The 71,812-nt window shown below is 41.2% G+C and overlaps 5 protein-coding genes across 6 annotated transcripts in view; 3 read left to right on the plus strand and 2 right to left on the minus strand.

The window, feature by feature from the left end:
• The first annotated feature begins 2,744 nt into the window (after window positions 1–2,744).
• LOC120031338 (transcription factor BTF3-like) lies at window positions 2,745–3,223 on the plus strand. The gene has a single exon (XM_038977045.1). The coding sequence runs from the start codon at window positions 2,757–2,759 to the stop codon at window positions 3,219–3,221; it is 465 nt and encodes a 154-aa protein (XP_038832973.1). The 5' UTR covers window positions 2,745–2,756; the 3' UTR covers window positions 3,222–3,223.
• A 586-nt stretch (window positions 3,224–3,809) lies between these two features.
• On the plus strand, window positions 3,810–13,661 carry LOC120031382 (WD repeat-containing protein 26-like). 2 transcript variants are annotated; one of them, XM_038977105.1, is made up of 14 exons: window positions 3,810–4,475; window positions 6,620–6,719; window positions 6,916–6,972; window positions 7,961–8,097; window positions 8,451–8,548; window positions 9,543–9,699; window positions 10,145–10,283; window positions 10,456–10,596; window positions 10,840–10,959; window positions 11,073–11,218; window positions 11,329–11,407; window positions 11,505–11,634; window positions 11,945–12,139; window positions 12,844–13,661. In XM_038977105.1, exons 1-14 carry the CDS (start codon window positions 4,183–4,185, stop codon window positions 12,864–12,866), a joined length of 1,815 nt encoding a protein of 604 aa, XP_038833033.1. In that variant the 5' UTR covers window positions 3,810–4,182; the 3' UTR covers window positions 12,867–13,661. The 2 variants fall into 2 exon arrangements, with proteins under 2 accessions (XP_038833033.1, XP_038833032.1); XM_038977104.1 differs by lacking the exon at window positions 12,844–13,661 and having other exon boundaries at window positions 11,945–12,783.
• Window positions 13,662–16,624: 2,963 nt separating this feature from the next.
• On the minus strand, window positions 16,625–26,089 carry LOC120031097 (protein cornichon homolog 4-like). Its single transcript, XM_038976675.1, has 5 exons — window positions 25,995–26,089; window positions 25,397–25,465; window positions 19,297–19,409; window positions 17,862–18,002; window positions 16,625–17,671 (listed from the first exon to the last, which is right to left on the minus strand). The coding sequence occupies exons 1-5, from the start codon at window positions 26,061–26,063 to the stop codon at window positions 17,644–17,646; spliced, it is 420 nt and encodes a 139-aa protein (XP_038832603.1). The 5' UTR covers window positions 26,064–26,089; the 3' UTR covers window positions 16,625–17,643.
• A 14,122-nt stretch (window positions 26,090–40,211) lies between these two features.
• On the plus strand, window positions 40,212–53,866 carry LOC120030794 (fasciculation and elongation protein zeta-2-like). Its single transcript, XM_038976229.1, has 8 exons — window positions 40,212–40,519; window positions 41,411–41,519; window positions 41,740–41,853; window positions 42,208–42,343; window positions 42,512–42,783; window positions 52,496–52,571; window positions 52,781–52,846; window positions 53,681–53,866. The coding sequence occupies exons 1-8, from the start codon at window positions 40,212–40,214 to the stop codon at window positions 53,695–53,697; spliced, it is 1,098 nt and encodes a 365-aa protein (XP_038832157.1). The 3' UTR covers window positions 53,698–53,866.
• Window positions 53,867–71,609: 17,743 nt separating this feature from the next.
• Window positions 71,610–71,812, minus strand: part of LOC120031516 (calcium homeostasis modulator protein 5-like) — a 2,299-nt gene continuing 2,096 nt past the window's right edge. The window contains exon 2 of the mRNA XM_038977297.1: window positions 71,610–71,812. This exon is cut by the window's right edge and continues 1,276 nt beyond it. The gene's annotated coding sequence lies outside the window, so the exon portion shown is untranslated.

Below are 71,812 nucleotides of genomic sequence, written 5' to 3' on the forward strand. Positions count from 1 at the left end.
GTTTTTTGGAGGCATTGCAGGTGTGTGCATGCGTGTTGACAAGCAAGAGTGATTCGTGGTATTTTAGAGTTTGTGGTCACCGGGTCTTTGTGAGTAGCTGACACCTTTGGCCATTATGGGTATTCCCGGTGGGTAGAAATGCAGTGCCCTGAAAAAGTATTTGCCCCCTTTTGGATTTTCTCTGTTTTTACATGTTTTTGATACTAAATTAGCCGATCTTCAACTAAAACCTTATATTAGATAAAGGGAACCTGAGTTTACAAAATAAACTTATTTTATTTATTGAATTAACAACGTTATGCAACACCCAATTCCCCTGTGTGAAAAATGTATTAACCCCTTACACTCAATAACTGGTTGTGCCACCTTTAGCTGCAATGACTGCAACCAAATGCTTCCTGTAGTTGATGATCAGTCTCTCACGTCGCTGTGGAAGAATTTTGGCCCACTCTTGCACGCAGAACTTCTTTAACTCAGCGACATTTGTGGGTTTTCAAGCATGAACTGCTCATTTCATGTCCTGCCACAACATCTCAATTGGGATTAGGTCTGGACTTTGACTAGGCCATTCCAAAACTTCAATTTTGTTGCTTTTTAGTCATTTTAAAGTAAACTTGACTTTTGGATTAAAGTTGACTTACGTTTGCCAAAAAACACCTGGAAGATCATCAAGGCTCTTGGAAGAATGTTCTAATGAACAGATGAGTCAAGTGTATAACTTTTTGGAAGACATGGGTCCCATTTATGCCTGACGAAAAACCAAACACTGCATTCCACGGTAAGAACCTTGTACCAATAGTGAAGCATGGTGGTGGTAGTGTGATGGTTTGGGGATGCTTTGCTACCTCAGGACCTGGATGACTTGCCTTTTAATAGAAGGAACAATGAATTATGCTCTGTATCAAATAAAAGGTTATTGGTCACATGCAGATGTTATTGTGGGTGTAGCAAAATGCTTGCTGCATCAGTGAATTCTACAGGAGAATGTCAGGCTTTCTGTGAGCTGAAGCGCAGCTGGGTCATGTAGCAAGACAATAATCCAAAACACATTTTGAAATTTTAAGTTTTGGAATGGCCTAGGCAAAGTCCAGACCTAATCCAAATTCAGATGTTGTGGCAGGACTTGAAATGAGCAGTTCATGCTTGAAAACCCACAAATGTCGCTGAGTTAAAGCAGTTCTGCATGAAAGAGTGGGCCAAAATTCCTCCACAGCAACGTGAGAGACTGTGCAACAACTAAAGGAAGTATTTAATTGTTGTGTTATTTGTTCACTCAGGTCCCCTTTATCTAATATTAGATTTTGGTTGAAGATCTGATAATATTCAGTATAAAAAAAAATGCTAAAGTAGAGAATTAAGGGGGCAAATTACTTTTTCACAGCACTGTATGTTTGTTTGTTTGTGTGTATGTAAGGTGGATATGTGGACAGTATTGCAGGTGCAAGTGAGTTTCTTTTGCTCGTATTGTGTCCCCATCAGTGTCTTTTCTCTGAAATTGAATGAAAGTGTAATAGTTTATTCTTCTACAACCCTCTGTCCTCGCTTGCCCCTTACACAAATTAAAACATTCCTGGCCCTTTAATATTTTTATAACTAAGTTTAATTCATGCTGAGATTCTATTTAAAGTGATGGGATAAAGGACTAATGAGTCTCTAAGTTGTACATACAGTTTACTGTTCATTAAATTAATTTATTGCAGTCGTCAGGGACAGATTTCCTTTTTCTTTTTTAAACCAATGTAAAAGTGCCAATGTTGAAGGAATGGCTTTGGTCCCTGTACATGTGGCCAAAATGCAGGTCTTTGCTGTTTCTCGATTTGTATTTTAAAGAACCTCAGGCTTGGGAATAAAATGGCACTTTGAATGGTCTGTAAACTATCTGTGTTTGAGTTTAAAGATAAGTTATTAATGTATTTCATTTAAATTATTTGTCATTTTCAAGTGTATTGATAAAAAAAAACGGAATTAAACCATGGTCCCTAATACTTTATTTATTTAGTGTGTTTTGAGTAGGTCTGTTGCCTCTTTGGATAGCGTAAAGTTGTTGCATATGTTGAGAGTGTGACATCTGATCCATTTCATGCAGAAGTTGCAGAACCTAATGAACACTGTTTAAAAGACGTCTCAACCAATTTTGCTTGCTGAGAAGAGATCCCCTTTTTGATGTAGCTTGAAAAAAACTTAAAGGGGAAACCTGCAATTGCAACGTCCAGTTTTAGACTTTTAAATTAATGATATATAATCATTAAGTTATGCTACCTGTGGCGGCAGGTAGCCTAGTGGTTCGAGCATTGGGCTATAATTCCTGTGTTGACAAGATAAAAATCTGTCGTTCTTCCCCTGAACAAGGCAGTTAACCCACTGTTCCCCAGTAGGCCATCATTGTAAATAAGAATTTGTTCTTCACTGACTTGCCTAGTTCAATAAAGGTAAAAATTTAAAAAATATATACCCATTGATTATTGAAGAATATAACAAGTCTCATGACCTTCGGTCAATTGTTGTACCCCACACGAACTGTAAATATAAGCTCTAAACAATGTAATTTGAAACAAAAGCTGTATAGCCTCAACTTGGTTAATTCTATAATTTTGACGTCATGAATGGTCAGCCCTTGCATCCATAGCTCTTGTCCATGGATCTTGCTCCCCGCGTGCGTGCGCTGCTAGTGTGCAGGTCAGTTAGGAGCTCTAAAATACCTTCTTTCCTGCACTGTTTCTGCCATTCTTCAATGACACAAGACGGAAAAAATAATAATGAATCAAGAAAAACTTGCCAAACTTCAGGCACAAGTCCGCGACGGCGGAAAGGGCACTGCTCGCAGAAAGAAGGTTGTGCACAGAACTGCAACTGCAGATGACAAGAAACTTCAGTTCTCCCTAAAGAAACTAGGAGTCCTCTCTGGCATTGAAGAGGTGAACATGTTCACGAACCAGGGGACAGTGATCCACTTCAACAACCCCAAAGTGGAGGCCTCCCTGGCAGCCAACACCTTCACCATCACTGGCCACGCCGAGACCAAGCAGCTGACAGAGATGCTCCCCAGCATCCTCAACCAGCTGGGAGCAGACAGTCTGACTAGCCTCCGGAGACTGGCTGAGGCTCTGCCCAAACAGGCTGGAGATGGAAAAGCACCAATCGCCCCCATAGAGGAGGAAGATGATGATGTTCCAGATCTGGTGGAGAATTTTGACGAGGCTTCCAAGGATGAGGCAAACTAAAGGAAACAACAGACCTTCAGGAGAGTCTCAACAGGACTTGACTAGGCCGTGGGGTGGGGTGGGCACAAGGCGTTATTTTTCTTTCTTGCCACCCGATTTTCCAAATGCTATTTTGTGCACTACTGTCCGTGTCCAGTTTGAGAGTCAGTGGGAGATTGTATGTACGTTACTGTATATTGTCTCTCTGAGGTTCGAGGTCTCTTCAACAGTTTCCTCCGTGTTACTGAACCTTATTTCTTTGCAGTCTGGCTGAAACCATAATATCTGGAATAAACATTTTGCTATTGTCAACTTAAAAAAAAAATAATAATAATAATTTAAAAAAATAGCTCGTCTATGAATTTGAGAGTGGTTGCATTTGATTACAGTGGTTACATACAGCAGCACGGTCACGGTTATTGTTAGAACTGCAGATTTACCCTTTTATCGTAAACAAGTTATCATTTTCCCAATAGAAAATTAATCAAAATATAAAACAAATATAAAAAGGTCTATTAACTTGTGAAACAAAGTTCAGTATGAACATCAAGGGCGCCACAAATGGACTACCCGGACACAAGGTAGTGTCGGAATTTCCGGTGACGTCATTGCGTCTCAATATCGATAATGGATCTGCAGCTGTCTGGAGAGCAACAATAACAAGAGAAGCTCCGCGATAAAACGAGTTATTGTCTCGTCTCTGACACCTTTGCCAGCCCCAACTTGACATCATTCTGTCACCAACGCCCTTGGCGAATTAACTCTGGCCTCCGCTTCCTCCGACTCGGAAACCGGCGGAGCGTCGCCGCCACCGCGGAAGAAATACCGAGCTTCGGTGGTGGAGGGAGCAGGGGAGCTTGGGGCTGCAATTGGGTCAGCGGCCCTGTCTACAGTTGTGGGGATTTTAACTTTTCCCAATTCACCCGTTGCTCCTGTCATTCGATTAAATCCGCACAGTGTAGCCCACATCTACATTAATAACATGCAGGCCAACGGGGCAGGACAGGGTCAAGATTCGGAGCTGTCCTGCCTAAACAACAGTACGCAAAACGGAGAGTCGTCCTCCGCCGGGGGAGCTCACACTAACGTTAATGGACTATCCACAACAAACAATGGGAACTCTGTCAGTAACAACATCGGTATCCCAGCCCCAGCAGCATCCAACAACACCGTGTCTTCGGATGCAAACTCCGTGAAAAAGAAGAAACGTCTTTCTCAGTCAGAGGAAGATGTCATTAGACTTATAGGGCAACATTTACACGATTTAGGACTTAAGTAAGTAACGTTTGCTAACTTTCTAGCTAGCTGTCAGCTGATGCTAAATCATGTCCTTCATAATAACCGCGAATAAAGCAAGTCATCATGTTGACAGCGACTAGTTCGGTGAGATAAATAGAGGAGTTTTGTAGAGGTAAAATTGAATACAGCACGGGGTCCTATAGAAAATTGAAGGGAGAAAGATGGCCCGTTATTGCACAATTTAGCTGGTCTTGGTAGTAAGCTATCTGACGTTAACTGTTACTTTGGGGTCCAGAAATGGGACTTCATGAAATGACAAGAACATGCCGTTTTCTCGTTAAGTAGCCTAACACTTCCCTAATCATCAGCCATATGCAGACTTTATATATTTATATATATATATATTAATATATATATATATATATGAGGTCGACCGATGATATCGGTTATTGGGGGACCATAAAAAGCCGATACCGATTAATCGGCCGATTTTTATTTATATATATGTATATGTGTGTAATAATGACAATTATAACAATACTGAATGAACAATGAACACTTATTTTAACTTAATATAATACACAAATAAAATCAATTTAGTCTCAAATAATGAAACATGTTCAATTTGGTTAAAATTATGCAAAAACACAGTGTTGGAGAAGAAAGTAAAAGTGCAATGTAAAAAAGCTAATATTTAAGTTCCTTGGTCAGAACATGAGAACATATGAAAGCTGGTGGTTCCTTTTAACATGAGTCTTCAATATTCCCAGTTAAGACGTTTTAGGTTGTAGTTATTATAAGACTATTTCTCTCTATACCATTTGTATTTCATAGACCTTTGTCTATTGGATGTTCTTATAGGCACTATTGCCAGCCTAATCTCGGGAGTTGATAGGCTTGAATTCATAAACAGTGCTGTGCTTCAAGCATTGCAAAGAGCTGTTTGAATGGATGCTTATGAGCCTGCTGCTGCCTACCACCGCCCAGTCAGACTGCTCTATCAAATATCAAATCATAGACTTAATTATAATATAATAAACACACAGAAATACGAGCCTTAGGTCATTAATATGGTCAAATCCGGAAACTCATTTCGAAAACAAAACTGTTTTCTTTCAGTGAAATACAGAACCGTTCCGTATTTTATCGAACGGGTGGCAACCCTAAGTTTAAATTTGCTGTTACATTGCACAACCTTCAATGTTATGTCATAATTATGTAAAATTCTGGCAAATTAATTACGGTCTTTGTTAGGAAGAAATGGTCTTCACACAGTTCGCAAGGAGCCATCCAACTGCTGCATATACTGACTCTGCTTACACTGAACGCAAGAGAAGTGACACATTTTCAGGCACTGCATTGTTTATATGCAACGCAGGACAAACTAGTTAAACTGGTAATATCATCAACCATGTATAGTTAACTAGTGATTGTTTCGATTGATTGTTTTTTATAAGATAAGTTTAATGCTAGCTAGCAACTTACCATGGCTCCTTGCTGCCTGCACTCGCATAACAGATGGTCAGCCTGCCTGCGTGGCAGGCAGTCTCCTCGTGGATTGCAATATAATCGGCCATAATCGGCGTCCAAAAATGCTGACTACTGATTGTTATAAAAACTTGAAATCGGCCCTAATTAATCGGCCATTCCGATTAATCGGTCGGCCTCTAATATATATATATATATATATATATATATATATATATATATTGTTTTAAGTGTATTTAAAAAATATGTTTACAATGACATTACTCTTGCGAGTTGCCAAGACCATGGAAACTGGAAAATCTAGTCCAGAATACTTTGAGAATGTTTGGTTATTTGATAGTATTTGCATGTCAGTCAAGCCACAAGATCACGTGAAATCGATCTGTTTTCATTAAGAATTTAGAAAATTGAACGGTCATCATATTTGCCTCCAACTTTAAAGATATGTCTATGTATTTGATACAGCACAAGTCGAATTGTTTAGGACTTTGGCAAGTCATTGATAAAGATACAAGGATCACCCTATCAGGCATTGTGATATTGTACTTGACCAAGTAATAAGTTAGTAAACATGATTCAAATGAATTACTTCTTTATTGTTGAATTCCTCTACATAAAATAATGCTATTTGACTCTCCTTTTGCAAATACTTAGTATTTTTCCTTTGCACATGCTCTCCCTCTCATCTACAGTCAGACAGTGGACCTGTTGATGCAGGAGTCTGGCTGCAGACTGGAGCATCCCTCTGCCACAATGTTCCGCAACCATGTGGTGGAAGGAGAGTGGGACAAGGTGATGAAACCATTTGAGATGTTTTTATTTTTAGTCATCTAACTTTAGAGGTACACAACACATCTATTCTACATGTTGACTCGTTTTATTAATTTCTCTCAAACTTTTTAAACAACAATTTCGCTTATTAAGTTGAAATGTACAGTAGTTAGAAAACAGAAAATAACCAGTGTCTATTTTTTTTGATTGAATATAGGCTGAAAGTGACCTGAATGAGCTGAAAGCATTGATGCATTCTCCAAGTGCTATTGTGGTGAGCCCAACAGTGCTACAGTTAGTGCTGAGTTATTGGTGCATTTAGAGGTCGGTTTCATTTCGATTATATATAAAATAATCACTGTTTTCAATTATTGTTTTTAACATTAAATGCACTATGCAGTATGTGGGTTGAATGCTGTAACAACACAGAAAAAAACAATTAATAAAAGTCCCATGATGGTAGTGACTGCCCATTACTGCTTATCACTTATTAACCATAATCTATTCACATTTAATAAAATATTTCAGTTCTGTATTTTACATTTGTTTTAGGCCTATTTGATGGCAATTATTTAATTCCACGTCATCCCTGTAGAGCTGATGCTTATGCTGTCTGACAAAATCACTATTTTAGTAGTTCTTCACAGTAAATAAGGCATCCTTTTATGACTGCTGAATACCAACTATCAATCTTAGATGATGTATTTTCAGGTATCGATACCTCACGAAGTAACTGCTCTCTATCCCTCTTGATTGCGTGTTCTCTCTCTCTCTCTCTCTCTCTCTCTCTCTCTCTCTCTCTCTCTCTCTCTCTCTCTCTCTCTCGATTATGGTCATTGTAGGTAATTACCATGTGTTCTGCACAAAACTATGTAGAATATTGACCTGTTGGAAACTCCCTACTACATTGCGCTGTTCGGGCTTGATCTGATTTATCTCTAGAGAACCTGTGCATTGCGCTCACAGAAAAAACATGAATAAAATGGAATTCAAAAAATTGAACTGCAGCTTTCAATGAGTTGTTTAAAAAGCGAAAAATAACCGACATTTCGGTTAATCACTCAGCACTAGCTACAGTAGAATGCGGACAAGACATTGACACCTATTGCTTGTCAGAGTAAAAGAGTAGGATGTGTAGGCTACATTTTCCTCATAGACAAACCATTTTTGATATGTTTTAAGATGCATGTGCTTAACTCATAATGCACTCATATTTGTACATGTCCTTTCCTCCCCTGCCCGTCTTATTTTCTCCTCTATAGCGGATGAAGTTCCTGCTCCTGCAGCAGAAGTACCTGGAGTATCTGGAGGATGCCAAGATCCTGGAGGCACTGCAGGTCCTGAGAGCTGAGCTCACTCCCCTCAAGTACAACACAGAGCGTATCCACATCCTGAGCGGGTAGCTACCTCTGATCAACAGTCCTAATGCCCTACCCCACCCTAAATAAATGGCCTAGATCACAGAGCTAAGCCTCTTTTGAAATTGAAACCGCTGTCACTTGTAGTTACTTTTAAAAGGAATTTGATCCATCTCCATTGCAATGTGTGACAACTAACTATTCCATCAGTGAGGAGTGTTTGTGTTGGAGTATGGTCGATGGTATGGGATTTGATTATAGACACATTTTTGGCTCCACTTTGAATTTCAGCTGATTTTGAGTGAGCTAGAATAGCGGGATTCCTTGTCTGTCTTCGCGGTGCTGGGGCTGAGTCCTGCAGGGCAGCCTAATGCTGATGTCATCTATTTCCCAGGTACCTGATGTGCAGCCATGCAGAGGACCTGAGAGCAAAGGCAGAGTGGGAGGGTAAAGGCACTGCCTCCCGCACTAAACTCCTGGACAAGTTACAGAGTGAGTGCCATCTTACACGCACACATACACCCGCACATACACATCTCACACACACACCCCACACATACACATCTCACACACACACCCACGCATACACATACACGCCCACATATACACACCCACACATACACACCCACACATACACATCTCACACACACATCCCACACATACACATCTCACACACACACCCCACACATACACATCTCACACACACACCCACGCATACACATACACATACACGCCCACATATACACACCCACATATACACACCCACACATACACACCCACACATACCACGTCCTCACATACCACATCCTCACATTCAGCCTTCCCCCCAGTTTTGTTTAAGATGAGTGCACCTTTATTATCAAATGAATTCCTCTTGTTGGGTTCTGAGAATATGAAATATACGTATTCATGTCACTGAGGGAGAGAGGGGAATGTATAATGTTTACATTCTGTACGGATATATTATTGTTAGCCATCAGGGATCCTATGGGGGGAAAAAAGACACAGTCTGGTACGAGTCGACATGACAGCCGTGAGTTGGGGAGGAGTGAGCACTTTGGGGCAGAGGTCAGGTCAGATGAAGTGAGGAAGAACAGATATCACTAAAGTTCTGTCTAGCAACAGAGATGCATTGGCTGTTCAGATGTGCAGGAGGAGACTCAGCATAGGAGAAAGGGTTAAATGTCAGTGCTTGTGTGAATGTCTTTTGTCTTATGCAGCTGTATCGACCCAATGGGTGAATAAACTTGGTTTGAGCTTTATTAAGCGTCCGTGAGTTTTAATAGGTTCATTTAGAACCTGAAACTCCAGATTTGAAACAGAATTGATGGCCTTTAAACACAGATATTTTGTTCCTCTTCTTTTCCGAGTGACATTTTAAGAATGGACTTTCTTTTTAACAATTCATCGCTCTCCCTCTCTCTTTGTTCCCCTCATTCCTATCTTATCACACTGTGCCTCATTCCCTCCCTTCTCCTGTCTGTAGCGTACCTGCCTCCCTCTGTGATGCTGCCTCCGCGCCGGCTGCAAACCCTGCTGAGGCAGGCTGTGGAGCTGCAGAGAGAGCGTTGCCTCTACCACAACACCAAACTGGACAGCGGCATGGACTCTGTGTCCCTCCTCCTGGACCACGCCTGCAGCCGGTAAGGCTCTTCATTCTATACTCTGTCTGTATTTGTCTGTCCTTCCTGTGTTCATTCCCTTCATTTGGCCGTCAACATTGCCTTGCCTGGGACCTCAGCTGTAGTTGGAATGGTCTTACTTCCCAGGAATAGTTTGTTTTGCGTCTATTGTGGTTGTTACGTCACAAGATTGCATGTCTAGATTGTATGTATTCACGCGCCATTAACTAACGCTCGTTTTCTGATGTTCACATTTTCTAATGGAAGTGAAGTGCTTCATTTAAACCAATGCAAAAAACCTTAGCGCATTGCCACTATCTGCCCTGGATTTTTTTTTAAATGTATTAGCTACCCACGCTAGCTGGGTAGAACGTTCAGGGTGATAAGGTCTATACCTGGAATCAACAAAACCTTATTCTCTCCTATATGTCCTCTCTCCCTGACGTCTGAGTGTTGTTATCTACAGGAAACAGTTCCCTTGCTACACCCAGCAGATCCTCACCGAACACTGCAATGAAGTGTGGTTCTGCAAGTTCTCCAATGACGGCACCAAACTGGCCACGGGATCCAAAGACACCACAGTCATCGTGTGGCATGTCAACACAGTAGGAGCCTTTCATCATTACAGATGAACCATGATCATGCTGATAAGTGTATCAGGTTTTAGTAAACAGAGCATAAGAGAGGGGGGGTTTCAAAGGGGTGGCTGAGGCGGGAAGATGTGAACTTTGGGGGGAAATGATTAGCTGAGGTGATAGCTGTGCTGCTGATTGACAGGAGAGTCACCAGTTGAAGCTGATGAAGACTCTTGAGGGCCACGCCTACGGTGTCTCATACCTGGCCTGGAGCCCTGATGACACTTACTTGATTGCCTGTGGCCCCGATGACTGCTCAGAGCTGTGGCTGTGGAACGTACAGGTAACGTTGGATTGACTTTTTATCCGGAATGCTTGTTGTTCGAAAGATCAAAAGTCCTCTACAAAGTTCTGTTCCTTAATGATTGTGTTGCGGGTAAATTAGAGATGGCTTCCACATCTTACTCTCACCAGGATGGAAATGGCAGTTGTTATTGTCATGTTATTACTAGGCATTAAAAAAAAGGTTCCTTTTTTTTTTTTTGTCCCCCCTGCTCACTCACGCATGTCTCTTGTCATTGGCCAGACGGGTGAGTTGCGGACAAAGATGAGCCAATCACACGAGGACAGTCTGACCAGTGTGGCCTGGAATCCAGACGGCAAGCGCTTCGTCACCGGAGGCCAGAGGGGCCAGTTCTACCAGTGTGTGAGTGTCTTCTATCAGGGTGTGACCTGTTTGTTCCCAGCATAAGGGCAGATTGAGCTATTGTGTGTGTTGGACTAATCAGTGCATTGAGGTTGATATAACCTTATCCCCAGGATCTGGACGGTAACCTGCTGGACTCGTGGGAAGGAGTAAGGGTTCAGTGCCTGTGGTGCCTGGGTGACACTCGCACCGTCCTGGCATCAGACACACACCAGCGTATCCGTGGCTACAACTTTGAGGACCTTACGGACAGAAACATGTGAGTTAGTCCCATCCATTGTCGTATCTAATCATTGTTTCTATACGCACGAGGCCCATCCTGTGCTTCTGCAAGTTCTGTCATTTTGTGTTTGTGCTCCCCTTCCATAGAGTCCAGGAGGACCATCCAATCATGTCTTTCACAGTTTCAAAGAACGGGAGGTTAGCTCTGCTGAATGTGGCTACTCAGGTGAGTGGTTTGGCTTTTCTTTGGGGGGGGGGGGGGTTGGTTCGGATTATGCCGAGCTGTCTGAGAGTGCACCGGTCAATATTCTGTCTGTCTGTAGGGTGTGCACCTGTGGGACCTACATGACCGGGTGCTGGTGAGGAAGTATCAGGGCGTGACACAGGGCTTCTACACCATCCACTCCTGCTTTGGAGGACACAACGAAGACTTCATCGCCAGTGGGAGTGAGGGTAAGGCCACGTCCCCTTCTAAGTCGATCTCATCTGAGTCCAAATTATGCTTTGACTATTTGTAAACCTGTCGGTATAACCACACAAACTCACTCACACATCAGGGAAGTTTTATTAGCTCATGCAACGGAAAACGTTTTCAAACCGTTTGCAAAGGAAAATTAACGTTTATTTTTGGAAGGCCAAGTAGTCCCTCCCTGTTTTGGTCTGTTTTCTTCCATTTGTTGCCTAATGAACATGACCCAGGATAAGGTAGAGGCGAATGTTTAACACTCACATGGTCTGGTTTATACTGTGTGTCCATCTACAGATCACAAAGTGTACATCTGGCACAGGCGCAGTGAGCTGCCCATCGCAGAGTTGACAGGTCATACCCGTACAGTGAACTGTGTGAGCTGGAATCCTGTAGTGCCCGGTCTCCTGGCCAGCGCCTCAGACGACGGCACCGTCCGAATCTGGGGGCCCGCCCCTTTCCTTGATGTCCAGGACGCTGAGGGGCTAAACGGTACGGATTTATTTGACTGGTCATCGTACTTTTAACTAGTGGTCTAGAGCCCTCATTATATCTGCCATATGTTTTTAGGTTCAGTGTCTATTATTTCCATAGCCTCTACACTGTAATTATGAGACAAAATGTGGTGTAAAAGACCATTTGTAGGTTTTTAAGTCTATTGTGTAGGGGTGGACCAAGAAGAAAAGGTACTATACATGCAAATGCTCTGCTATTATGAACTCTTCATATAGCATTGTTGGGAGATTTAGAAAGCCATAGTCAATCAATCAACAATGTAACAAAAATATTTATCTTACAATATGTAGATTCTATAGGATTAGACCGGTTCAGATTTTATGTGAACAGCACAGAAATCATGAGGGCGGTTTACGGCGATAGGTGGGGATGGACTGAGAGTAGCTGAGGTGTGGTTTTAAAAGCTCATGTTCTAGAATAGTTATGACTGACAGCGCAATGTATAAGTACTATTCTATATAGATGTAATGTATATAAAAAATATCAAATTATTTTATTCTTGCTATGTAACTACTTTAAAAAGAAATGTATGTAAAATGTGTGTAGACTGCATGTAACAACAACATTTTTAAAAACTAAGTTTATTTTTGTAGTCCAAAGAAGGGGATGGGCAAAAATAAATGTTTAAAAAAATAAACTATAAATGAAAATGCTCTACTGTTTCTCTCTCTCCCTGAAAGAATGTTGTAACATGGACAGCTGATGGTGACCTTGGAGCTGAAGACACTACTTCTCGAATCCAGGAGAACAACACTAGACTCTAACGAATGAAGCAGAGAAACTATTGCGTTTTGACAGCCGCTTTCTGGAGGTTTGGCTCTGGGGCTGTGGCAGGTGATAACGTCACACACACACGGAGATGTCAGACAAATCACATAAATTAACTGATTACCCAGCAGCCACCTTGACTGTGACCTCCCACCTCCTCTTACCTGTCTCCCACCTTCTCTTACCTGTGTGGCTCACAGTGTCTGATGTCTGCACCTGTGTTCAGCCAGGCCCCATCCTCTTTTGTCTCAGAGCTAACCCCAGGACTGCCACCTTTCACCTGCCTCGTTGAGAGTTTATTATTTATTATTGATAATATTATTTATTGTCATGATTAGTACGTTGATATATATATAGAGAGGGCTGTAGTGGTGGAGAGTGGTAAGGGTATATATAGTGCTGTGAAACTATTTGCCCCCTTTCTAATTGTCACCTTTTGCATATTTTTGATACTGAATGTTATCAGATCTTCAACCAAAACCGAATATTAGATCAAGGGAACCTGAGTGAATAAATAACACAACCGTTACATACTTATTTCAGAAACAAAGTTATGCAACACCCAATGCCCCTGTTTGAAAAAGTAATTGCCCCCTTACACTCAGTAGCTGGTTGTGCCACCTTGACCTACAATGACTCGAACCAAACGTTTCCTGTAGTCGTTAATTCGTTTCTCATGTCGCTGTGGAGGAATTTTGGCCCACTCTTCCATGCAGAACTGCTTTAACTCAGTGACATTTGTGGGTTTTCAAGCATGAACTGCTAGTTTCAAATCCTGCCACAACATCTCAATTGGGATTAAGTCTGGACTTTGACTAGGCCATTCCAAAACTTCAAATTTTTTGCTTTTTAGCCATTTTCATGTAGGCTTGATTGTGTGTTTTGGATCATGTCTTGCTGCATGACCCAGCTGCGTTTCAGCTTCAGCTCACGGACGGATAGCCTGCCAATCTCCTGTAGAATTCTCTGATACAGAGCGGAATTCATGGTTTGTTCTATTAAGGCAAGTCACCCAGGTCCTGAGGCAGCAAAGCATCCCCAAACTATCACACTACCACCATCATGCTTAAGGTTTTTATTGTGGAATGCCGTGTTTGGTTTTCGTCAGGCGTAATTGGACCCATGTCTTCATAAAAGTTCTACTTTTGAAAATTCTGTCCATAGAACATTCTTCCAAGAGTCTTGATGATCATCCACATACTTTTTGGCAAACTTGAGTCAACTTTTTGGATGAGAAGGGTCCCATTATGTCCTGCGAAACACTGCATTCCACAGTAAGAAACTCATACCAACGGTCAAGCATGGTGGTGGTAGTGTGATGGTTTGGGGATGCTTTGCTGCCTCAGGACCTGGACGACTTGCCTTAATAGAAGGAACCATGAATTCTGCTCTGTATCAGAGAATTCTACAGGAGAATATCAGGCCATTGGTCTGTGAGCTGAAGCTGAAGGGCAGCTGGGTCATGCAGCAAGGCAATGATCCAAAACACACAATCAAGTCTACATGAAAATGGTTCAAAAGTAACACATTTGTCGTTTTGGAATGGATTAGTCAAAGTCCAGACTTAATCCCAATTGAGATGACACGAGCAGTTCATGCTTGAAAACCCCAAAATGTTGCTGAGTTAAAGCAGTTCTGCGTGCAAGAGTGGGTGAAAATTCCTCACAGCGATGTGAGAGACTGATCAACAACTACAGGAAGTATTTGGTTGGGGTCATTGCAGCTAAAGGTGGCACAACCAGTTATTGAGTGTAAGGGGGCAATTGCTTTTTCACACAGGGGAATTGGATGTTGCATTACTTTGTTAATACATTTTTTTTGTAAACTCAGGTTCCCTTCATCTAATATTAGGTTTTGGTTGAAGATTTGATATCGTTCGCTATCAAAAATATGCAAAAATAGAGAAAATCAGAAAGGGGGCAAATTCTTATCACGGCACTATATATCTATGTTTCTCTTCCAACAGGAAAGTCATTTTTTGGGGGGTTTATTCATTGCTGCCTCTAATAAACGTCTCAACGTATATGAGATTGTGGTTTTCACACGCTGGAAATAATTAAGTTTTTTTATTTCACCTCAAACTTTTAGCTATTTTTAAATGATAGGACTTACGGGCATTTTAACTGAATCGGATGGATATAAAATCCACAAATCTAAGTGAATCTCGGAGATGCTTCTATGGTTATGATGATTACGTTTGTTTAGTGTTTGTTTTTTTAACACAGTAAAATACCCTTTTAAATTGGATGTAGCTTTGTTTCCCCGAATTGGTGGGATGGTGAGATTGATGTGCATGTCGCTTAGGCCTCACTGCTGCCAGAAGAAACCATTTTGACCACCTGTGGTTCACAGCTAAATAGCATTTGATTATATGGTGGCTATGCTCTTACTCTTCAGAGTCCTTGCTAGACCTAGTGAAGCATGTGCTGAGGCTAACTTTCTAATGGGAACGTTTAGGAGGTTATAGTTGTGGAGAGGTTAGGTAGTGGGGAAGGAATTGCTTCAACTTGCTGTATCACCCTTAACAGCAATGGGGTTGACTCTGGGTTTTCCTTGACTTTGATCTCATTTGTGTGTCCACCATTGTGCTGTTTTCATTTGACCTCCATTTCCCTCTTCTCTCCTTGCCTCTCACTTGTTCTCTGTCCCTCACCTTTATCGCTTACGTTTTTGGTGTATCCACTTTTTTCTCTAGCTGTGGTGAAATGAGCATTTATTTGCTGCTTTGTTTGTTTTTCATTTTCCTGATTTATGTATTCAATACAGGCTGACATAAGTTTTTTTCAGACATTTTATCTGTTTTTAATGGCTTTTGTGAATTTTGTTACTATCGTTTTCTGTTTCATTTATCACTTCATCTCATTTTCCCCGTACTATCATTGGCCTCTTCAACCATTTCTTTTTCTATACGTTAATTTATTTTACCACAATTCATCATGTATGTGTAATGCATTTGTACACAAGTGTATCAGATAATTATGAACATGTACAAATTGTTCCTGTTGGATGGTCAAGCAAAATAAGCTTTTCTGATATGGTATGCTCTTTATATCTGTATATGTTATGGTATGTATAATGAGATCGTGTAAGAACAGTATATAGGCTAAGCATTTTTCTGTGACACAGATCTCCCCTGCATCAGGCGAGCGCCTGCCCACAGGTCATTACAGCCACCACCAGCTTGTTCTGTTACAGAAGACTAATAGATATAAAAAAAAATATGTATACACACGCCACACACCTCAGTACAGATCAAACACTAAAACAATCACAGATGTGGTGTTCTAGGTTCAGCTTATGCAAGTTCTTGTTCTTTTGAGACTTACCTTATTTTGGGGCTTCTTATTTCCCACTCCTTGCTGTCAACGCTTGGCGAGGTGAGAAGCCATTATTAGGTTTGTTTGTTAGCGGCCAGGTTCGGAAGAATCCATTTTGCATTTAAATGTGTTATTAAAAAAAGTGATTGTACTGTTACGTAATGTTGTGTAGGAGAAGATATGTATGCATATTTTCAATAAAGCATTCAGGGTTTTAAGGCCGTGAGTGATGGCTTTAATGATTAGCAGCGTACGAAACACAGCCACAGAAATGATTATATTCTCAGAACATGCATAAGTCTCCCGAGGTTTTCACTTTGTATTAGCCCTACCTCAATACGGGTTAATACAATCTCACAAGAAAAAGACACCAAAGTGTTCTCTTTCAAGTTTATTTATTTAAGAAACCCCACAAATTATTTTCAAAAGCAAAAATAAAACTCAACAGTCATTTTAGTTTGATTTAAACAATCGGAACACGCGCCCTTCCCCATGGAGTACATTTGGCTGGAACATGGTCATTCTCAAACTGCACAAATAAAATTTTCACATTGACGTGTAATAAATGTGCATCTGTCATACAACTATCATACAGACAAGGGCTTTGATTCAATCTGAAGCGCGATACAAATTTAAAGGCAATGTTCCCGCGTTCGCGGAGACTGCATTCATGATAAATGCTGCATGTCAGCTCAATTGGAAATTACCTTAAATGAAATTGCGCTACGGATTGAATCGTCCCCGAGGATATATTGCCCATTGATACACAGTCAGAGTGATGAAATAGGGTTGAAAACATTTTCCTATCCAGGTGCATGTATTCCCCTGAGAATACTTTTTGTTTTATAATACCAATCAAATGTGCACCTTTCAGCAGTCAGATCTATAACTGATCGATGTTAATAAGAGACTCTGCAAGAAAATATCATAGAAATAGATTGCCAAAACACAGATCAGTATTCTGCAAAGGATATTCAATTCAAGGATTTTCCAGCATGTTGACAAGAGACAAAAAAATAAATATGACAATCAAATATGGCGTTCGGCAGGCTGCAAGAGGATGTGCTAGCTGTTGTGATTGGCTCTTGGCTGTAAGTGCTCAATTGTATGCACCATCTAGCCTGTACGATTGTCATGTTTTCCATCTGCCCAGAGGAGCAGTGCGTGGACAGCATTGTTGGACACAGGCTGAACGAATGAACATACCCACGTGCACAAGCGAGCACACACACAATTCCAGGGCAGTTATGAGAACACAGAAGGAATGGGGGGGGGGGGGGGGGGTAAGGTCATGTGACTCCAGCTGAGCAGAGGACTGAGGACCAGGACATATTGAACACCGCATACTGATTAGTTTGTGATTTGGCCGATTGGATTAAAACGGCCATGGGGATCTCAATCGTTGATCAGTGCCAGGATCATGCTGTGGAGGAGAAAGGAAGCGTGTGACAAGTGAAGAAATGACTTGAAAACAAAACTTAAGCTCAGGCTAAACATCAAAGTTATCCTGTACGAAGCAATAAATGAAGAAGCAGTAAGATTAGCCATCTTAGTACTGTAACGTGTGACAGCGGCTAGCATACAGAATCCCAGACAGCAAGGCAGTCTCTTACCTGTACAGGTAGATGAAGAAGCAGAGCAGGTGGAAGCCGAGTTTGATCATGGACTCTTTCATGTGAGACTTTAGTTGTCCCCGGTTGTGGATCTCAGTGGGGTCAAACACCCCCATGTTTCCCATGGGCACCTTCCAAACCCTGTCGGATAAACAATAGGTAGAGGGAAACTAACAACACTTGAGACAAAAGAGCAACCATGGCATTGTAGTAAACTGCTTGGGGGTGGGATATATCTCTAAGAGTTGGGGAGTTTGAAAGGGGCTTACATGGGCTAGGGTAGTTATAGTATTATTTGTGGGTGCTGGACTTCCTGCTGAGCAGGGGGGCAGTATGTCAAGTTCAATAACATCACTTCCTCGTGTACATCTACCGGTTCCCCACAAGGAACTGTCATCTCTACAGTGCTATTACTCATATACACCAATGACCTGAAAGGCTCCGATGGGAACTGCTTGGCAGTGAAATATGCAGATGACACCACCAGATGACACACTGCATTTCCAAACAGAAGTAAACAGGGTTCATGACTGGTGCAATAACAACTACCTCAAACTCAGCTAAACTGCTCACTGATTTCTGGGGGAAGGCAGACACAGTGAGCCACCTAGTCCTGCTTGGTGAAGAGATAGAGAGTGTGGAGTTGTAGGTACCTGGGAACCATCATGGACAGCACGCCCTCTTTTAATGCCAACACTCAGAACATCAATAAAAAATATTAAACCACGACTGTACCTCCTGCGCAGACCGACAACTGAATGTCATCACCTAGATACTCTCCAACTACTACACCTGCCATATAGAGAGTGTGCTGACTTTCTGTTTCCTGGCCTGGTACGGTGGGCAGTCAGTGGCTAATAAGGGTATCCTCAGGCGGACTGTGAACCTAGGGTTCAAGCTCTGCGGGCTGCAATGCAGGGGGCTTCAGAGCCACTATGATAAACAGGCAAGGGACAAGGCCAAGAGCATCATAGAGGATCCCACACACAATCTTGCCCAATGATTTGAGCTGCTGCCCTCCAGAAGGAGATTAAGGGTCTCATTGTTCAGTAAGAATAGGAGGAAGGCAAGTTTCATTTCATTAGCTATCAGCCTGGTAAACAGTGGGACATAGGACAGATGCAGGCCCAATACACGGTCAGACAGTAGAATGTGAAAATGGAAATGTGTGATTTGTATACTAACTTTCCAGTTTTCAGTACTGCATGTAATTTATTGTGTTGTGTTTGTATGCTGACGTCACAAAATGAATTTCAATGTAAATTAAAAATAAAGTGTATCGTAAGGTTTACACACAGCCACTGATGACATCTCTGAGTGGACCCCCCTCACTCCTCATACACAAAAGTGGCTTTACTGTTTACATGAGAACAGAAGTTGCCGTTGACCATTAACATTCAGTTGTCATCTCAAACAGTAGGTACAGCGTACTTACCTGTACACGTTCCAGGTGGCCACAGGCAGGTTGAGTAGGAAGACAAACCAGTGAAGTGAGACAAGCATCAGCACTGTTGCCAGGGCCTGGCCTACCAGCTCTGGTACAACCCACTGCAGATACACATTATGAAAAGTATATGAGCACAAACATACAGGACACAATAAATAAAAAGACAACTGGAGACAACGGGCCACAGAAGTATAAGTCAGGAAGCTGAAAGTTACTAACTACATGTAGGGTAAATCCATTTGAATTCAGGAACTTTTTTGACTGCACCTCTTTTGGTTTGAACGAAACCTTCCATACATAGGCCTATTTAACCATTGTAGAAATGCTCAGAAAGTGACTTTTGAACTTGAATTCCAAAACATTCACGAGATAAGGGTGCTCAAAGTTAACCCATTTTGCATACCGCCGCCATACCATGTCGTCGTCACTGGAAAAGATAAACGGATGAGATTTATATCATTTAAAAGCTTACAAACAAGGTTGTCAAATTGTTTGATAATTTGTAGCTTTATTTTTGTAATGTCTTTTTATTTTATTTTACCTTTGTCAATGATCTAAAAACACTATTTGCATATGTTGTAGCTTAGACCCTATTTTACAAGATTTTTGTGTTGTGTCATCGGTTAAGACACAACATGCTCCTGAATACAGGGAGGGTGTCATGTTTTGGCTGATAAATGTACAAATATGGGAATAAAATTGAAATGTCACATTTCAAATGGTACCACAAAGATGGTTGGAGGTCCACACATCAGCGAATGTTGACTGGAATGAGTATATCTGTTGTTTTAAATTATACTGTCAATCGTCCATAGGAAACCTATTGAAATCATAGAAATATAGATAATAGAATTTACATAACTATTTACGTTGACAGACGACGGTGGGCGGTCATCTTTGTGGTAGTAATTAGAAGTTAAAATGTCAATTCAATTTAAAGGTCAATAGTGTACCAGCTAAATTGCAGTGGTCTGAAGGGATAGTTCCATTCTATGAATTCTATTTCTATGATTGAAATGACACCCACCCTGTATTCAAGAGCATGTTGTGTCTCAACCGATGGCGGGCACAACACAGAAACCTCAGATTATGTGAAATAGGATATATGAGAATATGAAAATATTTGAAGTTTATCAATTTTTTTATCATGTACATTAAAAGGTTTTAAAAAATGACAATTTGTATTCCAAAAATATTTTTCCAAGAAATAAAATAGTTTGACAAAACTGTTTGTAAGCTTTTAAATGATATTAAACTCAACTATCTTTTCCAGTGAAGAAGACATGGATGTCTCATGGTGTGGTGGGGTACGCAAAATTGGCAAACCGTTAGCACCTTTATCTCCTGAACCTTTTGGCAATCAGGTCCAAAAAGTCACTTTCTGACCCCTTTTTCCATGGGCAAAAAAAATTATGGAAAGTTTTGTTTAAATCAAAAAGGGATCCTGACAAAAAGTGATTTCATTCAAACGGATTTAGGGATGGATCAACATTTAGAATGGTTACCTGAAGGGAAATGGGGGAGGGTCATGCTTTTTCAATTTTAGTCAAGGGGAGGGGTTAGTATTCTCTTAATCTCGTCCAGGGGAGGGTTATGTAATTTGTAATAGATTGAAATGTCAATATTTCTCAGAGTTTTAGAAGTAGTTGCTTATTAGGCTATATATCAATGTGTGTCCGATACCGCCCCTCATCGCTGATTCTCCGGTGGGCACTCAATATCAAGTGCGCCTATAGGCTATTTAGTGTGGTCTCAATCAAATGATCCATAGCCTATAGGCTATTTAGTGTGGTCTCAATCAAATGATCCATAGCCTATAGGCTACGGAAGTGCATGCTTGAGAAGCACAGAGCAAAGTTATATTTCTAAGATAGCTGCTGGGATGGTGTAAATGAAACTAGGCTGCATTACACACTGCAATGTATAATCCAACCCTGAGCCCCGGCCTGCTCTGCTTTTGCAAATCAAAAATGTTTTTGTTTGCTGTCTAACCAATGGCTGTGCTGTGTAGGACTACAATGGCAGTTCAGGAGAGTCAAAGTTGCTATCACTTTATGTGTTAATTATTATTTGGGGTATAGGGGAGGGCTGATTTTTTTAAGCGTTTAGGTTTAGGTCAAATATATTTTACTGTAGGGAGGGCCAGACATTTTCATTTCAGAGAGGTCCGATTTTCTCCATGTAACCCTTATTTTAAATAATGTTCACTCCCTTAAACCAATACCAACATTAACTAAATATGAGGTTCTGTCTCATGTCTGCTCTGCACTCAGGTGCACAGCTGGTACTTATCACGGGTCCTATAGAGTACCACAGTATGAGTCATAATACCCATGAAATCAAGCGGTCGAACAGGGAAATGGTTCCAATACATTTTCCACCATTCCTTTTTCCCCATAGGTGATTTCAGAAACACTTAAAATAATCAAAGCAAAGTTTATTTGTCACGTGCGCCGAATACAACAGGTGTAGTAGACCTTACAGTGGAATGCTTACTAACCAACAGGGACATTTTTAAGTAAAAAATAGGTATTAGGTGAACAATAGATAAATAAATAAATAAAAAACAACAGTAAAAAGACATTGAAAAATAACAGTAGCGAGGCTATAACTGTAGCGAGGCTATATACAGGCACTGGTTAGTCAGGCTAATTGAGGTAGTATGTACATGTAGGTATGGTTAAAGTGACTATGCATATATGATAAACAGAGAGTAGCAGAAGCGTAAAAGAGGGGTTGGCGGGTGGTGGGACACAATGCAGATAGTTCGGGTAGCCAATGTGCGGGGGCACCGGTTAGTCGGGCTAATTGAGGTAGTATGTACATGAATGTAAAGTTAAAGTGACTATGCATATATGATAAACAGAGAGTAGCAGCGTAAAAGAGGGGTTGGGGGGGGGGGGACACAATGCAAATAGTCCGGGTAGCCATTTGATTACCTGTTCAGGAGTCTTACGGCTTGAGGGTAAAAGCTGTTGAGAAGCCTTTGGGTCCTAGACTTGGCGCTCTGGTACCACTTGCCATGCGGTAGTAGAGAGAACAGTCTATGACTGGGGTGGCTGGGGTCTTTGACAATTTTTAGGGCCTTCCTCTGACACCACCTGGTATAGAGGTCCTGGATGGCAGGCAGCTTAGCCCTGGGCCGTACGCACAACTCTCTGTAGTGCCTTGCGGTCGGAGGCCGAGCAGTTGCCGTACAAGGCAGTGATGCAACCAGTCAGGATGCTCTCGATCTTGCAGCTGTAGAACTTTTTGAGGATCTGAGGACCCGATGCAAAATCTTTTTTCGTTTCCTGAGGGGAATAGGCTTTGTCGTGCCCTCTTCACGACTGTCTTGGTGTGTTTGGACCATTCTAGTTTGTTGGTGATGTGGACACCAAGGAACTTGAAGCTCTCAACCTGCTCCACTACAGCCCCGTCGATGAGAATGGGGGCGTGATCAGTTTTCCTTTTCCTGTAGTCCACAATCATCTCCTTAGTCTTGGTTACGTTGAGGGATAGATTGTTATTCTTATACCACCCGGCCAGGTCTCTGACCTCCACCCTATAGGCTGTCTTGTTGTTGTCGGTGATCAGGCCTACCACTGTTGTGTCGTCTGCAAACTCTTTGACAATTAATGATGGTGTTGGAGTCGTGCCTGGCCACGCAGTCGTGGGTGAAAAGGGAGTACAGGAGGGGACTGAGCAAGCGCCCCTGAGGGGCTCCAGTGTTGAGGATCAGCATAGCAGATGTGTTGCTACCTACCCTCACCACCTGGGGGCGGCCCGTCAGGAAGTCCAGTTGCAGAGGGAGGTGTTTAGTCCCAGGGTCCTTAGCTTAGTGATGAGCTTTGAGGGTACTATGGTGTTGAATGCTGAGCTATAGTCAATGAATAGCATTCTCACATAGGTGTTCCTTTTGTCCAGGTGGGAAAGGGCAGTGTGGAGTGCAATAGAGATTGCATCATCTGTGGATCTGTTTGGGTGGTATGCAAATTGAGTGGGTCTAGGGTTTCTGGGATAATGGTGTTGATGTGAGCCATTACCAGCCTTTCGAAGCACTTCATGGCTACGGACGTGAGTGCTACGGGTCTGTAGTCATTTAGGTGGGTTGCCTTAAGTGTTCTTGGGCACAGGAACTATGGTGGTCTGCTTGAAACATGTTGGTATTACAGACTCAATCAGGGACATGTTGAAAATGTCAGTGAAGACACCTGCCAGTTGGTCAGCACATGCCCGGAGCACACGTCCTGGTAATCCGTCTGGCCCCGCGACCTTGTGAATGTTAACCTGTTTAAAGGTCTTACTCACATCGGCTACGGAGAGCGTGATCACAGTCGTCCGGAACAGCTGATGCTCTCATGCATGCCTCATGCATGCATAAGGGCTGTGTTTCATGTAGGCTTACCCTTGAGTGACTTTTTGATAACTGTGTAAATCTCTCTAGGATAAAGTGACTTTTATCAATATATTTGCCTGTATTTACCCACCAAAAATGAAACGCTAATTAGCTGCTAATGTGGCTATCATAAAGAACTACAAATGCCATGATAATCTGGACGGGGCTGCCGAATCAAGGCAAAGGTAGGAATCTCTGGATTTACAATCTAATGTTAGCTAAATGTAGTAATGAATAAATTGGCTAAATGTATTTAAATGTACAATTCTGTGAACTGCCTTATACATGTTTTAAATTGACACAATACCTGTTAGCAAAGGTGTCAGCTTTTGCGATGGTCTGCAGGAGCTTGCGGGGATTTGTCGTTTTGCATGTCTACTTTGATCTTAATTAGCATTTTCAAATCATAGTAAATAAAGCATAATATATTGATAAGTCCCCTTGTCCGAGATAGATTTACATAGTTATCAAAACATCACGACAGGGTAAGCCTACACGAAACCCAGCCCTTATTTTAAGTGTTTCTAAAAATCCCCCACGGGAAAAATTTATGGTTGAAAACGATTGAAACCACTTTCCTGTTTGACAGGTTTTATGGGTATTATGACACCTCCACTGTGGAATTCCACATCCCTTTTTGCAGTTGGAAATGTCCTGACCCTACCCAAATGCTCTGTCTAAACGTAAATACACTTCGCTTGCAATAGGATTTTGGAAATGTTTGGAACTTAATAAAAATGCTCCTCCATTTCCTGATTGCTAAAATTCTACGTTTGCATAATTTCAGTTTCTGACAAAACAAGCAAGTATAGTGTAGAGAATCATTGTAGCGTCTAAACTGCTGTGAAATATATTTTCCATAACCAAAATTATTGTATTTTCAGCTGTTTGAATGAAGATGGTGTACAAAACCTAAAGTAAAGACGCAACAACTAAATGTAACGGAAGCATAGGATGCACACACAGAACATATCTACCTCTTCTTAGACTTGCTTTCAATAAAAATGACAGGTCTATAACATACATTTCTATGTGAATTTGGCCCAGTGGCCAAAAAGTTACATATTGCAGCTTTAACTTTCATATCAGCGATGAAAAAACACAAAAGATACACTTACAGTACACAGTTTGGCAAAGTTACACCCTGCTGTGTAATTTTTATTTTTTATATATACTACAGACGGAATCTAATGTTCCAATGAAGGGAGTTCGATTTAGCTCGCCCGGTTAACCCGTTCTGTGGTCAAAAAGAATGATTGCATTCGTTTTGACCACAGGCTGCCTCCCGGATTTGTGGAGTGGGTAACAAGGTGGGATACCTCTCTTTATTCGCTGGGTGCTCTGCCAGCAATTACTTAAAACGAAATCCCAAATTCAAGATCATTGGGAAACGCCGGCACACCAAAATGTGACCCGGTGATGCTCGATTTGCGATTCACAAGTGTATCTTTTGGTATTTAAAATATTATTTCTCGCTAATGTGAAAGCTAAGTCCCAGAGGTTTCCAAAACCTTATCGCAAACGAGATTGAATGTTTCTAACCGTTAAAACAGTGTCGGGATTATAGTTTACAGTGAGCCAGCTGTGGTCTACACCTTTAACCGAGAGCCCTAAAGGATGGCTATGCCCCCTGGGTTCTCGAGAGCCAGCTAGCTGTGTGTACATGCAAAAATATATATTTGAAAGATGACCCATGACAACTGTGCTTACTCTGTTTAACTTCGAACAGCAGGCTCGTGCATTGATGTAGTCACACTCTAGATCGGAGAGGGTAATTATCTATTCATGAAGTTAAGGTATGTATACTGTCTGGGCAGAGATGTATCAGGCTAGCTATACAGTAACAGTTTCTCTCTATTCTGAATGTCAGCTAACTCAAGCGAGGAAGGAATTGAACACGTATGAATGTGTGAGAAACTAGGACTGACAGTCTAAGCAGTAACCACTGAACTTTTGCTAGGAAAAAACAAGCAGCAGATACCGCATCTAAAATATGTCAACACTGCTGTAGACAGCCAGAAGATCGGCATTTTAAAGTGCAAAGGACGAACAGGACGTTGGCTCACTGGCCCTTGCTGGCTAGTTCGCCAACGTCCGTTTATCAAGACAGCAGCACGGATTGCACGGAAGCAGCACGGATTTGATTGATCCGTTTGATCATAGTTAAATCACTGGCAACGTTAACTAGCACCGACAGGTACAGACAGGTACCCACAAAGCACGAGCACTAAAACGTATTGATTATAACAAAGAATACCAATAGAGATCCAGTACACAATGTATTAGCTAATGTTCAAGAAAAGGATACGAAGTACACCGCCAGAAAAATCAAAGCACAGCAGTCGACCAGCGATAGAATGAACACAGCCGCCTCCATCTTTCGTTTTCCGCATTCACTGCTATTTCCGGTTATTTTGAAAATTGGTGCAAATTGTTAGTTAGCTTTTACCTATGCTGCCACCTCTCGTACTGTAGTCGATAGTACAAACTACCGCCCATGAGACAGACCTACAGTATCTTACAAATAAAAATAGCCTACAGTAGTAAGCATAGCCTGCAGTGAACAACATGTAGTTCAACTATCACCGCAAGTTTAAGACCATATGCTATTCTCCTTCTTTACGTCTGGTCTTAACAAGAGATGGGTCACCGTTGTTAGATACTTGTTAGATACTGTTTTACTTTATTTATTTGGCGTGGGCTACGGCCAAACAGTAACCTGTGTTGAGTTTGGTTAATAAACCTGGAATTCGTAAACGCAATCCATTAGTTCATTTAGGATCTAGCCAGGTCATTACAATATTTTTACTGACCAGAATATTACGTATTTTTCTGACCACCATACGACCAGTTGGTCATAATTGTGACCACTATATTATGTCCTATGTTATGCAGCCTACTGGTCATAGTTAATCTGCAACATATTCTTACATTTTAAAGAGATCAAGCAATGGCAAAAACAAATCTACATCACAAATTTGAGCACATCTGCATTTAGTAATTGTTTCAAAATTCACCCACAGACATTACATGCATAGAAAGACTATATAAAGGCCAATTGGCTTATTTGTTTAATCATTCATAAGCATGGTTTGATGGGGTAGAGCCTCATCAAGGTCCTCTGAGCACAGAAGGCGATCTGGAGCGTAGTGGCTCTCTTGAAGAGTCGTGTGATGGGTCAGATCTGGAGCGTAGTGGCTCTCTTGAAGAGTCGTGTGATGGGTCAGATCTGGAGCGTAGTGGCTCTCTTGAAGAGTCGTGTGATGGGTCAGATCTGGAGCGTAGTGGCTCTCTTGAAGAGTCGTGTGATGGGTCAGATCTGGAGCGTAGTGGCTCTCTTGAAGAGTCGTGTGATGGGTCAGATCTGGAGCGTAGTGGCTCTCTTGAAGAGTCGTGTGATGGGTCAGATCTGGAGCGTAGTGGCTCTCTTGAAGAGTCGTGTGATGGGTCAGATCTGGAGCGTAGTGGCTCTCTTGAAGAGTCGTGTGATGGGTCAGATCTGGAGCGTAGTGGCTCTCTTGAAGAGTCGTGTGATGGGTCAGATCTGCAGTGAAGAGAATCAGCACATTACATCTGTATCAATTTTATATTTTAAAAGAAAACTAGAAAAGGACATTCTTGAAGAAACTTTGTGGACTCAGCTGCCTATGGGTATTTCCATGGTGGTAGTTGACTAATTTTGTGGCAGTTATAGCTTAGAGATGTCTTAAAAAAAGAGCAAGTTGCTCATATACATAGTTTACATCCTACACCACCGCGGTCAGGGGCATATTTTAGAACTTTCCAGAGGGCCCGCAACACATTTTCTGTTTTCTGGCTTTTCATGGCACTTATTGTAAGCATAAAAAGAGAAGAAAATAAATTAATGATTGGCATACTGTGGGCATGCAGGACATTGTCATGACTTTTCCTTCAGTAATCTGATGACTTATTTATTTAATCCACTAACTATGTTTAATTGTTACCCGATTAAATTAATAATGTTAACTCATTAGGATTTGTGGCACCACAGAAGAGGTTAAAGAGTTACCATCTCCTGAATTAAACTCTATAAGGTATATATATCTATTACATCGATAAACAGTCATCTTATTAATCATTACCTCCTTGCATCTGCAAAAACCCCAGCCTTGCTCATTATTCAGTACTACACAAATTGGTTTAAATTATTTATGTACTAGCTAACTAAATAATAACACAGAATACACACACTTACTACATGAGACAAAGGTTCCTAGCGGACTGACACACTATGGCATTTTACCCAACAACATAGAGAGAGAGCGAGAGAGAGAAAGGCACACTTATTGTGGAGACATTTCAGAATTATCCTCACAGTAATGCTAATCATATAGTTTGCACACGAACCGCCGCCCGCTTGGAATAAGAAATCTGTCACGTTCCTGACCTGTTTTCCTTTGTTATGTATTTGTTTTAGTTGGTCAGGGCGTGAGTTGGGTGGGTTGGTCTAGGTTTGATTTTCTATGTTGGGATTTTGTGTTCGGCCTGGTATGATTCTCAATCAGAGACAGCTGTGAATCGTTGTCCCTGATTGAGAGTCATACTAAGGCAGCCAGGGTTTCACTTGTGTTTTGTGGGTGTTTGTTCCTGTGTCAGTGTTTGGGCCACACAGGACTGTTTCAGGTTAGTCACGGTTGTTGGTTGTTGTATTTTGTAGTGTTTGTTGTTTTCCCATTAAAACATGAATACTTACCAATCCGCATCTTGGTCCGATCCATGCTCCTCCTCGTCTGAGGAGGAGAACGACTACGACAGCCGTTACAAAATCATGAATGTGTTTGCGTGTGGGTTCCCTTGTCCGTTGTGTAGTCCTGAACAGAACTACAGAGTTCCCTCTTCCATTCGATCCTGAAGCTGGTTATTTGTAGATAAGCCAGCCGTGTCAATGGTTTCAGTGGGGTGATGGAAGTATCGTACTACAGTGATTTGAGACTCGTAGTAGGATGGGATGGTTTGAAGAGTTTGAGATATTTGACTCAGGACAGCTAATCAGCTGTACCAGTGATTGTCTGAGGGGGGAGTTTGTCGCCTCTTCCTCCTCGTGTTGATTATTCCGGGTTCAGGATTCAAACCACCATGGACATGAGCTGTAGCTCTTCGTCTCTCTGGTCTAAAGGAAGGTGAGTTCATTTCTTCACCTCGTGTTGAGGTTCAAAGTTCCAACCATTTCAGACGTGTAGCGACCGCTCCACACTTTTCTCGTCTAATGTTAATTCTGTTACCAAGGCTTTTTATGCACTCTGGCCAAAGGGGATTGCTCCGTCCGTCTGTCACACTCTTCTGACCTCACACAGGATGTGGCTACTTAATGTGCAAAGAATAGGATTAGAAGTTATCTCTTATGACTCCTAAAATCACATCCACATCATTTTTCATGTCCTATGTACAACGTATTGGATGGAAACTTGACAGATTTCCAAGTTACAGTATTTCATCCATACAGTTTTTAATGACATTGCAAAATGAAAAACAATATGACATTAGTTTTCTACATCTCCCCACTGACCATTCCCCACATTCTTTATGTTAGAAATATTGTTCCATTGTCCACTTTTTTGGACGTTAGCGTTTTGGGGGAAAAGTCTCTGGAGACAAAGGGACATTCCTTTAGCCAATACTGGAGGGTAGAGAGAGAGTCCTCTCCTGCTTCATTTACGACCGGGTGTTGAGGTGTTAAACCCCCACTCCAGTTCCATCCTCCCCACTGCCAAACTGATCTGACCCATTGTGATCCTCACAGGACAGTCATGACAACAAGACAGAACAGTAACGCACAGTAAAATATTTCTAACAGAATCACTAAAAAGCCCTAGCAAAGACGTGTTTGCTCCTCTGTCACTTCATATTGAAGTGGGAAATTAATATATTAGTCATCAATCTGAAACATTTTAAGAAAGAGGATATCAACATTAAACAGAAGTTGGATAATGACAATTTTAACCCATTTTAAATGGTAAAGTTTTGCTTAATCCTAATACATGTTGTGATATTTACACAACCTTTTAGAAACACACACTCCATAATCCTGAGGACATTGTCCCTGACAGAGGTTCCCCCGATTGAGCACAGCTCGGCAGTCTTAAAAAAAAGAAACTTACATTTGGCTTTGTGTAGAGGCAATAAAGAGACAATAACATGTTATCTTTTTCAAAAGTTGTCTGACATATCATTCTTCCTCTTCTCTGCAACTGCGCACGTGTGTGAGTTTGAGTGAGCGGGGAGAATGAGCAAGAGAGAAAAGGAAGAAACGTTACATGACTCACCGAGGTAGATGTCTGTTGAATTAGGACACAAGGGTTTTGCATCTGAAAAAAAAATGTTGCTTTACAAATGTATTCTATTAGAAGCGGTGTTATATCAATTGGATCTACTTACACTACACTCTTAGTGTTCCAAAAGGGTTATTTGGCTGTCCCAATAGGAGAAACCCTTTGAAGAACCCTTTTTGGTTAGACACCTAGGTATTTGTAGTTGTCCACGTATTCTAAGTCAGAGCCGTCCTGAGTAGTGATGCTGGACGGGCGAGCAGGTGCGGGCAGTGATCGGTTGAATAGCATGCATTTAGTTTTACTTGCGTTTAAGAGCAGTTGGAGGCCACGGAAGGAGAGTTGTATGGCATTGAAGCTCGTCTGGAGGTTAGTTAACACTGTGTCCAAAGAGGGGGCAGAAGTATACAGAATGGTGTTGTCTGCGTAGAGGTGTATCAGAGAATCACCAGCAGCAAGAGCAACATCATTGATGTATACAGAGAAGAGTATAATATAATATATAACAATATATTATAATAATAATATATATAATAGTATATATTATATAATATATAATATAATAACTTCAGCCATTAGCTAGCTAGCTAGTCAGACATCAACAGCGTTAGTTTACGTCCAAATGCCAGTCCTACATTTTTGTAACACTACTAGTAGCTAGCTAACGTTACTCCATAGTCCAAGTTACAGTAAGAACTAGCTAACTTCAGCCACATTTCTCTGTCAGACAGGACACTACTCAAACTGCTGAGAAAACAAATTGCTTGCTAATGATATTAACAGCGCCTCTGGCTCTGTTGTGCACTGACTGCAGTGTGCAAATTCATGTTTGGTAGCATCAGAAAATCTCACCAGTTTAACATCCATAACGTCCATCTTAGTTCTTATTGCAGGACTTTGACTGTGGGAAATCACCTTTCCAATCAGCCTATTGTGTGTATTGTCCATTCATACTGCTCTCTACAGGCTAACCTATGAATTGTGCACCCATGAAATGGGGTATCTGCATTCTTAGTGGCACTCAGAACACAACTGTGTAGAGTTTACACAAATATTAACGTCTTAGCTTTTATTGTGCAGAAAAACACTAATTAGTAAAACAAAGAGAAACTAAATAATTGTAGCTGAGTGTGTCCACAACATAAACACATGAAAAGTAAGAAACATGTAGTCACATTTCTGAAGGACGCACACTGGCCTTGGCTAAAACAAAGCATGCTAACTAAAGGAAATCACAGGAGATGACTGGAACTTATAACTTTTCTCTCGTTACTTCCTTCTCCTCAGAGCTGGAGGAGTCCCAAACTCATCCCAAACCATCTCAATTGCGTTGAGGTCGGGTCATTGTGGAGACCAGGTCATCTGATGCAGCACTCCATTACTCTCCTTCTTGGTCAAATAGCCCTTACACAGCCTGGTGGTGTGGATGGCATATCGCTGCAGAATGCTGTGGTAGCCATGCTGGTTAAGTGTGCCTTGAATTCTAAATAAAACAAAGCACCCCCACACCTCCTCCTCCATGCTTCATGTTGGGAACCATACATGCAGAGATCATCCGTCCACCTACTCTGCCCTTCCTGCAGGCTCATCCTGATATGACCCTCCAAAGACATGGCGGTTCTCAAATTTGGACTCATCGGAACAAAGGACAGATTTCCACCAGTCCAATGTCCATTGCTCATGTTTCTTGGCCCAAGCATGTCTCTTCTTCATATTGGTGTCCTTTAGTAGTGGTTTCTTTGCAGCAATTTGACCATGAAGGCCTTATTCACGCTGTCTCCTTTAAACAGTTGATGTTGAGATGTGTCTGATACTTGAACTCTGTGAAGCATTTATTTGGGCTGCAATCTGAGGTGCAGTTAATTGCCGATTTCTGAGTCTGGTAACTCTAATGAACTTATCCTCTGCAGCAGAGGTAACTCTGGATCTTCCTTTCCTGTGGCGGTCCTCATGAGAGCCTGTTTCATCATAGCGCTTGATGGTTTTTGCAACTGCACTTTTCCGGATTGACTGACCTTCATGTCTTAAAGTAATGATGGACTGTCGTTTCTCTTTGCTTATTTGAGCTGTTCTTGCCATGATATGGACTAGGTCTTGTTAATTGAAATTCCAGATGACTACCTCATGAAGCTGGTTGACTGGTACTGTATGTGTAGGGTTAGTTGGTGGTGCAGTATTTTCCTTTTCCCTTTTCCCCCTTCCTTTTTTATTGTTTTATCACAAAATGTAAATTGATTGACCACACTGTACCGCACAGTAGGTGGTGGTATGCACAAACAAAATGTGCTAATGCCAAGATACCAAAGAAGAAGTACACATAAGGCTTTGCATTTAGTCCAAAAAGTGTATTACTTTGCTGTGTTTTTTTGCATATTACTTTAGTGCCTTTGTTGCACACATATGCATATTTTTCTTTTCACTCTGTTAAGTTAGTATTGTGGAGTCACTACAATGTTGTTGATCCATCCTCAGTTTTCTCCAATTACAGCCATTGAACTCAACAATAAAATCACCAATCACCAATCACTCATGGTGAAGCTGTTTCCTTCCTGTCCTGCAGCTCAGTTCAGAAGGACGACTGCATCTTTGATGTGTCTGGGTGGTTTAATACATCATCCACAGCATAATTATTAACTTGACCATGCCAAAAAGATATATTCAATGTCTGATTTGTTATTGTTACCCATCTACCCTTCTATGAGGCTTTTGAAAAGCTCCTTTGTCTTTGTAGTTGAATCTGTGCTTGAAATGCAATACTTGACTGAGGGACCTTACAGATGTTGTATGTTTGACAGACAGAGGAAGGGGTAGACATTAAAAATTAATGTCAACCCCTATTATTTCACACAGAGTCTATATAACCTCTGTGATTTGTTAAGCCAAATGTTACTTCTGAACTAATTTAGTCTTGCCTAAACAAATGGGGTGTACTTATACAATGACTCTATTTTATTTATTTAATTTGTAGAATTTGTAGAATATTCTTTTCACTTTGACATTCTGGAGAATTTTGTGTAGATCAATGGCAAAAACAATGCAATTAAATCTATTTCAATCCCACTTTGTAACTCACATTTATTTATTTTTGTTCAAGGCGGTGTAGACTTTCTATAAGCACTATATGTATGTACATATATAAACTCAGCAACAACAAAAAAAAGTCCCTTTTTCAGGACCCTGTCATTCAAAGATAATTCATAAAAATCCAAATAACTTCACAGATCTTCATTGTAAAGGGTTTAAACACTGTTTCCCATGCTTGTTCAATGAACCACAAACAATTCATGAACATGCACCTGTGGAACGGTCGTTAAGACACTAACAGCTTAGGCAATTAAGGTCACAGTTATGAAAACTTAGGACACTAAAGAGGCCTTTCTACGGACTCTGAAAAACACAAAAAAAAAGATGCCCAGGATCCCTGCTCATCTGCGTGAATGTGCCTTAGGCATGCTGTAAGGAGGCATGAGGACTACAGATGTGGCCAGGGAAATAAATTGCAGTGTCCGTACTGTGAGACGCCTAAGACAGCGCTACAGGGAGACAGGACGGACAGATTATCGTCCTCGCAGTGGCAGACCATGTGTAACAACACCTGCACAGGATCGGTACATCCGAACATCACACCTGCGGGACAGGTACAGGATGGCAACAATAACTGCCCGAGTTACACCAGGAACGCACAATCCCTCCATCAGTGCTCAGACTGTCCGCAATAGGCTGAGAGAGGCTGGACTGAGGGCTTGTAGGCCTGTTGTAAGGCAGGTCCTCACCAGACATCACCGGCAACAACATTGGCTATGGGCACAAATCCACCGTCGCTGGACCAGTCAGGACTGGCAAAAAGTGCTCTTCACTGACCAGTCGCGTTTTTGTCTCACCAGGGGTGATGGTCGGATTTGCGTTTATTGTCAAAGGAATAAGCGTTACACCGAGCGTTACGCTGGAGCAGGATCGATTTGGAGGTGGAGGGTCCGTCATGGTTCGGTGTGTCACAGCATCATCGGACTGAGCTTGTTGTCTATCGGCCTATATCGAATCTTCCATTCCTCTCAAAAATGTTAGAAAAAGCTGTTGCACAGCAACTCACTGAATTCCTGAGGACAAATGTATACGAAATGCTTCAGTCTGGTTTTAGACCCCATCATAGCACTGAGACTGCACTTGTGAAGGTGGTAAATTACCTTTTAATGGCGTCACACCGAGGCTCTGCATCTGTCCTCGTGCTCCTAGACCTTAGTGCTGCTTTTGATACCATTGATCACCACATTCTTTTGGAGAGATTGGAATCCCAAATTGGTCTACACGGAAAAGTTCTGGCCTGGTTTAGATCTTATCTGTCGGAAAGATATCAGTTTGTCTCTGTGAATGGTTTGTCCTCTGACAAATCAACTGTAAATTTCGGTGTTCCTCAAGGTTCCGTTTTAGGACCACTATTGTTTTCACTATATATTTTACCTCTTGGGGATGTCATTCGAAAACATAATGTTAACTTTCACTGCTATGCGGGTGACACGTACATTTCAATGAAACATGGTGAAGCCCCAAAGTTGCCCTAACTAGAAACCTGTGTTTCAGACATAAGGAAGTGGATGGCTGCATACTTTCTACTTTTAAACTCGGACAAAACAGAGATGCTTGTTCTAGGTCCCAAGAAACAAAGAGATCTTCTGTTGAATCTGACAATTAATCTTGATGGTTGTACAGTCGTCTCAAATAAAACTGAAGGACCTCGGCGTTACTCTGGACCCTGATCTCTCTTTTGAAGAACATATCAAGACTGTTTCAAGGACAGCTTTTTTCAATCTACGTAACATTGCAAAAATCAGAAACCTTCTGTCCAAAAATTATGCAGAAAAATTAATCCATGCTTTTGTTACTTCTAGGTTAGACTACTGCAATGTTCTACTTTCCGGCTACCCGGATAAAGCACTAAATAAACTTCAGTTAGTGCTAAATACGGCTGCTAGAATCCTGAAAAATTTGATCATATTACTCCAGTGCTAGCCTCCCTACACTGGCTTCCTGTTAAGGCAAGGGCTGATTTCAAGGTTTTACTGCTAACCTACAAAGCATTACATGGGCTAGCTCATACCTATCTTTCCGATTTGGTTTGGTCCTGCCATACATACCTACACATACGCTACGGTCACAAGACGCAGGCCTCCTAATTGTCCCTAGAATTTCTAAGCAAACAGCTGGAGGCAGGGTTTTCTCCTATAGAGCTCCATTTTTATGGAATGGTCTGCCTACCCATGTGAGAGACGCAGACTCGGTCTCAACCTTTAAGTCTTTACTGAAGACTCATCTCTTCAGTGGATCATATGATTGAGTGTAGTCTGGCCCAGGAGTGTGAAGGTGAACGGAAAGGCTCTGGAGCAACGAACTGCCCTTGTTGTCTCTGCCTGGCTGGTTCCCCTCTCTCCAATGGGATTCTCTACCTCTAACCCTATTACAGGGGCTGAGTCACTGGCTTACTGGTGCTCTTCCATGCCGTCCCTAGGGGGGGTGCATCACTTGAGTGGGTTGAGTCACTAACGTGATCTTCCTGTCTGGGTTGGCGCCCCCCCTTGGGTTGTGCCGTGGCGGAGATCTTTGTGGGCTATACTCGGCCTTGTCTCAGGATGGTAAGTTGGTGGTTGAAGATATCCCTCTAGTGGTGTGGGGGCTGTGCTTTGGCAAAGTGGGTGGGGTTATATCCTGCCTGTTTGGCCCTGTCCGGGGTTATCATCGGATGGGGCCACAGTGTCTCCTGACCCCTCCTGTCTCAGCCTCCAGTATTTATGCTGCAGTAGTTTATGTGTCGGGGGGCTAGGGTCAGTCTGTTATATCTGGAGTACTTCTCCTGTCTTATCCGGTGTCCTGTGTGAATTTAAGTATGCTCTCTCTAATTCTCTCCTTCTCTCTTTCTTTCTCTCAGAGGACCTGAGCCCTAGGACCATGCCTCAGGACTACCTGGCATGATGACTCCTTGCTGTCCCCAGTCCACCTGCCCGTGCTGCTGCTCCAGTTTCAACTGTTCTGCCTGCGGCTATGGAACCCTGACCTGTTCACCGGACGTGCTACCTGTCCCAGACCTGCTGTTTTCAACTCTCTGGAGACAGCAGGAGCGGTAGAGATACTCTTAATGATCGGCTATGAAAAGCCAACTGACATTTACTCCTGAGGTGCTGACTTGTTGCACCCTCGACAACTACTGTGATTATTATTATTTGACCATGCTGGTCATTTATGAACATTTGAACATCTTGGCCATGTTCTGTTATAATCTCCGCCCGGCACAGCCAGAAGAGGACTGGCCACCCCTCATAGCCTGGTTCCTCTCTAGGTTTCTTCCTAGGTTTTGGCCTTTCTAGGGAGTTTTTCCTAGCCACCGTGCTTCTACACCTGCATTGCTTGCTGTTTGGGGTTTTAGGCTGGGTTTCTGTACAGCACTTTGAGATATGCGCTGATGTAAGAAGGGCTATATAAATACATTTGATTTGATTTGATTTGTCATTGCAGACAATTTCAACGCTGTGCCTTACAGGGAAGACATCCTCCTCCCTCATGTGGTACCCTTCCTGTAAGCTCATCATGACATGACCCTCCAGCATGACAATGCCACCAGCCATACTATTCATTCTGTGAGTGATTTCCTGCAAGACAGGAATGTCAGTGTTCTGCCATGGCCAGCGAAGAGCCCGGATCTCAATCCCATTGAGCACGTCTGGGACCTGTTGGATCGGAGGGTGAGGGCTAGGGCCATTCCCCCCAGAAATGTCTGGGAACTTGCAGGTGCCTTGGTGGAAGAGTGGGGTAACATCTCACAGCAAGAACTGGCAAATCTGGTGCAGTCCATGAGGAGGAGATGCACTACAGTACTTAATGCAGCTGGTGACCACACCAGATACTGACTGTTACTTTTGATTTTGACCCCCCCTTTGTTCAGGGACACATTATTCCATTTCTGTTAGTCACATATCTGTGGAACTTGTTCAGTTTATGTCTCAGTTGTTGAGTCTTGTTATGCTCATACAAATATTTACTCATGTTAAGTTTGCTGAAAATAAACGCAGGTGACAGTGAGAGAACGTTTCTTTTTCTGCTGAGTTTATATATCCTAAATATATATCCTAAATATAGTTTCAACTTTGTGAACAAGGAGATACAGAGTTTGCTCTCTGAAAGGTTTCTTCAGTCATTGCCAGTATATTGGTCTCAAAACACTGGTTGGTCACGCAATCTCTCTATTTCCCACACTCTATCTAGACAAGTCTCTCAGTCATATTGTTTGGCTACTTTTCACTCTCAAATGCATCACAAATGCCATTGTAACATTCATATCAATGAATACCTGTCGCAGTAGTACAAATATTAGACTGTGATTGCATTGTTTGATTTTTTTTTTTTATGAATAAAGTGAACGGTGAAACTTCCTGCCACCACACCCATTCTCCATTACACTTCAGTGTATTTTGGAGGTCAGAGATTCCATTGCAGAGTAGTATGCAGCCTTGCTTGAGTTACAAAGTAAAGGTGACTTGAGAATAGAAATTACACATGGCACTGGCAAAGTACCAGATATTGGTACTGCTTTGTTTAATGCTGGCAACTATACTATACTGGGGTATAATGTCCAGCTAGAGGCCAATGAAGCTATGGCCTTTGCTCTGGGCTCATTCAACCAGAAATATAATGAGGAATATCTCTACAAGGTTCTTAACTTCAAGTACAAACTGCTTCAGCTGAGCTCGCCAGAGTTTCAACTAAAATTGGGAGTGTATGCTGAGCACACACTTTTTTGGTTGCATTGTTATAGAAATTGTCTAAGGTTCTGCTGTTTATGTTTTCCATTGGTCATGCTGTAATGATAATGGTTGTCAGGGATCTGTCACGCCCTGACCTTAGAGATCCTTTTAATTCTCTATTTGGTTAGGTCAGGGTGTGACTAGGGTGGGCAATCTATGTTTTCTATTTCTTTGTTGGCCGGGTATGGTTCCCAATCAGAGGCAGCTGTATATCGTTGTCTCTGATTGGGGATCATACTTAGGCAGCCTTTTTCCACCTGTAGTTTGTGGGATCTTGTTTTGGTACTGTGCTGTTTAGCCCTACTAAAACTTTACGGTTGGTTTGTATTTGTTGTTTTTTCGGTGTTCATTAAATAAAGAAAGATGTACGCCTACCACGCTGCGCCTTGGTCCACTCATTCCAACAACGAGAGTAACAGGATCGCTGTAGCCTACTGTATGTTGTCGTTAATTGTATGATTGTTACTGAACCAATTAACTTTTTCTTGCCATTACAGATCATGATTGGAAAGGAATTAATCTTGAATCCACGGATTAGACTAACCAATTGCAAAAAAGGGAGAGGTGCAGAAAGATAGTCCCTCTGGCACTGATAAAGCAATGGTAAAAACGAAGGTAAAGTGTTTATCACTGCAAAGATTACTCAATTATAATAGCACCAGACTAACACAGTAATAGCCTAAAGGACAACATAAATAACAATGGGTAACACTTTACTTGACACCCAGCCACATAACATGTTATGACACGGTTATAACCATGTCATAACAGCTGACATAACTTGTCAAACTGTCATAATATGGTCATAACACTGTCTTGACACATATATTTAATCTGTTGTGACATATATTGCGTTGTTTTATGGCTGGTTATGACACCTACATAAGAGTGTTAAAACCCACAAAACCTACCATGGTAGTTGTTTTATGGCTGGTTATGACACCTACATAAAGGTCTCAAAACCCACAAAACATACCACACAAGACAAAACATTCCATTTACATTTTACACTTGAGTCATTTAGCAGACGCTCTTGTCCAGAGCGACTTCCATTACACCATAGCCTACTGTTCAACATGATGTTTATGTTATATAACATTTACTGAAATTGACCATATTAAATTATTATTGTAATTGCGCACAAATTGATGTCAGACATGTACCTACCCCAATGCTCTGTTACTGATGACTGGGATGAATGCAAAAGAAGATTTCAGAAGCAGGACAAGACACCCTTTTTTTGACTGATGACTGACATAACGGCATGTATGTGATAGGCCTATGGCCTATTATGATGGTCATAATGCTTCTTGACAGTATCATAAAGTGCATTTTCTTAGTTCAAGTAGTGGCACAGGATGGTCATAATGCTTCATGACAGTGTCATAAAGTGTATTTTCTACAAGTTATTTAAAATATGATGAAAAAAAAACATGACTGTAAAGAATTCATTACAACAACAACAAAGGACTTAAGAAACACATTTTCAAACGAAAGGAAACTTCTTGGCAGGGAAAAAAGACATTTAAATAAATGTGGGTTTTCACACTCTTATGTAGGTGTCATAGCCAAACATAAAATAACACAATATATGTCACAACAGGTGTAAATATATGGGTCATGACAGTGTTATGACAATAATATGACAGGTTATGACAAGTTATGTCAGCTGTTATGACATATTATGACAGGGTTATGACTTATGAAGCTGGGTGTCAAGGAAAGTGTTAGTATGAAAGAATTATGTTTTAATGCATGTGTTGTGCAGTTGAACTTTCGGTTATTCTCTCTAAGGAAACCTATTTCTTCTGTTTCAGATGTTGGGGTGCCGCTTTGTAGTGTTGCTATACAAGAGCAAAATGGTGTTGGCCCAGAATGTTTGCAAACCAATGTAAAAATAGTCCCCGAAGCATCAAAATGTTTAGTCATTCTCTGGTGACTGGTCTGAATTTGATTGTAGCCTAGCTAAGCTACTATTATTGTGTAAATGTCATTAAATTCCATAGTTTGGGTCTTGGGACTACAAATTATTTAATGTTCTAGATTATTGAAAATAAACGGCCTTATACTTTGTTTGGCCTCTATCTCTGTGAATACAGCTGGTTACGTTTTTGTGTCAAAGGGTCATTTTGTGAGAGGGAAAGCGGCCTGAAAGTAACCCCTGGCACCATTTTCCTTTGACCTTAGTGTTCAGTGATTGCAGATCTATAAAACCCAGAAAGGTGTAAGCAATAAGGCGTTGTCTCCCCGAATGTTGTTATATTACCATATTGCTTGCGCCTATCCCGTTTTTATAGATACGCAAACGCCAAGAGGTTAGGACCTCGGAGGTGGCGAAAAAATAGTTTTCGGACCGGTCCAAAGAGACACAGCTCCCACTGGAGGATGCTGTGTCCTGACATTCCGTCGTCGCATACATCATTCATCAGAGGCACTTTGGGTGCAGCCATGGCGGCGCCCCTTGCACATTTCGATGACGAGTGGCACGATTTTAAGGAATTTGAGCCGGTCTCAGAGCAGGGGACTCGGATGGACCGAGTAAACTTGGTTGCCGAGCAGTTGACAGGCGTTCTGAGGGTCCTTCCAGAGCTCAACAACAGCTTTTCGGGCGAAATAGGCAGCTTCAAGTCCATGGAAGAGCTGGTGAACGATTTCGACGAGAGATTGACAGTGTGTTTCCGAAATTTCAACACCCAAACGGAGAACATCGCCCCTGTAAACATTATCACCGAGGATACAACGTTGAGGAACGACGAGTGAGTATGCGAAGTGACTCCTGGCCAAAGTTAGTTTGTAACAACACCTCCCTTGCAACATACTATCAAATGTCAATGTCACGCCCTGCACAATAGCGTCCAACTCATACATGCTGTCACGAGTATTGATGGTTGATGCAAGCGGCAGACATTCAACATTGTATCAGATAAGCTTATAGCATATTTACACCTATTCGAGAATATTGTAATGCTACGTTCATTTCACTAGAAGTTTACGTTTATAATGATGCTTTTTTCCCCATGCATTATTGTTTCTATGCACGTACTGTCAGTTGTGCTGATGACTTGTCAATAAGCAATGTTATCAATGGTCATTTGACTGTTCCATCAAACTAGATTTTAGAACTCACATAATCTCAGTTGACAACATAACAGTGCATGGTTTCCCAAATGTGCCTAACAAAGACATCCTACTAAACTCTAGATTAGAATGTTGACCCTTCCCGGGAGTTCAGAATAAATCGGACAATTCACATTTATCCCCTCCTAAAAGATTAAATATTTGGCTTATGTCTTGGGTAGAGTAGTTGATCCCACTAATCTGTTTGTGGTTAATAAATAGTTAGCCCAATACTATGCTGTTTATAAATGATAGATTCGTTATTAATGTCTCACCCTTCCGCTTTTCACTATTCATAATACCGTTTTAAAGCGGTGCGGCTGTAGCATTATCAACAGCCCAAACATGTCGCACAGCTGGCAGATTAGTCCTCGTTACATCTTACTGCTTCCAAGTGCAGTGTCATTATGACACATTTAACCACTGTTGACCATTATTAGAAGTTAGATATCACTTATCTACATGAGCTTTTGGTCCTACAGGTGGTGGTGTTAACTGTCATGTGTCTCTCATCTCATTTCACCCCACAGGATCTGGAATGCTCTCGCAGATAATTATGGTAATGTCATGGCAGTGGATTGGAAACAGTCTCGAACGCGCTCCCTCCATCTCCCCGCTCTAAACCTCAAAGACAAACCAGTGAGTCAAGTTCCTGCTTCATAGAGGGCTCTTTCTTTGCCCCTTTCCTTTCATCCCCACTCTCTCTGTCTCTCTTTCTCCCTCGATCCCTATTCCCTACCACTCCGCCTCTCCCTGCCCCTACCGTCCTGTCCGATCTGTTTATCGCTCCAATCTAAAATTCAGAATTCATTGTGCCAGGATTTAGTTTTGATTCAATCCCCTCCCCCTGACCTGTCAGAGGGTGGATGATGTAACACTGGAGCTGTCCGACGATGAGCTGAGGGAACAGATGGACATGCACACCATCATCGTCTCCTGCCTCAATGACGAACCCCTCTTCACTGCAGAACAGGTAGGGTTTACCCACCAATTTACCAACCTACCAACCCACCGCTCTGCCTGGAATAGCCCAAGGCTGACCTGCACTTGATCAAAGATAGAATACAGTGGAGCAGAGCTGGGTATGGGGCTTGTGCCTGTTGCTTGAATGTGCTTCACATAGACAGATGACAGGTGGACTGAGCCGGTGTTTGTGCGTTAACCAGAGTTGGGGTCTATTCTATCGACAGTGCCAGTCAATTCAGGAATACAATTTCATTCCAAGGATTGGAATTGAACTACATGGAGACATTCTATGTCCAATGCAACAGACAGGAATAGAAATGGAACTGATCCCAAATGTGTGGTGTTACCGTGTGTATTGTAGGTTATTGAGGAGATAGAGGAGATGATGCAGGACTCTCCTGACCTGGGGGCAGAGCAGAACCACCCCTCTCAGTCAGACCTCGCCATGCTCTCTCTGGACATCCAGCGCCCCAGAACAAACCATAGCTATGAAGAGCGTGAGTATATCTCTTGTCAGTTAGGTGTGTGTGTGTGTGTGTGTGTGTGTGTGTGTGTGTGTGTGTGTGTGTGTGTGTGTGTAAATGGTGTGAGGGAGGGGGAGGTTGAAAGTGTGTTTGCATTCTTATGCTACATTTCTGTGTGTGTGTGCGCGTGCGTGTGTGCAGGAGAGAGGACCCTGTGTGTAGCAGAGCTGAATGAGCGGCTAGAGGAGGTGGAGATGGCCATCAGACATTACGGTGAGGAGCTGATTCAACACCTGGCCCTCAGGGACGAGCTGGACTTTGAAAAAGAGGTGAAGAACAGCTTCATCTCTATCCTGATAGATGTGCAGAACAGACAGAAGGAACACAGGGAACTACTGAAGAAAAAGAAAAAACTCAAGAGTGGTGCCGGGGCCCGGCAGGGCCGACCAGAGAGAACACAAGCACTAGGATCAGTGAGTGACACCATCCATGCTGTGCGTGCACACACACAAACACACACACACAATTCCTGCTGATCCACTGTTTTATGGCATTGCTTAGTAACCTTTTAATGTATTCAAACCTTATACAACTTATTTCTTGCTTGTACAGATGTCCCCCCGTATTACTATCTTGATACCTTATTACTTCACTCTTTTTACAAACTAATTTACTGGTTTGTTGTTTTGGGGATATTGACCTTTTAAACCTTGCACATGGTTCCTTCTATTTTCATCTGCTTGTTTCCAGTTTGTGTGCCTCTTACTTCCCGTTTCTCTACTTCACTTCCTTCCTCTCTAGCGCTTTAGCATGGTGGGGCTCTCGTCTACCATTCAAAATGGCTTCCGGCAAACTTTTGGGAGAAGTGGGAGTGAAAGACAGGTGCCTATATTTCTCTCTTTCTCTCTGTCTGTTGCACTATTCATTGGTGCTGTGTGTGTATGTTTTTGTTGGTCAACTAGATGGTAATTGTACATGAAGTACAATTGGTGGGATTAAAGTATTTTTGTGGTAGAAGTTTAAAACGTTTTACTTTACTATTTAAAGCAAAGCAGTTGCATATAGTCAAAGTTTAATGTAGTAAAATAATTATTTTTGATTAACTACTATATCAACCATATTAATTTGGATTATGGGGCAGTTAGATCACAAAAATGTCTCAACTACAGTTGTTGCGTGTGAAAACTAAAAGAAGAAAGACAAAGAACAAAGCAGTCTTTTGTTAGAAGATGGGGATAAAAAGCAGGATCAAGTGGACAACACTCTTAGGAAAGCAAAGAAACTCTGAATCAATCATGCTGTGGGTTTCAGATAAATAGATGCACAAGAAACGGAACAGAGCTAAGCACAGGCAAAATCTTAGAGGAAAACCTGGTTCAGTCTGCTTTCCTACAGACACTGGGAGACAAATTCACCTTTCAGCAGGACAATAACCTAAAATGCAAGGCCAAATCTACACTGGAGGTGCTTGCCAAGACGACATTGAATGTTCTTGAGTGGCCTAATTACAGTTGTGATTTAAATCTTCTTGAAAACCTGTGGCAAGACTTGAAAATTGCTGACTAGCAATGATCAACAACCAACTTAACGGAGCTTGAAGAATTTAAAAAAGATGTGCAACTATTGTACAATCCAGGTGTGCAGAGCTCTTAGAGACTTACTCAGATAGACTTGCAGCTGTAATCTCTGCCAAAGGGGATTCTACCATGTATTGACTCAGGGGTGTGAATACTTATTTATGTAAATTAGATATTTCTGTATTTCATTTAACATTTTTTTACTAACATTTCCAAAAACATGTTTTCACTTTGTTGTTATGGGGTATTGTGTGTAGATGGGTGAGAAATTATTTTAATTCATTTTGAATTCAGGCTGTAACACAACATAATGTGGAATAAGTCAAGGGGTATGAATACTTTCAGAAAGCACTGTATTAGGTCTGACCCTAGTTAGTCGACTGGTTGATTGTTTGGTCGATAGGCTGTTGGTCGACTGAGATTTATTTAGTCAAGCTGTGGCAAATATACACTACATGACCAAAAGTATGTGAATACCTGCTCGTTGAACATCTCATTCAAAAATCATGGGCATTAATATGGTGTTGGTCCCCCCTTTGCTGCTATAACAGCCTCTACACTTCTGGGAAGGCTTAGGGCTGGGTGATATGGCCTAAAACTCATATCTCGATTTTCTCAGCTTATGGGAGATTCACAATATATACAGTTGAAGTCGGAAGTTTACATACACCTTTGCCAAATACATTTAAACTCCGTTTTTCACAATTCCTGCCTGACATTTAATCCAAGTAACAATTCCCTGTCTTAGGTCAGTTAGGATTACCACTTTATTTTAAGAATGTGAAATGTCAGAATAATAGTAGAGAGAATGATTTATTTCAGCTTTTATTTCTTTCATCACATTCCCAGTGGGTTAGAAGTTTACATTCACTCAATTAGTATTTGGTAGCACTGCCTTAAAATTATTTAACTTGGGTCAAACGTTTCGGGTAGCCTTCCACAAGCGTCCCACAATAAGTTGGGGGAATTTTGGCCCATTCCTCCTGACAGAGCTGGTGTAACTGAGTCAGGTGTGTAGGCCTCTTTGCTCACACACGCTTTTTCAGTTCAGCCCACACATTTTCTATAGGATTGAGGTCAGGGCTTTGTGATGGCCACTCCAATACCTTGACTTTGTTGTCCTTAAGCCATTTTGCCACAACCTTGGAAGTATGCTTGGGGTCATTGTCCATTTGGAAAACCCATTTGCGACCAAGCTTTAACTTCCTGACTGATGTCTTGAGATGTTGCTTCAATATACCACATAATTTTCCTCCCTCATGATGCCATCTATTTTGTGAAGGGCACCAGCCCCTCCTGCAGCAAAGCACCCCCACAACATGATGCTGCCACCCCCGTGCTTCACGGTTGGGATGGTGTTCCTCGGCTTGCAAGCATCCCCCTTTTTCCTCCAAACACAGCGATTGTCATTCTGGTCAAACAGTTCTATTTTTGTTTCATCAGACCAGAGGACATTTCTCCAAAAAGTACAATCTTTGTCCCAATGTGCAGTTGCAAACCGTAGTCAGGCTTTTTTATGGCGGTTTTGGAGCAGTGGCTTCTTCCTTGCTGAGCGGCCTTTCAGGTTATGTCGACATAGGACTCATTTTACCGTGGATATAGATACTTTTGTACCTGTTTCCTCCAGCATCTTCACAAGGTCCTTTGTTGTTGTTCTGGGATTGATTTGCACTTTTCACACCAAAGTACGTTCATCTCTAGGAGACAGAACTCATCTCCTTCCTGAGCGGTATAACGGCTGCGTGGTGCCATGGTGTTTATACTTGCATACTGTTGTTTGTACAGATGAACGTGGTACCTTCAGGCATTTGGAAATTGCTCCCAAGGATGAACCAGACTTGTGGAAGTCTACAATTTTTTTTCTGAGGTCTTGGCTGATTTCTTTTGATTTTCCCATGATGTCAAGTAAAGAGGCACTGAGTTTGAAGGTAGGCCTTGAAATACATCCACAGGTACACCTCCAATTGACTCAAATGATGTCAATTAGCTTAAAAAAAGATTTTTTTGCTGAGAAGCTTCTAAAGCCATGATATCGTTTTCTTGAATTTTCCAAGCTGTTTATAGGCACAGTCAACTCAGTGTATGTTAACCTCTGACCCACTGGAATTGTGATACGGTAAATTATTAGTGAAATAATCTGTCTGTAAACAATTGTTGTAAAAATTACTTGTGTCATGCACAAAGTAGATGTCCTAACCGACTTGCCAAAACTATAGTTTGTTAACAAGAAATTTGTGGAGTGGTTGAAAAACGAGTTTTAATGACTCCAACCTAAGTGTATGTAAACTTCCAACTTCAACTGTATATATAGATTTTTTAAAATGTTTTCTCTAATAAGCTTTGTTGTACAATTTAAAGGTAAATTACACTGCGTTTAAAACCTTCAGCAATAATCTAATGAATTCAGAGCTTGTAAAATTATACCTAGGCTAAATAAATGCCTTCAACAGCCATAAGACCCACTAATAATTTAATTATTTTATCAAAATACTTGTACCTGCTTTTTTTTGTAATAATCACTGATCTTGCTTTCAGGTCTGTCTATAAAAATGATATTTTTGTTACAAATGTAATCAGAACCATGCATAATGCACATCAACTAATAATGTATCAGGCATAGAAAATGAACACCGGTCTCATAAACAATCTCTCAAGCACAAGCACACGTGCTAGTAAGTAGCCAACTAATATTTATTTTTCAAGTTTAGCCAACTTGGATCTAGGTATAATTTCACAAGCTCTGAATTCAGCTAACAAAGCAAAACAGTTGAAGTTTAACTAACACATTCTTCTGTCCATCTCCAACTGTTTGAACAGATGTTGAAATAAAGTGGCCTACCTCATTTCTCAGAATGAGAACGAGTTGCCAATTCCTTATATAACTGTTTTATGCTTATTGCACATTTATAAAACACAGCCTAAACAGCTAGTATAACTATCTTTATTCGACAAAAATGCTGCCAGCGATACATTGTACCGTAATGCGCGCTACAAACTGATCATTCGTTTTGTTCATTGGTACATCCTTTTCAGTAGTGTCTGCTCTGCTTGAAATTTGAGGAGTTGAAACATAAACAAGGTATGGTTCGATAGGGTTAACTTCTCCTCTACTACAGTCAAATAATGTCTCCATGTGTTTCGGTGTCCATGTGATCGATTCTGTTGGACCAAACCTCAAATGCAAATAGCAAATTGAAACCGTTTGTCAGAGAGGAAGAAGTGATCTCTCATCTTTGTTTTTGTGAGTTGTTGGGGGAGCGTCTTGGGAGAAAGAGGCGAAGCGCTAAAATCTGTCCAAAATAAGGCCAATGCGTTTCTGTGCGCTTATTTTGAACCTAAGCTTGTCCGCCTGCCTTCCCGCCTTTCGAACAACGACACCCGTTGTTAGGGCGGACACATGAGCATCTTGTCATTATATACAGACCTCTGGTGTAAATGGGAAGGTGCACAGCACAGAAGGAGCGAACGAGACGAGACCAAAAAGACAACATAAGAACAAGCGGACATAAATGCTCATAAAAAACGAAAAATACAAAAACTTTGATTCTGCGATACAGGCATTTGGAATGTCGCGCAAAAACATGAATTCAAATGAATTCTATATATCGCCCAGCCCTACTTTCCACTAGATGTTGGAACATTGCTGCAGGGACATGCTTCCATTCAGCCACAAGAGCATTAGTGAGGTCGGACGCTGATGTTGGGCGGTTAGGCCTGGCTCGCAGTCTGCATTCCAATTCATCCCAAAGGTGTTTAATGGGTTTGAGGTCAGGGCTCTGTGCAGGCCAGTAAAGCTATTCCAAACCGTTCTTAACCGACCGTTTCTGTATGGACCTCGGTTTGTGCATAAGGCATTGTCATGCTGAAACAGGGAAGGGCCATCACCAAACTGTTGCCACAAAGTTGGAAGCACATAATCATCTTGAATGTTATTGTATGCTATAGCGTTAAGATTTCCCTTCACTGGAATTAAGGGGCCATTAAAAACAGCCCCAGACCATTATTCCTCCTCCACCGAACTTTACAGTTGGCACTATGCATTCGGGCAGGTAGCATTGTCCTGGCATCAGTCAAACCCAGATTCGTCTGTCGAACTGCCAGATGGTGAAGCATGATTCGTCACTCCAGAGAACACAATTCCACTGCTCCAGAGTCCAATGGCAGCGAGCTTTACACCACTCCAGCCGATGCTTGGCATTGCGCATGGCGATCTTAAGCTTGTGTGCGGCTGCTTGGCCATGGAAACCTATATTGTACTGATGTTGCTTCCAGAGGCAGTTTGGAACTCGGTAGTGAGTGTTGCAACCGAGGACAGAGAATTTTTACGCACTACGCCCTTCAGCACTCGGCTGAGCCGTTGTTCGCGGCTGAGCCATTGTTGTTCCTAGACATTTACACTTTACAATAACAGCACTTACAGTTGACCGGGCATCTCTAGCAGGGCAGAAATTTGACGAATTAACTTGTTGGAAAGGTGGCATCCTATAAAGGTGCCACTTTGAAAGTCACTGAGCTTTTCAATCTACTGCCAATGTTTGTCTATGGAGATTGTATGGCTGTGTGCTCGATTTTATACACCTGTCAGCAACGGGTATGGCTGAAATAGCTGAATCACCTAATTTGAAGGGTGTCTGCATACTTTTGGCCATGTAGCGTGTATTAACAAATTATGGCATACAAGACACCTGTCTTGTTCACGCTTGTCTGAGTGGACTAATCCATTGTGGAGGCCGCAGGGATGGCGCACCAGTATCACCAGTAGTACATTTACTGTTAATTCCCATAATTTCTTATCTACAATGTTTGTTTAGTTACGGTAATTTCTGTTAATGCACTCAATATATTATTATTACAGTCTTACGGTTGTCACAGTTGTCATTGTAGGAGTGGATACGTTTGCAGAGCACACAACCTAGACTGTGAGGAAAAAGTTTTGGTTTATTTCATTCCATTTACAAGTTGTCAATTTATTAATTGTCTATTGTTTGGGGCACTCCTGTCCATCTTGAGTAAAGGACACGCAACTGATTACGCATATAGAATTAGGACTAGTCTACTTAGTCTGCGAGCAAATGTAGGCCTATAATTGTGCCCATTTGAGGATCTAATACTATTTATGATTGTCTTAACTTACCATCACTGTGGAATTTCTGAAAGTAATTTTGTCTTCGCCTCAAGCAGCGAGTAGACAAAGTCTGTTTTTACATCCATTGAAAATTATAGTTGTTCCTCAACGGAGCCTATTTGAAAAATCTTTACAGCTCGCACCCTTTTGATTACCGCTCAGCATGAAAGGGGAAGAAATGTCATGCTCTGATCCGGTGGAAGCGTCATAAAATAGGTCTACCTGATTACGTCTTATCCCTTGCAAAATAGCCTGCAGCTGTGTCTGTCTGTCTAGAGCTGAAAACTCTTGAGGACTCAGAATATTTTATACAATGTTGCAAGTTAGCTAGCAGGAGCTTCAGGCCAGACCAAGTTAAAACAATAGCTGACACATTGTTTCAAGTTCCTTGCAGACAGGTTACGCATAGACAATGTGATTTAGATAATATTTATTTTTATCAGGATATTTTCTACCTGCAGGTTGCAATGTTAAAAATGTTTGGCTTTATGTAGACTATTTTTACATATTGGCAATGAAAATAAAAGTTACTTTTAGATTTGTATCATTTTCATTTAGATTTACCACATAACATTGATTTTGAGATAGGAAGGCTTTATTATAAATTAAATTAAACTGTTCCATGAAAATGTGCATATGAAAATCATAACTGGCATGCAGATCAGTAGAAATGGTATGATAACTTGGCACTCCAAATGGAAAAGGTTGCCATCCGCTGGTGTAGCCTATTACCGGCAAATTCAGGAGCTTAGCAGCCGCGGCAAATCTGCGAAAGCCAGCAGCAGCGGGCAGCGGGAGGAGGAAGGTCGGGAACAGGTGTTTTTCTTCTGGTTAGGCTATATTGATCTCTGGCTCTCTCTTTAGTAATTTATGTGTCTTCATTTTTAATCTCAGTGCTTAAAGCATCAGACAAGCTCAGTAGCGTACATATAGTTGATTTTATTCAAACATAGGACGTGGAAAAATAGAAGTAATTTTTTTCCGACCAATCAGAAGACTCTTGGTCAACTAAGATTTGTTTTAGTCAGGAGCATCCCTACACTGTATGTATAATAGATTTCTATGTAGACCTACTGATAGCTAGCTGTAAGTCTAGCTAATAAATTAACTCTTTATTGCTAAAAGTACATTTCCTGAAGTAAATGTGGTTTATTTGCTAGCTTGTTTTAAAGTATGTATGGTTTTGAAATATGTTATAGTAGTGGTAGTGCCTGCAGTAGTAATGGTGGTGACTGGTTATAGTTGAAAAAGTAGGTAGGTGAAAAGCTAAGATAGTCTGAAAATATGAAAGTTGGTTTGGTGTATCTAGCTTGAACGGTTCAAGAGTTACAATTATTGTTGGTGGGCATGATATGCTAATTTAAGTGGTTAAAATGTATAGTGTAGACCAAAGCTAGTGCGAACCAGAGCACACCCAGGGCCAGAGCTGTACCAGAGCTAGTACAGACAAGAGCAGTAGTTGTGGTCAGTAGTTGTGTGGTTGTGGTCAGTGTCTAAACGACAGTTGTTGCATGTGAAAACTGAAAGAAGTGCAATGAGAAGCAGGGTTGCCAGGTCAAGCTTAAATTTCTAGCCCAATGACCTCTCAAAACCCGCCCAAAAGGCCTGAAAACTAGCCCAATTAATTTTTTTTTACAGCAAGAGAGGAGTTGCCAATTCAATTTGACCATAGTTTGCTGAGATAAAGGCAGGTAGCCTATAGCCCGTTATAGGCCTACATCTCATTTCAGATAGTCTACAGTATCCTAGACAAGACGTAGGCAAGATGTAAACTGAACGATTGAGCAGCTTGCTTAGTTCAAATTAAGACACATTTATTCAACATAAAAAGCGAGGCGATTTCGCAATAAGAAGTGCTTGTTTCCCCAATAGCCGGCTGGAACAGGCTACTGAGAATGGGGTCATCATTTCAATCACTGAATTAAATATGAATAATATATATATGAACTTAATATGCTTGTCAACAACAGCCAGTGTTTATTTTTTTGAATGGGTTTTACCTGTAGCCTAATCTGACAGTTCATAGTTCATAATAACACAAGGCTACACCGACAAAGCTATAGGCTATGTATTTCATTGGTTTGCCAGCTCCACAAGCGGCACAAAGGCTACACAAGGCTACACAAGCGGCACAAAGGCTACACAAGGCTACACAAGTGGCACAAAGGCTCCACAAGCGGCACAAATTGATTTGCAATGACTCCAGTGATATCGTCATTTCAACATTTCAACAACATTTATTGTATCAAATGGTAGCCTACAATGTCATACACATTAATAGGTTTACTTGATGGCCAACAGAGGCAAATGTATAATTCTCCACATTTAGCCTAATGTCAGTTTCATTGAGGACTTTTCCCCGTAAAAAATAACCGGGCGAGGGAGTTCCATAACTTCAATTTAACATTTCTACTCGGGCGGCCCCTGAGACCCAAGAACTGAGCATGCATAAAGCACTTTGCTTGATACCTAAGCAGTCAACATTAAAATGCAGTTTAAACCGCCTCCAAGCGGATTTATGTAATGCCTTGTAGTGCGTTCCCAAAATGGTTGTCTATACGTTGTAATGTTTCCACGGCGTTTCTAGCGCGAACAGTGTAAGAAGAGTAGTGCGCTAAATAATAATAATAACAAAAAGTCTAAAGTATGACGAAGCTTTAAAGTCTGGACTTTTGCTCCGTAAGTCCCACCTAAAAATGCTGATCCACCCAGCTTCACATCTCCATAAACTGAACATAAATTACTCGCTGTCTCACTTCTCCATAGGAAATGGCTAACCATACCCACCCCCCACTGTATTTAAGAAGGAGTCTTAACAAACATCACTGTTAATTGCCTTTCTACAATGGTTGCCCACTTCTACTCTCATGGAGAAGCAATTGAACAATTGTATTTAGTGTGTACAGTGCCTGGTGAAATTTTTCACACCCCTTGCACAGTTTTCTAAATGTTCCGCCTCAGTATTAAATGTAAAAAGGGATTACATTTGATTTTTTTCCCGACCAGTCTACACAACCTACTACACAATTTCAATGTAAAGGAAAATTATAGAAAATGTTCTTAATTAATTAGAACACGAAACAAAGATGCCTTGATTGCATATGTCTTCACACGCCATAGTTAATACTTGGTGGAATAACTTTTGACAGGCATTACATCTGTGAGAGGAACATTTGTGTAATGGCTGCCAGCTGTAATGGCTGCCAATGGTGGTTCCACCAAGTATTACCTCTGGGGTGTGAAGACATATGCAATCAAGACTGTTTTTTTTATTGGTATTAATTTGGAAAATGTTCTATAATTCTTCGTTCACTTTGAAAATGTGGGATAGGCTGTGTAGATCAGTAGGAAAACAATATAACGTGTAATTGAATTAAGGCAGAAAAATGTGAAAAGTGTACAAGGGGTGTTTACACTTTCACTAGGTTTTGTACTTATACTCCCTCTTTTTCTCTGTTGTTTCTACCCCATGGTCTCTCTTAGTATCTGACCACAGTCATTCCATATGAGAAGAAAGGAGGTCCTCCATCGGTGGAAGATCTTCAGATCCTTACCCAAAGTAAGTGGCACCTTAGTAAGTGGCAACTCTCAGGTGCAGAGCAATTATCCCCCACCCATCAAATGAATCTTGAATAAATCAAAACATTTGTGCTACTTGAAGTACATGGTACAGTTGTTTATCTGGTGTTATAGATGGTTGACATACCGTGGTCAAATAAATTCCTGGAATAAATCTATTTTTCTGATTGGTTTGCGTTTCTGTTGCAGTCCTGCAAGCTATGAGAGACGACAGTGACAAGGTGCCCAGGCTTCTGACAGACTACATTCTCAAAGGTGAGTGCACTCGGCCTCTCCCTATGTACATTTTAACATTAGTAGGCTACATTACAGGGATTTATGTGTTATTGGCGTACTGTTGTCTCTGCATTTTTGTAGAATTCAAGAGCATAACGGTTATTGATAACTCGTGATTTTCATTGGGCTATTTTAAGCTAGGCTTTTCTACTGTTTAAGTTTGTTGTGCCTTTTCCTTTGTGTTTATGGTACAGGGCAATTTTCAGTTGAGTGATCTCCTTTTTCATTTCTTAAAAAAAAAATGTCTCTCCATTCTTCATTTTCTGTTCAATGTCTCGCTGCATTGTACTTGCCAGCTTTGGTGTGAGAGCCATGGACAGAGAGGTTTGTGGCACACATTCACAGACACTGTACTGCGTGGTGTAGTCCACTCATTGCGGGAGAGCACCCGGAGTGGCCACTGAGCTTTAGTGTAATGTAACCGTACCCTGCCCTTGTGTCCTGTCACTGCCCCCCACCCCCTCACTGTCACACTGCTGCTGTTTAGGGTATGGTAGACCCCATTGCTGCTCCCGTTGGTGTCACAAAGTTATCCCTGACCCATGACCTTGCTTTGCGTAACCCTTCACATCCTCAAGTGATCCCAAATGGGCCTGATGGGTTCCCCTGAAACACTCCCTGGGAATCACTCTCTTACAACCATTGGAACCTATTTCTCTTTCTGGGCTTATTTATTTCTCCAGTTGTACTATTTCATTCCTTTTTCTCCACTCAAGCCTGTTCTATTTCTTACTTTGTATTTTCCCATAGTTGCCCAACTGGCATTCACACATAGTCTCAGCCATACTCATTAATATGTGTTTTTTCCCACAGTGCTTTGCCCAACATAGGCTGGAAGGACGATAACGGACCTTTTTGGAAACGAGGTGAGGGGTCTGGTTTCAATGTCAACAAGCAAAATGAAGAGGACTCAGTCCGTGTATAAAAAATAAAAACATAAACACACTTAATTTATTCTTTATGATGCATGGTATTTTACCTCAAGTTGCTCCTTTTTGTGTAACACCCATAGGTGTTTTATACCTCAATCAGTTTTATTTTCTCTGTGTTGAACATTTGTGATTTCACAAACCTTGTGTATTTGACAACTTCAAGTATTGTCTTGTTGTTTTTACAGTGCAGTGTAAAATACAGTACTCAAAGTCATAAGAAATATACTCATACATTCTACTGGAGCATCTACTGTATGTGGCTGATTTCAACAGCCTTTTTGGGCGATAGGGGGCCTTACTTTTTTGGCCCTGAAGTAAGATCGAAGCTACTCATATCCAAAGGGTTTTGTCTTAATTTGATTAACCTAATCTGAAGGTCTCATAAACGACTGAGAACTTGTAATATCAGGGATATGAAACATTTTAGATTGGTTTAAAAGTGCTTAAATACATTTCAATAATAAAATAAACCTTGAACTAAATGCGAACATTATTCTACACAACTCAGTCCACCATTTGGCCTCCCTAAAAGCACTGCACATATATTTTTTTGTCATAGCTAAATACTGTAGTAGTACCATTGTTGTCATACTTAGAAGGAATTGCAAAGGTAATGTGAACAGAACTGTAATTAATTACAGAGCACTGATGTGACTACTAGCTATGCATTTGAGTAAATACTGACTCACTGAAGCCCTGAATCAGAGGCACCATGCAGCCCAGACCTGGCCAGTCTATGAAGGCTGTGCACACAAGCTGGGCATTATTATACTTCTATACACAAGAAATGAAGATGCCTTTGTATTTGCAAATTTTTTTTGTACATTTGTAAATTAGTTATTTTTAACCAAATGTTATTATACTGAGCTACTTATCTGCTAAATGTATAAAGTCAATGGTAAACCCAATTTAAATCTGTTTTTGTTTCATTACTGAGTCAAGTCCCTTTTTTTTTCCTCCTCGCTCATACAGCAAACTCCAGCTATCCGTCAGTGACAATGACATGGAACAACATAGACAACTTATTTGGTTGTGCAACCCTGCATTTAACAGGCAGCCGTGCTCTTTCAATGCCACTTCACTCTAATCCTCATTGGAACATGGGGAAATCATGAAGCTAGTGTTATATTGAACACAAAACATTGACAATTGACTCATTTTTCCAACTCCAACTAGGAGAAAAACATTAGAAAGAGGAACAACATATATGGATCCAATGGTTTGTGCAAATGTGAGAGAGATGGCTCCTTCAGTACCAGTGTCTTTCACTTCACCAGTAGGCCTATAGATACTTGAGGATAAGAGTAACTCACACGTGCATATGATACACGTGAAATACAAAAACAAACTGTTGTTTTATAATCAGCTGACCACGTGTCCACCGAACCATATCCAGCTAGGTGAGAGGAACCAGATGAACTAAATGAAAGGGTATTTTGGCAGCTAGGCCAAGCCAGTAGGTAGTTACCAGTGGGAACATGATTGCATGATGAGTGAGATGATACATGCCGAATCAGGCCATGTGACAACCAAGCCAACACATGACACCCCATGAAGAACTTAAAGATACCACAAGAATGTCACTCTTGTTTAGAATTTTTTATTTTTTTATTTATTTTACCTTTATTTAACCAGGTAGGCAAGTTGAGAACAAGTTCTCATTTACATTTGCGACCTGGCCAAGATAAAGCAAAGCAGTTCGACACATACAACAACACAGAGTTACACATGGAGTAAGTCTATATACAATGTGTCACGTTCTGACCTTAGTTCCTTTTTTATGTCTTTGTGTTAGGTTGGTCAGGGAGTGAGTTGGGGTGGGTAGTCTATGTTCTTTTTTCTATGTTGTTGTATTGCTGTGTGTTTGGCCTGGTATGGTTCTCAATCAGAGGCAGCTGTCTGTCATTGTTTCTGATTGAGAATCATACTTAGGTAGCCTGTTTTCCCCATTTTGGTTGTGGGTGTTAATTTTCTGTTAAGTGTCTGTTCACCTTGCAGAACTGTTTCGTTTTCTCATCGTTGTTATTTTGTGTAGTGTTCAGGTTTAAATTAAAATATGACGAACACTTACCACGCTGCATTTTGGTCCTCTTCTCCTTCACCAGACGAGAATCGTTACACAATGTGAGCAAATGAGGTGAGATAAGGGAAGTAAAGGCAAAAAAAAGGCCAAGGTGGGGAAGTAAATACAATATAGCAAGTAAAACACTGCAATGGTAGATTTGCAGTGGAAGAATGTGCAAAGTAGAGATAGAAATAATGGGGTGCAAAGGAGCAAAATAAATACAGTAGGGGGATAAAAACCGCCATAAAAAAGCCAGACTACGGTTTGCAACTGCACATGGGGACGAAGATTGTACTATTTGGAGAAATGTCCTCTGGTCTGATGAAACAATAATAGAACTGTTTGGCCATAATGACCATCGTTATGGTTGGAGGAAAAAGATGGAGGCTTGCAAGCCGAAGAACACCATCCCAACCGTGAAGCACGGGGTGGCAGCATCATGTTGTGGGGGTGCTTTGCTGCAGGAGGGACTGATGCACTTCACAAAATAGATGGCATCATGAGGGAGGAAAATTTATGTGGATATATTGAAGCAACATCTCAGGACATCAGTCAAGAAGTTAAAGCTTGGTCGCAAATGGATCTTCCAAATGGACAATGACCCCAAGCATACTTCCAAAGTTGTGGCAAAATGGCTTAAGGACAACAAAGTCAACGTATTGGAGTGACCATCACAAAGCCCTGACCTCAATCCTATAGAATATTTGTGGGCAGAACTGAAAAAGCGTGTGCGGGCATGGAGGCCTACAAACCTGACCCAGTTACACCAGCTCCGTTAGGAGGAATGGGCCAAAATTCACCCAACTTATTGTGGGAAGCTTGTGGAAGGCTACCCGAAACGTTTGACCCAAGTTAAACAATTTAAAGGCAATGCTACCCAATACTAATTGAGTGTATGTAAACTTCTAACCCACTGGGAATGTGATGAAAGAAATAAAAGCTGAAATAAATCATTCTCTCTACTATTATTCTGACATTTCACATCCTTAAAATAAAGTGGTGATCCTAACTGACCTAAGACAGGGAATTGTTACTAGGATTAAATGTCAGGAATTGTGAAAAACTGAGTTTAAATGTTTTACCGAATCAAATGTAACAAATAACTACATTTGTAATAAAGAAATGTACAAATGATACATTTATGGCAGCTACACTACCTATACAAAAGTATGTGGACACCTATTCAAATTAGTAGATTTAGCTATTTCAGCCACATTCGTTGCTGACAAGTGTATAAAATCGAGCACACAGCCATGCAATCTTCATAGACAAACATTGGCAGTAGAATGGCCTTACTGAAGAGCTCAGTGACTTTCAACGTGGCACCGTCATAGGATGCCACCTTTCCAACAAGTCAGTTTGTCAAATTTCTGCCCTGCTAGAGCTGCCCCGGTCAACTGTATGCTGTTATTGTGAAGTGGAAACGTCTAGGAGCAACAACGGCTCAGCTGCGAAGTGGTAGGCCACACAAGTGCTGAAGCACGCAGAACGTAAAAATCGTCTGTCCTCGGTTGCAACACTCACTACCTAGTTCCAAACTGCCTCTGGAAGCTACGTCAGCACAATAACTGTTCATCGGGAGCTTCATAAAATGGGTTTCCATGTCCGAGCAGCCTCACACAAGCCTAAAATCACCATGTGCAATGCCAAGTGGTGTAAAGCTCGCCACCACTGGACTCTGGAGCAGTGGAAACACTATCTGGAGTGATGAATCCTGTCATCTGGCAGTCAGACAAACAAACCTGGGTTTGGCGGATGCCAGGAGAACGATACCTGCCCGAATGCATAGTGCCAACTGTCAAGTTTGGTGGAGGAGAAATAATGGCCTGGGGCTGTTTTTCATGGTTCCATGGTTCATGGTTCCTGGGGCTGTTTTTCCTTTAGTTCCAGTGGAGGGAAATCTTAACACTACAGCATACAAAAGACATTCTAGACGATTCTGTGCTTCCAGCTTTGTGGCAGTTTTGGGAAGGCCCTTTCTTGTTTCAGCATGACAATGCCCCCATGCACAAAGCAAGGTCCATACAGAAATGGTTTGTTGAGATCAGTATGGAAGAACTTGACTGGCTTGCACAGAGCCCTGACCTCAACCCCTTCGAACACCTTTGGGATGAATTGGAACGCCAACTCCGATCAGTGCCCAATCTCACTACTGGCCTACATCACTAATGTTCTAGTCCCCGCAGCAATGTTCCAACATCTAGTGGAAATCCTTCCCAGATGAGTGGAGGCTGTTATAGCAACAAAGGGGGACCAACTCCATATTTATTCCCATGATTTTGAAATGAGATGTTCAACAAGAAGGTGTCCACATACTTTTGGTCATGTAGTGTATATACAGTACCAGTAAAAAGTTTTGACACGGCCTCCCGAGTGGGGCAGTGGTCTAAGGCATTGCATCGCAGTGCTATCTGTGCCACTAGAGATTCTGGTTCGAGTCCAGGCTCTGTCACAGCGGGCCGTGACCGGGAGACCATGGGACGGTTGGCCCAGCGTCGTCCGGGTTAGGGGAGGGTTGGCCAGCAGGGATGTCCTTGTCCCATCGTGCTCTAGCGACTCCTGTGGCGGGCCGGGCGCATGCACGCTGACAAGGTCGCCAGGTGTACGATGTTTCCTCCAACACATTGGTGTGGCTGGCTTCCGGGTTAAGCGGGCATTATGTCAAGAAGCAGTGCTGATTGGTTGGGTTGTGTTTCGGAAGACGCGCGGCTCTCGACCTTCGCCTCTCCCGAGTCCGTACGGAGTTGCAGCGAGGGGACAAGACTGTAACTACCAATTGGATACCGGGAAAATGTACGAACCAAAAAATAGTTATATTTTATATTTGAGATTCTTCAAAGTAGCCACCCTTTGCCTTGATGACAGCTTTGCACACTCTTGGCATTCTCTCTACCAATGATAATAAATAATTCAATTCAGTAATATGAGATATATATATAAAACATTTAGCAGATGCGCTTATCCTGGGCGACTTACAGTAAGTGCATTTATATTTAGACAGCTTGGTGAGACAACCACATATCACATTCAAATATACAGTATATAAACATTCCATTCCACCTAAACATTGGATATACAGCACCTTTAGAAAGTGTTCATACCCCTTGACCTATTCCACATTTTGTTGTGTTACAGCCATAAGTCAAAATGTATCAAACGTATGAAAATAAAAAAATCTCACCAATCTACACACAATACCCCATAATGACAAATTGAAAACATATTTTCAGAACTGTTGCAAATGTATTGAACAATGAAATACAGAACTATCTCATTTACATAAGTATTCAAACCCCTGAGTCAATACTTTGTAGAAGCACCTTTGGTAGCGATTACAGCTGAGTCTTTCTGGGTAAGTCTCTTCTGGGTAAGATATTTCCACACCTGGATTATAAAATATTTGCCCGTTATTATTTTCAAAATCCTTCAAGCTCTGTCCAATTGGCTGTTGGTCATTGTTAGACAACCATTTTCAGGTCTTGCCATAGATTTTCAAGTAGATTTAAGTCAAAACTGTAACTCGGCCACTCAGGAATATTCACTGTCTTCTTGGTAAGCAACTCCAGTGTAGATTTGAATTCATCTCCCGGTGTCTGGTGGAAAGCAGACTGAACCAGGTTTTCCTCTAGGATTTTGCCTGTGCTTAGCTACATTCCATGTATTTTTTATCCTGAAAAACTCCCCAGTCGTTAATGATTACAAGCATACCCATAACATTATGCAGCCACCACTATGTTTGAAAATATGGAGAGTGGTACTCAGTTTGTGTTGTATTGTATTTGGCCCTAACCTAACACTTTGTATTCTTGACAAAAAGTTACTTTAGTTGCAAACAGGATGCATGTTTTGGAATATTTTTAATCTGTACAGGCTTCATTCTTTTTACTCTGTCATTCATGTTAGTATTGTGGAGTAGGAAGGAGGAAGGACACCTGTATCTCTGTAGTGACTGTGTGTTGATACACCATACAAAGTGGAATTAATAACGTCACCGGCAGGTAGCCTAGTGGTTAGAGTGTTGAGAAAGTAACCGAAAGGTTGCTAGATCGAATCCCTGAGCTGACAAGGTAAAAAGCTGTCGTTCTGCCACTGAAGAAGACAGTTAACCCACTGTTCCTAGGCCGTCATTGTAAATAAGAATTTGTTCTTAACTGACTTGCCTAGTTAAATAAAATAAAATAGAAAACATGCTAAACGGGATATTCAATGTCTGCTCATTTTTTTTACCCATCTACGAATAGGTGCCCTTCTTTGTGTGGCATCATGAAACCTCCCTCGTCTTTGTTGTCGTATCTGTGTTTGAAATTCACTGCTCGACTGAGGGACCTACCAGATAATTTTTTGTGTGGGTACAGAGATGAGGTAGTCATTCAAAAAGAATGTTAAACACTGTTATTGCACACAGAGTGAGTCCATGCAACTTATTATATGACTTGTTAAGCCAGTTTATACTCCTGAACTTATTTAAGGCTTGCCATAACAAAGAGGTTGAATGCTTATTGACTCAGCTTTTCATTTTGTATTCATTTGTAAACATTTCTAAAAACACAATACCACTTTGGCATTATGGGGTATTGTGTGTAGGCCAGTGAAAAGAAATCTAAATTCAATCTATTTTAAATTCAGGCTGTAACACAACAAACTGTGGGAAAAGTCAAGGGGTGTGAGTACTTTCTGCAGGCACTGTATAGCGTTTTGTCAAAAACTTTTTTAAACACATCTAACATTTTATGAATAAAAAAATCTGAGAACAGTAATATTTTACACACACATGAAGGTACGATAAGTAATCATTTCTGATGAAAAAACGCAAATGTGAGAGAAAAAAATGATACAGCGTTTTGGAAATAAACTCTTCTTATACTCCCCCACAGCAATGAAACGTGTGAGATATATTTGCATTTTGGCATGGCCACAAGTTTGAGACAGCTCTCATAGATTCGGTTAGCAATGGGAATCTGTGGTCTGCGCATGTGAAATACAAAAACAAACACACACTCCAAAGCACACTCTTTTTTCATGGCGTAAGGCTGCCACGTGTCAGCAAATCCTTGTCCAGCTAGCTGAGAACAACCAGATGCAGGGTCTATGGAGCCCCCAATCCACCCAACCCTTAGCCCATTGGAGCCCCTGGAACAAAGAAAACGCACTCCCTGGACCTCAGACAGTACTCTACTACAATTAGAACATATGTCTGTAAAGAGTGCCTGAGTTTACTAATACAACTTTGTCACATTTTGTTATGGTACTAGATGCACAGGCTAACAGTTATAGTCCTAATGTTTATACAAGGTTATACTAATTCTGCTTTGTTCATTTAATTCTAATTGCCCGACAACGTGTTGTTCAATTTAGAATACAAGGTACAGGGGAAAATACGTAGGCTAATGGTAAAATAGGAATTGGCCCTTAAATGTTTCATTATGGGAACCAAAAAGGAAGCATATGGGTAACCTATGTTAACACGTAGAGCTAATGTCACTCCCGCCTCAACAGGGCTAAAAAGTCATCAATGAACATCCTGCGCATAAAAAATAAGAAGGGAATAAAAGAACAAACGTCAGTTTGACATCTGTTAAACATTTGTTCTCTCAAAGGTGAGATTTCCTCTGTCAACTCCCACAGTGGCAATTCTCGAAACAGATTTTTCCTGACTTGTAGTGGAAACATAAACTATCATTTACACATCATATCAGTAGAAAAATAGGCAACTAAGACATACACGTGCATGGCTTCTCGGGTAATCCACATTCCAACAGACCTCGTCTAAGAAAAAGGGCGGAAAGACAGGTAGGACACATTTTATCTCCATGTGGAAAGAATTATATGTTTTTTCTAAATGTTCAATATGTTGGAGTCAATGTTAGTTTATCATTTACTTTGGGTAGATAAGAAGTCGAGCACAATACTGCTCAACCATAAACCGTCCTCCTTGGTATAGTTTTAGTTGTAAAACTGTGTTGATTCTACTCCAATTTCGTCAACATTAGATGCTGAAAATAATGCTGCCATTGAGGAGCTAAAGAAACAGATTGATAACATTGTGCTGGAGTTGAATCTATTGAAAGAGCAGCAAGCCTTGCAATCGGGTAAAGGGATATGTTACTGTTGATATTTCAAACGGAGTGCTCTAATCGCAGTGAAAACGCAAGTCACAAGTGATCTGGTTGTGCTATTCTATTGTGGTGCCATAAGGAGATCTTAGAGGCCACTTCACATGACAGGGAGCACCTGTGCCCGGCAACAGGGAATGTATTGCATTGGTCAAGGGACGTTGTTCAGCCTGCATTCAACTTGTGGTGTTGGCTAAACACTTTTATTTAAAGTACTAACAGAAGGATACGCTATATTCAAACAGTAGGCCTAGATGATAAAGTATGCCCTCAAAGCATACATGTATTGATATGTAGTGCCTTCAGAAAGTATTCATACTCCTTGACTTGTTCCTCATTTTGTTGTTTACAGCCTGAATTCAAAATGGATTAAATATATGTTTTTTTTCTCATCCATCTACACACAATACTCCATAATGACAAAGTGAAAACAAGTTTTTAGGGATTTTATCATATTTATTGAAAATTAAATAGAGACATATCTAATTTACATCAGTATTCATACCCCTGAGTAAATACATGTTAGGATTACCTTTGGCAGCAACTACAGCTGCGAGTCTTTCTGGGTAAGTATTTGCACACGTGGATTGTACAATATTTGCCCATGGTTCTTTTCTAAATTCTTCAAGCTCTGTCAAATTGGTAGTTGCTAGACAACCATTTTCAAGTCTTGCCATAGATTTTCAATCAGATTTACTGTAAATTAAAACTGTAATTCACCCACTCAGGAACATTCACTGTCTTCTTGGTAAACAACTCCAGTGTAAATTTGGCCTTTGGTTATTGTCCTGCTGAAAGATCAATTCCTCTCCCAGTGTCTGATGGAAAGCAGAGTGAACCAGGTTTTCCTCTAGGATTTTGCCTGTCCTTAGCTCAGTTTTGTTTTTTTATGTCCTGAAAAACTCCCCAGTCCGAAACGATTACAAGCATACCCATAAAATGATGCAGCCACCACTATGCTTGAAAATATGAAGAGTGGTACTCAGCAATGTGTTGTATTGGATTTGATTTGCCCCAAACTTAGCATTTTGTATTCAGGACAATTGCTTTTTTTGCAGTATTACTTTAGTGTCTTGTTGCAAACAGGATGCATGTTTGGAATATTTTTATTCTGTACAACCTTCCTTCTTTTCACTCTGTCATTTAGGTTAGTATATTGTGGAGTAGCTACAATGTTGTTGATCCAGCCTCAGTTTTCTCCTATCACAGCCATTAAACTCTGTAACTGTTTTAAAGTCCCTATTGTCCTCATGGTGAAATCCCTGAGCGGTTTCCTTCCTCTCCTGCAACTGAGTTAGGAAGGACACCTGTATCTTTGTAGTGACTGGTGTATCGATACACCATCCAACATGTAATTATTAACTTCACCATGCTCAAAGGGATGTTCACTGTATGCTTTTAAAATGTTCACCCATCTACCAATAGGTGCCCTTTGCGAAGCATTGGAAAACCTCCCTGGTCTTTGTGGTTGAATCTATTTGAAATTCCCTGTTTGACCAAAGTACCTTACAGATACAGTGCCTTCAGAAAGTAATCATACCCCTTGACTTATTTCACATTTTGTTGTGTTACAGCGAGAATTCAAAATGGATTAAATATATGTTTTTCTCTCACCTATCTACACACAATACCTCAAAATGACAAAGTGACAACATGTTTTTAGAAATGTTAGCAAATTTATTGAAAATGAAATACAGAAATATCTAATTTACATAATTATTCATACCACTGAGTCAATACTTTGTAGAAGCACCTTTGGAAGCAATTACAGCTGTGAATCTTTCTGTGTAAATCACCAAGAGCTTTCCACACCTGGATTGAGCAAGATTTGCAGATTATTCTTTTCTAAATTCTTCAAGCTCTGTCAATTTTCTTGTTGATCATTGCTATACAACCATTTTCAAGTCTTGGAATAGATTTTCAAGCAGATTTAAGCCAAACCTGTAACTCATGAACATTCACAGTCTTCTTGGTAAGCGACTCCAGTGTACATTTGGCCCTGTGTTTTAGGTTATTGTCCTGCTGAAAGGTGAATTCATCTCCCAGTGTCTGGTAGAAAGCAGACTGAACCAGGTGTTCTCTAGGATTTAGCCTGTGCTTAGCTCTATTCCATTTCTGCTCAACTGAGGGACCTTACAGATAATTGAATGTGCGGAGTACTTATTTATGAAGGAGAGGAGAGTTGTATTTATGAAGGAGAGTTGTATGGCATTGAAGTTCGTCTGGAGGGTTGTTAAGACAGTGTCCAAAGAAGGGCCAGAAGTATACAGAATGGTGTCGTCTGCGTAGAGGTGGATCAGAGACTCACCAGCAGCAAGAGCGACATCATTGATGTATACAGAGAACAGAGTCGGTCCAAGAATTGAACCCTGTGGCACCCCCATAGAGACTGCCAGAGGCCCGGACAACAGACCCTCCGATTTGACACACTGAACTCTATCAGAGAAGAAGTTGGTGAACCAGGCGAGGCAATCATTTGAGAAACCAAGGCTGTCGAGTCTGCCGATGAGGATGTGGTGATTGACAGAGTCGAAAGCCTTGGCCAGGTCAATGAATACGGCTGCACAGTATTGTTTCTTATCGATGGCGGTTAAGATGACGTTTAGGACCTTGAGCGTGGCTGAGGTGCACCCATGACCAGCTCTGAAACAAGATTGCATAGCGGAGAAGGTATGGTGGGATTCGAAATGGTCGGTAATCTGTTTGTTGACTTGGCTTTCGAAGACCTTGGAAAGGCAGGGTAGGATAGATATAGGTCTGTAGCAGTTTGGGTCAAGAGTGTCCCCCCCTTTGAAGAGGGGGATGACCGCAGCTGCTTTCCAATCTTTGGGAATCTCAGACGACACGAAAGAGAGGTTGAACAGGCTAGTAATAGGGGTGGCAACAATTTCAGCAGATAATTTTAGAAAGAAAGGGTCCAGATTATCTAGCCCGGCTGATTTGTAGGGGTCCAGATTTTGCAGCTCTTTCAGAACATCAGCTGACTGGATTTGGGAGAAGGAGAAATGGGGAAGGCTTGGGCGAGTTGCTGTGAGGGATGCAGTGCTGTTGGCCGGGGTAGGGGTAGCCAGGTGGAAAGCATGGCCAGCCGTAGAAAAATGCTTATTGAAATTCTCAATTATAGTGGATTTATCGATGGTGACAGTGTTTCCTATCTTCAGTGCAGTGGGCAGCTGGGCGGAGATGTTCTTATTCTCCATGGACTTTACAGTGTCCCAGAACTTTTTTGAGTTTGTGTTGCAGGAAGCACATTTCTGCTTGAAAAAGCTAGCCTTGGCTTTTCTAACTGCCTGTGTATATTGGTTTCTAGCTTCCCTGAAAAGTTGCATATCATGGGGGCTGTTCGATGCTAATGCAGAACGCCATAGGATGTTTTTGTGTTGGTTAAGGGCAGTCAGGTCTGGAGAGAACCAAGGGCTATATCTGTTCCTGGTTCTAAATTTCTTGAATGGGGCATGCTTATTTAAGATGGTGAGGAAGGCATTTAAAAAAAATAACCAGGCATCCTCTACTGACGGGATGAGATCAATATCCTTCCAGGATACTCCGGCCAGGTCGATTAGAAAGGCCTGCTCGCTGTAGTGTTTCAGGGACACAACCAGTAGGTCACATGGGGGATAAGAGTTGTGAGGTGTGGATTTTTGTATTTATTTTTGATCAGGTTTGCTGTTCACTTGTGCTATATGAGATGAAAGGGAGTTCCAAGCAATCATGGCTCTGTATAATACTGTACGTTTCCTTGAATTTGTTCTGGACCTGGGGACTGTGAAAATACCCCTGGTGGCATGTCTGGTGGGGTAAGTGTGTCAGTCCTGTGTGTAAGTTGACTGTGCAAACTAATTGGAATTTCCAACATAGGAATGTTTCTTATAAAAACAAGAAGCGATGCAGTCTCTCCTCAACTTTGAGCCTAGAGAGACTGGCATGCATATTATTGATATTAGCCCTCTGATTGCAATGAAGAGAAAAACGAGACGCTCTGTTCTGTGCCAGCTGCAACTTAACTAGGTCGTACTTTGCAGCACTTTACCATATGGCTGGGCAATAATCAAGATAAGATACAAATGAAGCCTACAAGACTTGCTTTGTGGAGTCTGGTGTCAAAAAAGCAGAGCATCTATTTATCACGTACAGACCTCTCCCCATCTTTACAACCATTGAATCAATATGTTTTGACTGTGACGTTTACAATGGTAACACTAATGAATTTAGTCTCCACCAACTTGCTCAACAGACACACCATTCATTACCAGAATCAGCTGAGGTCTAGAACTTAGGGAATTATGTGTATTATGTTTTGACTGTGACAGTTTACAATCTATGGTAACACTAATTAATTTTGTCTCCTCAACTTGCTCAACAGCCACACCATTCATTACCAGAATCAGCTGAGGTCTAGAACTTAGGGAATTATTTGTACCGAATACAATGCTCTTAGTTTAAGAGATGTTCAGGACCAGTTTATTACTGGCTACTCATTTAATGCCAGGTCATTGGTCAAAATAGAAAAGAGTAGCGGGCCAAGAGAGCTGCCGTGCGACACACCACACAGTCCATGTTTAACATTAGAGAAGCTTCCATTAAATAAAACCTTCTCTGTTCTATTAGATAGATAGCTCTTTTTTTAAAGTTTAAAAGCCATAACACATACATTGTTTCAACAACAGGTTATGGTCAATCATATCAAAGGCTGCACTGAAATCTAACAGTACAGCTCCCACAATCTTCTTAATATCAATTTCTTTCAACCACTCATCAGTCACTTGTGTCAGTGCAGAAAATGTTGTGTCCTCTTCTCTATAAGCATGCTGAAAGTCTGTTGTTAATTTGTTTACACAAAAATTTGCTGTAACTCGGCCACTCAGGAACATTTACTGTCTTCTTAATAAGCAACTCCAGTGTAGATTTGGCCTTGTGTTTAAGGTTATTGTCCTGCTGAAAGGTTAATCCATCTCCCAGTGTCTGGTGGAAAGCAGACTGAACCAGGTTTTCCTCTAGGATTTTGCCTGTGCTTAGCTCCATTCCATTTCTCTCTATCCTGAAAAACTCCCCAGTACTTAACGATGGCAAGCATTCCCATAACATGATGCAGCCACCAACCACTATGCTTGAAAATATGGAGAGTGGTACTCAGTAATGTGTTGTATTGGATTTACCTCAAACAAAACACGTTGTATTCAGTACAAAATGTTAATTGCTTTGCCACATTTTTTGCAGTATTACTTTAGTACCTTGTTGCAAACAGGATATTTGTATTCTGTACAGGCTTCCTTCTTTTCACTCTGTTAATTAGGTTAGTATTGTGGAGTAACTACAATGTTGTTGATCCTTCCTCAGTTTTCTCCTATCACAGCCTTTTAACTCTGTAACTGTTCTAAAGTTACCATGGTGAAATCCCTGAGCGGTTTCCTTCCTCTCTGGCAACTGAGTTAGGAAGGACGCCTGTATATTTGTATTAACTGGGTGTATTTACACCATCCACAGTGTAATTAATAACTTCACCATGCTCAAAAGGTATTCCATAGCTCAAAGGATATTCAATGTCTGCTTCTTTTTTTCCTATCTACAGTTGAAGTCAGAAGTTTACATACACTTAGGTTGGAGTCATTAAATCTCGTTTTTCAACCACTCCACAAATTTCTTGTTAACAAACTATTTATTTATTTATTTTACCTTTATTTAACTAGGCAAGTCAGTTAAGAACAAATTCTTATTTTCAATGACGGCCTAGGAACAGTGGGTTAACTACCTTGTTCAGGGGCAGAACGACTATAACGACTAGTTAACAAACTATAGTTTTGGCAAGTCGGTTAGGACATCTACTTTGTGCATGACACAAGTAATTTGTCCAACAATTGTTTACAGACAAATTATTTAACTGTAACACAATTCCAGTGGGTCAGAAGTTTACATACACTGAGCCTTTAAACAGCTTGGAAAATTCCAGAAAAAGATGTCATGGCTTTAGAAGCTTCTGATAGGCTAATAGACAACATTTGAGTCAATTGGAGGTGTACCTGTGGATGTATTTCAAGGCCTACCTTCAAACTCAGTGCCTCTTTGCTTGACATGATGGGAAAAATCAAAAGAAATCAGCCAAGACCTCAGAAAAGAAATTGGAGACCTCCACAAGTCTGGTTCATCCTTGGGAGCAATTTACAAATGCCTGAAGGTACCACGTTCATCTGTACAAACAATAGCATGCAAGTATAAACACCATGGGACCACGCAGCCGTCATACCGCTCAGGAAGGAGATGCATTCCGTCTCCTAGAGATGAACGTACTTTGCTGCGAAAAGTGCAAATCAATCCAGCAAAGGACCTTGTGAAGATGCTGGAGGAAACAGGTACAAAAGTATCTACATCCACAGTAAAACAAGTCCTATATTGACATAACCTGAATGGCCGTTCAGCAAGGAAGAAGCCACTACTCCAAGACCGCCATAAAAAAGCCAGACTACGGTTTGCAAAAAAGGGGGAAGCTTGCAAGCCGAAGAACATCATCCCAACCGTGAAACACGGGGGTGGCAGCATCATGTTGTTGGGGTGCTTTGCTGCAGGAGGGATTGGTGCACTTCACAAAATAGATGGCATCATGAGGCAGGAAATGATGTGGATATATTGAAGCAACATCTCAAGACATCAGTCAGGAAGTTAAAGCTTGGTCACAAATGGGTCTTCCAAATAGACAATGACCCCAAGAATTGTGGGTTGTGGCAAAATGGCTTAAGGACAACAAAGTCAAGGTCTTGGAGTGGCCATCCCAAAGCCCTGACCTCAATCCTATAGAAAATGTGTGGGCAGAACTGAAAAAGCGTGTGAGAACATGGAGGCCTACAAACCTGACTCAGTTACACCAGCTCTGTTAGGAGGAATGGGCCAAAATTCACCCAACTTATTGTGGGAAGCTTGTGGAAGGCTACCCAAAATGTTTGACCTAAGTTAAACAATTCAAAGGCAATACTACCAAATACTAATTGAGTGTATGTAAACTTCTGACTTCAACTGTATTTGCATCAACATTAGCTTTTTGTACTAAACAAATGTCTTAACAGGGTTACATATTCATTTCTAGGGCACGTGCTTCAGATGTAGCTGGAATTAATATAGGCCCAACATAGGCTATACAGTATCTCAATCAATTTTGTTCCTGAATTTTATGTTGTGCTCCTAACCTTTTTAATTTGGGAGCATTCGTGCTGATTGATTTATTTTTATTCAGTGCCCTGCCTATTAGTAAAATTAAACCAAATTTGGAGTTCATTTGAGTTGATTTCAGCTGATTTGGCCATTAGAAAAATACACGCTCCATTCCCTTTGACTGTTACCTTGTGGCAAAAGTTAGCCGAAGTTTGTAGTGGCTGTTTATTAAAGAAGACCGAACCATGGAATACAGCTTTTCCTGGCCCATAGATCTACACTGAGTGTACAAAACATTAAGGACACCTGCTCTTTCCATGTCCTAGACTTACCAGGTGAGTCCAGGTGAAAGCTATGATCTCTTATTGGTGTCACTTGTTAAATCCACTTCAGTCAGTGTATATGAAGAGGAGGAGACAGGTTAAAGAAGGATTTTTAAGCCTTGAGACAATTGAGACATGGATTGTGTAAGTGTGTCATTCAGAGGGTTAATGGGCAAGTCACAAGATTTCAGTGCAATTGAAAAGAGTATGGTAATAAGTGCCAGGCACACCAGTTTGTGTCAAGAACTGCAATGCTGCTGGGTTTTTCCTGCGCAACAGTTTCCTGTGTGTATCAAGAATGGTCCACCACCCAAAGGACATCCAGCCAACTTGATACAACTGTGGGAAAGCATTTGTATTTGTATTTATTATGGATCCCCATTAGCTACTCTTCCTGGTGTCCAGCAAAATTAAGGCAGTTTACACAATTTTGAAATACAATACATTCACAGATTTCACAACACACTATGTGCCCTCAGGCCCCTACTCCACCACATATCTACAGTAATAGTCAACATGGGCCAGTATCCTTGTGGAATGCTTTCGACGCCTTGTAGAGTCCATGCCCCCAACGAATTGAGGCTGTTCTGAGGGCAAAAGGACCAGGTACAACTCAATATTAGGAAAGTGTCTTTAATGTTTTGTACAGTCAGTGTATAGTTCTTTAAAAAAAAATGCCTTCTGACCTTCCAAGACTGAGGAAACAAAGCATTCAACGGTAATGAAAGTTATCCATTACATATACTGTAGAGAGCTGAGATGAGAAGCACTTGGTGCCTGAGGCCCTGGGTTGTCTGAGAAGGCAGGTCTTAACGCGTACACCTAGTGTCTTCCGAAAGTATTCACACACCTTGACTTTTTCCACATTGTTGGGTTACAGCCTGAATTGACCCATACAAAATACTCCATCATGTCAAAGCGGAATTAGGTTTTTATTCGATTTTTTACAAATCAATTAAAAATGAATAGCTGAAATGTCTTCGAGTCAATAAATATTCAACCACTTTGTTATGGCAAGCCTAAATAAGTTCAGGAGTGGAAATGTACTTAAAAAGTCACATAATAAGTTGCATAGACTCAATCTGTGTGCAACAATAGTGTTTAACATGACTTTTGAATGACTACCTCATCTCTGTACCCCACACATACACTTACCTGTAAGGTCCCTCAGTTGAGCAGTGAATTTCAAACACAGATACAACCACAAACACCAAGGAGGTTTTCCAATGCCTCGCAAAGAAGGGCACTTATTGATAGATGGGTACAAAAAAAATGACAAATATCCCTTTGAGCATGGTGAAGTTGTTAATTACACTTTGTATGGTGTATAAATACACCCAGTCACTGTGGCTGTGATAGGACAAAACTGAGGATGTATCAACAACATTGTATTTACTCCACAATACTAGCCTAATTGACAGAGTAAAAAGAAGGAAGCCTCTACAGAATATAAATATTCCAAACATGCATCCTGTCTGCAACAAGGCACAAACGTAATACTGCAAAAAATGTGGCAAAGCAATTCACTTTGTCCTGAATACAAAGTATTATCTTTGGGAAAAAAAATCCAATACAACACATTACTGAGTACCACTCGCCATATTTTCAAGCATAGTGGTGGCTGCATCATGTTATGGGTATGCTTGTAATCATTAAGGACTTGGGAGTTTTCAGGATAAGAACTAAACGGAATGGAGTTGAGCACAGGCACAATCTTAGAAGAAAACCTGGTTCAGTCTGCTTTCCACCAGACACTGGCAGATTAATTCACCTTTCAGCAAGACAATAACCTAAAACACAAGGTCAAATCTACACTTGCTTACTAAGAAGACAGTGAATGTTCCTGAGTGGCCAAGTTACAGTTTTGACCTAAATCTACTTCAAAATCTATTCCAAGATCTGAAAATCGTTGTCTAGCAATGATCAACAACCAGCTTGAAGAATTTTGAAAATAATGGGCAAATGATGCACAATCCAGGTGTGGAAATCTTAGAGACTTGTCCAGATAGAGTCACAGATGTAATCGCTGCCAAAGGTGCTTCTGCAAAGTCTTGACTCAGGGGTGTGAATAATTATGTAAATTCGAATATTTCTATATTACATTTGCAAAAATTTATAAAAACATGTTGTCATTATGGGGTATTGTGTGTAGACAGGTGAGAAACAAAATCAATTTAACAAATGTTTTATTCAGGCTGTAACACAACAAAATGTGGAACACATCAAGGGGTATGAATACTTTCCGAAGGCACTGTAACTACACCGATATGGCTGCATTCTCCCCTTAGTCAAACATGGTGGAATGTGGACAGTTTTAACACACAAACTCACCACCCTAAAATGGTTTTATCAGGCATAATGCAACATGTTCA

Source organism: Salvelinus namaycush, chromosome 37 (genome assembly GCF_016432855.1).
Source record: "Salvelinus namaycush isolate Seneca chromosome 37, SaNama_1.0, whole genome shotgun sequence".
In the NCBI taxonomy this organism is placed as follows: domain Eukaryota; kingdom Metazoa; phylum Chordata; class Actinopteri; order Salmoniformes; family Salmonidae; genus Salvelinus; species Salvelinus namaycush.

Coding starts and splice junctions, on each gene's coding strand:
- LOC120031338 (XM_038977045.1), top strand. CDS start 2,757: ATGAATCAAGAAAAACTTGCCAAACTTCAGGCACAAGTCCGCGACGGC.
- LOC120031382 (XM_038977104.1), top strand. CDS start 4,183: ATGCAGGCCAACGGGGCAGGACAGGGTCAAGATTCGGAGCTGTCCTGC. Junction 9,700..10,144: donor CTGGACCACGCCTGCAGCCG/GTAAGGCTCTTC, acceptor TGTTATCTACAG/GAAACAGTTCCCTTGCTACA. Junction 11,219..11,328: donor GACCTTACGGACAGAAACAT/GTGAGTTAGTCC, acceptor CCCCTTCCATAG/AGTCCAGGAGGACCATCCAA.
- LOC120031097 (XM_038976675.1), bottom strand. CDS start 26,063: ATGGAGGCGGCTGTGTTCATTCTATCGCTGGTCGACTGCTGTGCTTTG. Junction 19,410..25,396: donor GCTGTTCGAAGTTAAACAGA/GTAAGCACAGTT, acceptor GTGTATCTGCAG/TGGGTTGTACCAGAGCTGGT. Junction 18,003..19,296: donor GCCACCTGGAACGTGTACAG/GTAAGTACGCTG, acceptor TTTATCCGACAG/GGTTTGGAAGGTGCCCATGG.
- LOC120030794 (XM_038976229.1), top strand. CDS start 40,212: ATGGCGGCGCCCCTTGCACATTTCGATGACGAGTGGCACGATTTTAAG. Junction 42,784..52,495: donor GAACACAAGCACTAGGATCA/GTGAGTGACACC, acceptor GGTCTCTCTTAG/TATCTGACCACAGTCATTCC. Junction 52,572..52,780: donor TCTTCAGATCCTTACCCAAA/GTAAGTGGCACC, acceptor TTTCTGTTGCAG/TCCTGCAAGCTATGAGAGAC.